Genomic DNA, 72,089 nt, shown 5'->3' with positions numbered 1-72,089 from the left:
CGTCGCGAGGGGGTCCATCCTTCGGCCCCTGGATAAGAAGTGGCACACACGAGATATGGCGGATGACGTTTACCGGGTTGAAGTGGATCGGGCGTTACCGGGCTATGAGGATTTGTTTCCTCCTAATCAACCGCATGGTGCCGATGACGATAGCCCGTTGAATCTGGCCTCACTGAAGGGTTGGGTACTGCTATGGCCGAAGACCCTAATTCGGATCAACACCTACTCGGGGTCGATGGCAAGCAAAGACAAGCACCTTGCGGCGCCACATGTCAGCGTCCCTCCACGACAGCCAGCGGCGCCCGTGGTCATCGCCCCACCAGAACGGCCAGCTGCTCCAGAGGTCAGCGCCCCACCACAACAGCCAGCTGCGCCAGAGGCCGAGGAATATGAACGTGACAACTTCCAATGGGATATTCCTACGTCTTCACAAGTTGTCCATGAGGATGCGCCGGCCTTGAAATATGTGTGCTCCAAGAAGCTGTTCGATTCTCAAGAAACGGCTGAGGAGGAAAATCCTGAGGAGGTCGCCACCGCCGCCGTCAAAAATACGTTGAGCCCAAACACACTCCGTGCTACGGCCACTACGGCGATGGAGGGTCCATCAGTACAACCCAAGAAGAGGAAGAGGCAAAATAAGAAGGACGCCCAAGACAAGGCGGCGGCGGCCAAATCCAAGGACAAGGTCCCACTCCTTGACAAGTTGCCAAACAATTGGCGACCTCTGCATCACTTGGGTCAACCGATGCTTCCGGAGCATGTCGTGAAGAAACTCACCCCGGATATGAGGAGCTTGCATGAGACTGTCTTGCATGTGGAGAACCTTCTTCTCAAATCAAAAGATCCTGGTTACCCTCTCTTGGTGGCGAAGGTGCCAACTGGCATGAACTTCGTCGAGAAGTACCCCGCGGACTTGTGCTTCATCCGGTTCAATGACATCTTCAGCATCTATCGCATGCAAGCGCTCCACTTTAGTGTGGTTCGCCTAGTTGCTCTTAGCTTGTCTGCCCAGATTGTTAAGGAGGAGACGCCGACCATCGCGATAATGGACCCCTTCTATATGCGGGAGAGCATCATCTGCAACGCTGGGGATCGGGCGATTGCCACCCAGCAGGTCGAGGATTTCATGCTGGCGAACATTAAAAAGGGCTCCATTCTCATCCCTTACTTCCCCGAGTAAGTAATCACTCGCTAGTCCCCCATTACCATTCTATCCTATATCTCCATTTGCATTTCCAAAGGTTAATCCGTGTGTTTTCCGCAGAGACAAGTTCTGCACCCTCATCGTCGTGCACCCGCAACACTCGCATGCAGTCTATCTCGACTCGGGTAGGGACCACAAGAAAGACTACACCCACATCAAGGCCCTTCTCAATGATGCTCTCACCGGCTTCGCCAACAAGGCAGGCCCCCTCAAAGTAGAGAGGAAATCCCGAGGAGGCTTGGTCTTAACCCACACAACCAACTTCCCCGCCTCGGGCGATCGACGCCCGATAATGGGATGGACGCGTGGTACGCCATCCTTCAGATGCAGGAGTACATAAAGTACGCAGATGACATGTTGCTGCCAGAGAATCTCAGAAACAGGTTTGCAAACATGGCGGATGTCCCTGATAGAGAGATTAGAAAGAACTGGGGTCGCATCCAGAAGTTCATTTGCACGATAATCCTGCAGGATGTCAACAATAGGTCTGGCGAGTTCTTCTACGGCTACGGTCTACCACCTAATGATGAGATAGAACTCCGCTTGGAGATGTCGCATGATGAGAGGCCGTTCAACTTGCTTGAGGGCTGCCGTCCATTCCCCCCTAGGCGTACAACCTGATCCTACGACGGGAACACTTGCTAAAGCTTGAACGACATGTCCTTGAACTTCCGTATTGTAATAATTGCTATATATTCCCATAGAATCGACTAGTTGCTTTTATTTAGTTGTATGAATGTGCATGTGAACATGTGCCTATAGTTTCATTTACTTTGCTATATATTTCAAGATTATGGCGTACATAGCTTAATAATTATTTGCATTTACTCGACCACTACTTGCCTCGTATTTGGAGTTCGCCGATGATTAGAATGTTTGGTCACTCGTACACTCGGGGGTGGAGCTAGTGAGCCTTGGTGCGACGGCCACAAGTATCAATCTATTGTGCATCCTACCTAGCCTCACTGACTCCATCCCTGGATGTTAATATTTGTTTCGACCGACAAAGTATGAGGCACGCTATTTAATTCGTACTACTTGTCTTCTATTTGAGTTCGCACTTCTTAATTGCATTGGCCGATGATTAAAATGTTCGGTCATTTGTACACTCTGGGGTGGGGCCAGTGAGGCTTGGTGTGATGGCCACAAATATCAATCTATTGTGCATCCTACCTAGCCTCACTGACCCCATCCCTGTATGTTATTATTTATTTCGACCAACAAAGTATGAGGCACATGATATTTAGTTCATACTACTTGTCTCTTATTTGAGTTGGCACTTGTTCATTGCATTGGTACTAACGTTTTACTTGTCTTGTGAATGGAGATGCCGACGACATATGTCGTGTACAAGGGGTGGGTTCCTGGAGTCTACGACGACTGGGAGGACTGTCGGAGACAGGTGCACCGTTTCAGCGGCAACAGCTACAAGGGATACCCCACTAGGGTGGAGGCGGAAGGAAGATACACCCGTTATCTAGCGGGAGAGATGAGGGACATGAGGAGGAACCGGATGAAGACCATGGCCTTCGTTATGATGGTCATCATGACCATGTTGGTCATGTTGTATGTGATTGTAGTTTAGGTTAGGACCTACATTGTGAGGTGTATGACGATACTTGTGACGACTATGTACCAAGACTTCTAACTTTGTGAAACTTCGTCGTTCGGTGTTGCATATGCACATGTGTTGTATGAATCAACATTCCGAAACGAGACTTGCGTATTTGTGTATTGATACCGAAATGAAACTTGGCTCTCTATGTGCTTCTCATATTGCATGTAATGATGTATAAATATGAACTGCGTTGTAAATATATACTGCTGTCAAATATGTATTGTAATATGCTGGAAAAAAGCTGAAAAAAGAATTTTCGAATTTATTGCCGGCGCACCTAAATGACCTACTACCGGCGCACGTGGCATGCGCCAGTGCTGGAAGCACTACTGCCGGCGCAGCTGATGGTGCGCCGGTGGAACTTGTCCTTTGCCGGCGAAGCGTCGATGGTGCGCCGGCAGTATCCATCTATCGCCGGCGCACTGCCTGGTGCGCCGGCAGTGGCCATTTATCACCGGCGCGTTCGCACCGGCGGGCTCGTGGTGCGCCGGCAATGGGCCTTTTAGGTTCGCCGGCGGTAGGCCTTTTCCTTGTAGTGTGTGGTTACGTGTGCGGTTCTGATATTTTTTATACTGGGACGTGAAGACGTAATAGTTCGACGGTGCCAGCTTGAAAGAAAATTAAAATTTTATATTAGTGCACTCGAGAGACCCGATGGGTTCCTTTTCGGGTCGGGTGACCCATCGGGTTCGGGCATGGGTCGCATCTCAGACCCATGGGCAGGGCCATGGGCAGAAATCCTTGCCCATTTGTTAATCGGGCATGGGTTTGTGATAGATCGACCCGGTCAAACCTGACCCAATTGCCAGCTTGAATTGTACCCTAATTGCGTTGATAAAAATGTGCCGAGAATACATCCACTCCTAGGGCTTTTAGGGGTCCAATTTGAAACAGAGCATCTCGTATCTTCTAATCACTAAACTCTTTACAAAGGTCATCATTCATGGCCTCTGTAACCTTCTCTCCGTGGGCATATGCTTCCAAGCACCGTCGTTGTCCTTGAGTTTCTTGATTTTGTTCTTGCGTGCTCTCCAGACCGCCTTTTGGTGGAAGAACGTTGTATTCCTATCCCCTTTTTTAGCTAGGTGACCCGAGATCTTTGCAATCACAACATCTCTTCTTATAAAGCAACTGTTGCATATGGTCAGTAGCCTAGCATATTTCTCTTTGGTCAGCATTGTTTGTTTGTAGTAGCTCTATCTTTTTTCGAGCTTTAGCCAGTTCCCTTAGAACATTGCCAAATTTTCGTTTGCTCCAGGATTGCAGTATTGTCATGACTTGATCGAGCCCCTTCATAATATCTGCTAGATTATTTTTCTTGCCAGCGTCACCCCAAGCTACAACAATTTTCTCTCGCAACTCGGATTCCCTCTCCCATAGAATTTGGTACTAACGCCTGGGTGCATGAACTGGAGTCCTCACTGAAAGGACGAGATGTCGCCTAGAGGGGGGGTGAATAGATGTTTTAAAAACTCTTACGGATTTGGCTTGTAAGAATGCAGAATTAAAGTAGCGTTTATTTTACAAGCACAAATCTTAAATATGGTAGGCTCACCTAAGTGCAACAACAACAACTAGAGCTAAGCAAGATAGACACAAGATATATGTAGCACAAGTGATAGCAAGATATATGTACTTCAAGCACGATTGCTATCACAAGGAAAGTAAGCTCGGGTATAGAAATAACCGAGGCACGCGGAGACGAGGATGTATTCTCGTGTTCCCTTTGTTTGCAATAAGGTACGTCACGTTTGGAGGGGTGGAGGTCCCACGAAGGATTCGCCAACGCCACGAAGGCTCACCCTGTTCTCCGAGCCAAATCCACGAAGGATAATGACCATTTCCTTATGGTTAGCTTTTCCTCCACTCGGGAGATGGCAAGCTCCAAAACCACTTCACAAGCTCCGCGAAGGAGAAGCCCGAGCCTCTTCACAATATTCCTTGAAGAGATCACCTTAGCACCAACCGCCAAGCCAACTAGGAGGTCTCCCTCCAAGAGTAACAAGCTCACGGTCTCTCACTCGAACTAATCGTGGTGGAGAGCTTAACACTATGTAATGATGCAAAGCAAGAACACTAGAGGTGTTCAAATCATTCACACTCAAATTCCACCAAAGTAACAAATGCTAGGATGAGATTAGAGAGTAAGAATAATGGAGGAAATCAACAAATGACTCCAAGATCTAGATTCCAAGAGATCCCCTCACTTAGAGGAGGATTGGATTGGATGAGGTTGTAGATTTAGATCTCCTCTTTCAAATCTCTCAAGAATATGCAAGAATCATAGGAGGGAATGGAGAGGAAGCAAGCTCAAGAAGGTCAACAATGGTGGTAAAAACGTGTCTTAGAACCCTATGAACAATGGGGAAGAAGGCCCTTTTTATAGCCCATCAAAATATGACCGTTTGGGGGCAGAATCGAGCCACCCGGTAGCAGCACTCGGTGGTACCGAGCTGGCTGTCGACCTACCCGGTAGCAGCACTCGGTGGGCCGGGCAGTGTACAGAAACTGCGATAACTTTTGCATCCGGACTCCGATTTCGTTGATCTTGGACTCGTTGGAATCACGACAACGAGCCCTACAACATTATGCATATAAACCTCATAGTCCAACCATTGAGTAAGAAACATAATATAAAAGGTTTTGCCTATCTATAAAAGCATCAAACCGGTAAAACTTCCAACCATGAAAACGCAATACAAGATGCATACGAATTCCGTTTTCGATGAACTTGAACTTGTTGTAAAGCTAGCAACAAGCTCAAGAACCTCACACAGAGAAACACCAAGAAGCAACAAAATTTATGGAATGCAAAGCATGCAAAGGGTTGAGCTCTCTAAGACGATGTGATCAAGTTACCCAACCGAAAGCCCCTCTTGATAGTGCGGCTATGTATTCTATAACCCGGTCTCCCAACAACCACCTTGAGACCGATAAAAGGAAAATCTAGCAAGGCCATACCTTTGCCTTGCGCATCCTGCTTGATCTTGATGATAACTCTTCAAGCTCCACTCAAGACGGAATGCCTCACTTGATCATTGTTGCTTCGTGAAGACTCACAAATGCTCCCCCATACACCATGATGGGAAAGCTCCATTGATGCACATCTTCACATGTACATTATCACCAAATGGACGGCAAGCTTCAAGCATGTGATCCTATTGAGATGCTCATCTTAAACTTGTCCAACTCGACCTTGATGATGATCACCACTTGATGTCATCCTCTCATGGGCTATATGAGATCTCACTTTTGATGCATGCCCATGAAAAGATACCTAACCCACATAGACAACACAAGGGCACATATATGATGGGTTAGTTCATAAAGCATAATTGACAAGGCTTACCATACCACATGACTTCACGTGGCACATTCTGCATGCTTCATGTGTTGACCAATCTTGAATCTATTCTTCACTCGTTGTATTGGTCAACCTTGTATCTTCTCATGCTCTATCATACTATCTTGAGGTGTATATAGAATTCTTCATTTGTTTGCATGCTCTAAATCTTAGTCAACCATAGCTCAACTTATGAGACTATCATGACACCGACTTAGAGCCATAACTTGAATTCTTCACTTGGAATCAAGCACTCAAGATCTTGATCATTCGTTGCTTATCACATAAGCTAGAGAATGGCTAATATTGAGTTCCACATAAGAACTCCATCTTCATTTCTTCTTCTTGATCATATCACATATATATCTTCAAATCGATGATCTTGATGCCAATACACAAGGTATATCTTTATCTTTATGGCATCCATACTTGAATCCAACACATGGAATACAAGTAGTACCTATGGAATATTACTTCATATAAACTCAATGAAAACATTAGTCCATAGGGGTTGTCACTAATTACCAGAACCACACATAGGAGCAATATACCCTTGCAATCTCCCCCATTTTGGTAATTGATGACAACCACAATAAGTGGGTTTATATAATGAATATTTGAAACAAGTACGCAACTTATCCAAGAATAAGTTGTATACAAGAGGTTGTATTTGATATGGTCAAGTAACACAAAGCTACTAGACCATATCAAAACTAGCTCTACTCACACAACTACAACTAATGCAAGAGATGTGAGTAGAAACAATATATATAGAGCAAACTCCCCCACAATGTATGCACGTGTGATGAACATGAATTCATTGCATATATTGTCAAGATTAACCTTTGGGACAGTTTTCACTATATATAAACAACCATGCAAGACATAATAAATATGGAATGCATGAGAGGCAAAACACTTAAGCACAAACCAAACTTAAGTATAAAACCATTCCCTTAAAACCCTATAAACTTCTTCCCCATTGGCATCAAGTGCCAAAATGGGTGAAAAATTTAGAAAGCCAATATAATGTGAGTTCCTCCCCAAGGTGTGCACTTCTCATTTGAGTGGAATCAAATGCACATATCCAATGACGAATACTTGAAGAAAGTCAAACTATATTGAGTATCAAATATTTCACAAGGATAACATGGTGAAGAAAGCTTTAACAAATAAAGCAAGCAATCAAAGATCAAATTGGACAAACAAAGATGTCATGATAAGATAGATATAGTGCTCTAATTGAAATAAGGAAGCTCCCCAAGGTTTGTGCATAATTTAGAATGTTTGCATTTGAATACAATATGCACAAACATGGAATCCTCACTCCCTCTATATCATTTAGAACATAAACAAGATAATGAGAATATGCTTATCAAGAACAACTTGAGTCCAACAATGCGAGATATGAGTGCATGAAGATAAAAATAAACCAAGCACTCATAAATCTTCTTTACCAACACCAATAAAATCAAAAGAATAAGAAGATGGTCGGCAAATAACAAGGATATCAAGATGATGGATTAACACTCTCATGTATATACATTTCTAAAGTGGACAAGATGATCCATAAAGAAACATACACACACAAGAGGTTAATAAAATAAATAAGACATGATATCCAAGATGAAGTCATAAAATATACCAAAGGACATTTGCTTAAAAGCATATATAGCCTATGGCTCCAATTTTCACTTATGGTATGTGAATGAACTTCAATCATGAAAATATCAAAAACATCACAACTAACAATAAGGGAACTAAAGCTAGTTGGAATGTTTGGAGAAAGGCAACAAGTATCACAAATACAGATTTATTTCGCAATTTCATCAATATTGCACATAAGAGCTCTTTGAGGAATTGATATGAAATAAATTTCTAGAGGGCATATTTGGGATAGGTGAATCATAATCATGATTTATATATATTCCTATCGTATGCATCTTAAATTACTCAAATGTTCAATAAGAAATTTTCTTTAAAAAGGATTTTTCAAGAACCGCAATATTTTCAAAATAAAGACTTTCATGCCAAGATGCAACCTGCAAGAGGTTGGATGCTATATGAGCATGCATGAATAAGATACTTGTTACCGAGATATCAATGGTATGATGTAGTAGATAAGAGTTCATCGATCATCCTAGCTTGGCTCCAATTCTCATATGGTGATAACACCTTCCTTATAGATGAGACAAGCCTCCATTGAATCTCCAATGTACCTAAAACAACATTGAAGTACATCTTGGTCCCCAAACTTATTGGGTCCAAAATGGTTAGACTAACTACAATACATAGGATACACTCCATATCAATATGTGCATATTTATAGATGAATTTGGAATTTCATGCACATATTAGCCATTTAGGATTTGATGGAGTATACCCTATATAATGGATCAAAGAAAACAAGCATGCTAAAAGTATAAAAATATTACATATAAGCATGCACAAAGACTTTAAAGATTCAAGAAAGATACACTTTGGACAAAATACCAAATGAATTCAAGAAGGCATAAAAGATGTGCCCAAACAAATTTGTTGTCCACATTATATCAAAGAAGCAAATCACAAAAGATTTGTTCAACAAAGTTCAACAAATGAACTAAGTAGAAAACATTGAGCATAAAAGATGAATAAAGCCACACATGTTCAACGATTTATCTCATTCGAGCAAATAATACATGCAAGAAGGAATGACATAACACACTCCTGAAAGAGAAAAGTTCGAACAAAATAAACCAAGCCCTAAACACTTTTCACAATGGCACAATGTACCGTAAAGAAAAGGTTTGTCTTCCAAAACAAACACTTGATATGAATCAAGATAATTATCAAAAGATTTTTTTTAAAGGGACAAGGAAGTCATATGGGAGCAACAAAAAAATTTCTTGTAAATAAAATAAGGCAATAAGAAGCAATCCAAGGTGAAGATGATCCATAAATTCAACCACATACAAGGTTATCAATTGTCAAAGACAGTGAGAATATTGGAATTAAATTCCAGTGGTATATTTCAAGGATTTGGGATCAACTTCACAAGATGCATATGGTTAAAGATATGAATTAAGAACCATGCATAAAATAGATATTCTCAATATATGCAATCATGCAAAGCAATGATTATAATAACTTGGAGCAAACGATTTCCCAAATAAGATGTATAGATATGTCTTCGAGAAAACCGCACCAAGAATTTCTTACTCAAACAAAAACAAAAGATAAGAAAAGGGAGTATTTAATAAGAGTGATTTTGTTTGAGAAAACATGCCACCTAGGAATAAGATAATTAACAATATAAACTCTAAGTGGCAAATAAAACAAAAATCCAAGATGAAGATGATCCACAGATGTTAGCACATACAAGGTTATTAATTGTCGAAAACAATGAGAATATTGGAATTAATTTCCTGTGGTATATTGACAAGGATCAACTTCACAATAAAAGGCATAGGATAAATATATAGGATTAAGCACTATGCACAGATGAAGATTCTTGATAGCTTCAACTAGTCAAACAATCACACACGGCAATGATTAGAATAACTTGAAGCAAACGGTGTCCCAAATAAGATATAGAGATATGTATTTGAGGAAAACCGCACCAAGAATTTCTTACTCAAACACAAACCCATAAGATGAGCAATAAAAGCTTTTTAATAGAAGTGGAGCTTGTTTGAGCAAACATGCCACCTATGAACAAGATAATTAAGAGTACCGACTCCAAGTGGCATAACCTCATAAGTTCACATTTTTTAGGCTTGTGATATGTACAAAACATATTACTCCCCTATAATGCGATGAAACATTTATTCTAATCAGGAGGCAATTAAAAATTGACTAGAGATGATTAATGGACATTTAGAATTTGAATTTCTCATGAGTATGATATACCACATAGTGACTAGATAATCTTGCAATATCAATACTAAGTGGTGGTACCCATGTGACAAGGTATCAACTTGTCAATGCCTACGGGTTATAGACTAGGGTTTAGTTGGAAGTAGAGGGCAAGTAGATCTCGAAGGTTTCAGCCGAAAAGTACTCGACGATTATGAAAACTAGGGTTTGAGAGACAATGATTCGATGCTTTCTTTGTCCCTCGACTCCCCCTTATATAGGAGGCGGAGCCGAGGGATTCGTATTGTACAAGTTACAGAGTCCGGGACGGTTTCTAACTCATCCCGCAAGATTACAAATAATGCTTTCTATTACAACTCTAGCTTTCCTTAATAATATCTTGGGCTTCCGAATCTTCTTATTCTTCGGGTAGTGGGGCTTCAGTAAACCCCGGGTACTATCTTCGGCAGGCCCATTGGGGATGCCTATGTCAGTAGCCCCCGAGATTTTGCTTGAATCGTAGAGTCAGGGAAAATCTCGACTGTTTATTTTTACTCAACAACTTAAAACTTTTCTATATTTCTTCACATAAATTTCTATATTGTACATGGATTGACATAGGCATCCCAAATGGGCCTGCCGAAGATAGTACCCGGAGTTTATTGAAGGCCCAATATCCGAAGAATAAGAAGATTCGGGAGCCCAAGATGTATTAAGGAAAGTTAGAATTGTAATAGGAAGTGTTATTTGTAAATCTGGCGGGATGAGTTAGAAACCGTCCTGGACTCTGTAACTTGTACAAAACGAAATCCTCGGCTCCACCTCCTATATAAAGGGGGAGACGAGGGACGAAGAGGCAATCGAATCATTGTTACAAACCCTAGTTTTCATAATCGTCGAGTACTTTTTGGCTGAAACCTTCGAGATCTACTTGCCCTCTACTTCTAATTAAACCCTAGCCTACAATCCATAGGCATTGACAAGTTGATACCTTGTCAATTGGCGCCGTCTGTGGGGACTAGAGGCGTAAGAATCTGATCTCGATGGCACGTTCAAGATCTTCGACATCGTCAACCGCAAGCAACGCTATGGATCGAGGTAAACAGATCGCTGCTGGTCTTGTCGATTTTGTTCCTCACCCACCCTCCCGTTTGGATGCATATGCGTATCTGGCGGAGCCCATGGAGATGACGTTCGGAAGGTTTCACTTTCGCGTCGAGAAGGAGGGATCGTATCGTGTCGAGATTCCGATTTCGTCGGGATCGTCGGCGGTTGACTCCGATTTTTCAAGCTATACATCGTCAACCGAGTCAGGAGAAGAAGAAACTTCGTCGACAAGCTACGTCAGCACCAGAGCAAGAGAGAAACTCACCAAGATCTTCAACGACATGTCGTTTGAGTCATCTGCGGACTCATATATAAGCGATGGCTCAAGCGATGTCGACAGTTACGACTTCATCGACAAATCTATCACAGTGGGCAAGGTCTTCATCAATTTCAACGACGATGTCACCAAACCCAACATAGATCTGAGTACAAAGTATCATCAGATTTATGCCATTGAAGATCAAGAGGAAACATCTGAGGCTTTCGACGATCTGGGAAATCCATACGTCGATCCCTCTAATCTGCGACAAGGCCTGGGCAATAAATACGTCGGGCCGCAGCCGCGAGATAGAGTTCAGCTTTCGCAAGCAGCGTGGGACAGAGCTGCGAGAGCTATGAACGGTTCAGAACCAATGGCCACCACAGCCACACCAGAGGAATTGCAAGCATATCAATACAGGCTCGCACGAGCTGCAAGAGAATTGGAAAAACAGACAGCTGAGTTAAACAGAAAAAAGGAGGCAGCTTCTGCATCTAGCAGGAGGAGGGCAGATCTAAGTCGACAATCTAGAATTTCGGGTGATAGCCACAGGGAGGCGCGGAACAGAGCAAGGTCAAGGCTGCAACATATACCCGAAGCAGAAAGAGAGCACTTGGTCCAAAACCTCGACATGTCCTTTATGTCGATAGATACAAGAGGAAACATCATCCCCAAGACACCAGAGGCTGGGTATATGGCGACACATGCTTTTATCCTTGCATCTAAACCACCTCCAGGTGATCCAAGGGAAACACTGTACAATATGGCGGTAGCAGGAGTTGGAGCTATGGGGACAGCGTTTGTATCAACGCCTCCCGAAGGAGCGGCAAGGCAAAATAGTCCACGACCTGCAGCAGCAACAGCGGCAGCACCTGAAGGACCAAGTGGAGCAAGAGACACAGCAGCACAAGCAAGGGTCGATAGAGCGCGGCAAAGCAGAAGGGATCATCGGCAATCTCCAGAGCTGAACGACGAAGATATGTGCGGCTTACCATGCTTCACGAGGAGAGTCCGAAAAACTCGAGTCCCCTCAGGATTCAAGTTACCCGACAACTTCAAGAAGTTCGACGGCCTTCAAGATCCAGAGGATTGGCTAGTGGATTATCTGGAGACAGTGAAGCTCACAGGAGGAACCAGGGCAACAGCTATGCAAAGCATCCAGGTGCATTTAAGTGGAGCCGCACGATCTTGGATAAAGAAACTCACTCCAGGATCTATCGACAGCTGGGAAAGTTTCGAGGATGTGTTCGTCAAAAACTTCAGATCCACGTGCAAAAAACCTGCGTCGTTAGAGGAGTTGAGAGCGTGTCGACAAAAGCCAGATGAGCCAATGAGAAAATACATCCAAAGGTGGAATATCATCAAAAACTCGGCAGAAAATATATCTGACGAGAGAGCAATAGATGCGTTTGTCGCAGGAATCAGGCGTGGAGATTTTGTCGAGGACCTAGGAAGGACCAATCCAAAGACAGTATCTGCGTTAATGGAGATAGCAAACAGATGGGCAGATGGAGAAGACGCTGTCCACAACAAACGGCACAGGTCACTAGAGGAGGACCGTGGTCGAAATTATCAACCGAGGCGACGATTTCCTCGGCAGTACCCGAACTATGACGCTCCAGGGCAAATTTCGGCAGGTTTTCGGGCAAACACAGGAGGAAGCAACAGAGATGATTATCAGAGAAGCAGTGAACAGCGAGGCGATAACAGGGATGATTCTCGCAACAACAGGAAAAATAGCGGGCCTAGGTTCCCAAGGCCTTTCGTGTCCCCTGAAGAGATGATGAATGGACCGTGCCAAATGCATTTTTTCCTCGACAGCAACGGTAAAAGACAGTCAGGGCACCTGCAGAAAGACTGTCGAAATTTTCAGGCAATGCTAAGATATGCAGAGAACGCTAACGCGCGGGCAACACAGAGAAATCCTCGAGAACCCAGAAGCGAGATTCACTTGCCGCCTCCTCCCGCGATTACAGACGACAATCGGCATCAGCTCAGAATAGCGGCAGCACCTCCACCACCACCTTATGTTGATCCTAACTCCAACGGAGTGGTGTCAATGATTCAGAAGGGAAGGCCGTCCAATAGAGCTCAGAAAGTAATCTCACGACAGGTGTTTATGGCAGAAAAAATACCTCCACCAACAGTTGAGTATCTTAATTGGTCAGGACAAGATATTGGCTTCACAATAGCAGATCACCCGTAGCAAGTCCCTCGACCAGGGCAGTCAGCACTTATTCTGCCAGCAGTTATAGCAGGATTTGATGTCTCCCGAGTGTTCATAGATGGCGGCAGCAGCCTAAACCTTATGCATGCAGATACATTGAGGAAGATGAACATATCCTTAGCAAACTTGAAGCCAACAGACACAAGGTTCCACGGTATCACACCGGAGAAACCAAGTTATCCATTGGGGAAGATCAATCTCGACGTTCAGTTTGGGACCCGAGAAAATTATAGAATCGAGAGGCTGGAATTTGAAGTCGTGGATTTTCCGTCGCAGTACCACGCTTTGTTGGGACGCCCAGCATATGCTAGATTTATGGCAGTGCCACACTATACATACCTGTTATGGAGATTGCCTGGACCAAAGGGACCAATCACAGTTAAAGGAAGCTTTGCCTTAGCCGATAAATGCGACAAGGATTTTCATCGGCTATCAGAAACTTTCGGGATGCAAGCTGAGTATTTGGCGTCAAAAAGCATGACTGATTACGACGTACTGCCAGACGTTGGAAGGCCAAATAAAGAATCAACTTTCAATACCAGGAAAAATTCTAAGGAGGTGCAGATTCACCCGACAGACCCGAAAAAGACGACATCTATCGCAAACGACATGGATATCGCATAGGAAAGCGCGCTCGTCGAGTTCCTCCGTGAGCACTGGAAAATCTTCGCATGGTGTCCAGCTGACATGCCAGGAGTACCCAGGGAACTTGCCGAGCACCACTTAAACTTGGATCCATTAGCGAGACCAATCAAACAACCTCTGCGGCGTTTTTCGGAACCAAACCGCAAAGCTATGCTATCAGAAGTAAATCGACTTGAGGAAGCTGGTTTTATCAAAGAGATATCTACAGAAGCCACATGGGTAGCTAACCCAGTGATGGTGCCGAAGAAACACACGACAGTCCTTCGCATGTGCGTCGACTTTACGTGTCTCAATAAACATTGTCCAAAGGATCACTTTCCCCTCCCGAGGATCGATCAAATTATCGACTCCACGGCTGGATGTGAACGTCTTTCCTTCCTGGACGCGTATTCTGGTTATAACCAGATCAGATTGAAAGAAGAAGACGAGGCCAAAACAGCGTTCATAACACCTTACGGCGTGTTTTGTTACAGAACAATGCCTTTCGTTTTAAAAAACGCGGGAGCAACATATCAGAGGATGATGCAGAAGTGTTTGGCGACACAGATCGGGAAAAACGTGCAAGTATACATCGACGATGTCGTCATAACATCAAAAGAGGGGGCAACACTGATCGAGGATCTCAAGGAAACCTTCGACAACCTCAACAAATTCTGCCTCAAGCTGAACCCGACGAAGTGTTCCTTTGGCGTCCCAGCAGGAGAACTTCTGGGATTTCTAGTCTCAGCAAGAGGGATTGAAGCAAATCCCGACAAAATACAAGCTATCATAACAATGAGGAAGCCAACAAAGTTGAAAGAAGTACAGCAGCTAACTGGGCGAGTCGCAGCTTTGAGCAGATTTGTCGCCAGGTTGGGGGAAAAAGCGTTACCATTTTATGCTCTAATAAAGCAAGGAGATAAATTCCAGTGGAACGAAGAGGCCGATAGAGCCTTCGAGGATTTGAAGCGCACAATCTCGACACCACCAATTCTGGTGGCGCCGAAGGAAAAGGAACCTCTCCTGCTGTATATTGCAGCCACGCCCCAAGTGGTGAGCACGGTGCTAGTTGTCGAAAGAGAAGAAGAAGGAAAACTCCACGGAGTACAGAGGCCAGTATACTTCATCAGCGAAGTTTTATCGCCATCAAAACAAAGGTACCCTCAGTACCAAAAGCTAGCATATGGAGTGCTCACAACAGCACGAAAATTGCGCCACTATTTTTCGGCACACCCGATCATAGTGGTCAATGAAGCTCCCTTGTCAAATATACTAAACAATCCAGAAGCTACGGGTCGTGTCTCCCTTTGGGGAATAGAACTTTCCCCTCGGGACATCACGTATGAAAAAAGAAAAGCAATCAAGTCGCAAGTTCTGCCGGACTTCATCGCAGAGTGGATGGAGTTGCAAAACACAGGACCTCCAGATTTGTCGAGAACCTGGACCATGAACTTTGATGGGTCCAAAAGACTAGAAGGAGCTGGCGCAGGAGTAGTACTCATATCACCTGAAGGCGACAAGTTGAAGTACATCCTTCAGATGACGTTCCCTAACGCATCTAACAATGAAGCAGAATATGAAGCCCTCATACACGGGATGAAGATGGCGAAAGCTTGCGGTGCAACTCGATTAAAAATATTTGGCGACTCACAATTGGTGGCTCAGCAAGTCATGAACCAATGTGACGCAGTCAATGATAGCATGATGGCATACAAGGAGGTGTACAACGAGCTCGAAAAGTTGTTTGATGGATGCGAAGTAAATCATATTAGCAGATTGAGCAACGACGAAGCCGACGTTCTTGCAAACATCGGGTCGCAATATCTTGCAGTTCCGCCAGGTGTATTTTGGGAAGAGATAACAGAGAGATCTACAAAATCAACAAAATCAAAAAAGAAGGAGAAGAAACCCTCGGGGGCTACCAAGGAAGAGCAAGAGGAAGAAGAAGATCAAGACCTGGTCATGGTGATACAGATACCATGGATGCAGACGTACATATCATACATCCTCAGGAAAGAAATACCCGATGATCCAGTTGAGGCAAGGCGAGTAATTCGACGCTCCAAAGCTTTCACGGTGATCAAAGGAGAATTGTACAAGCGAAGTATTTCAGGCGTCCTGCAAAGATGTGTCACACCCGAAGAAGGAAGAACAATTCTGAAGGATGTACACGAAGGAATATGTGGCCACCACGCAAGTAGTCGAGCTATTGCAGCCAAGGTATTTCGGGCAGGATTCTACTGGTTGACAGCAATCGAGGACGCCAAGGAAATAGTAAGAACTTGCGACGCGTGTCAAAGCTTTGCCGCAAAACCTCACTCTCCAGCAGCAGAATTAACACCAATACCATTGTCGTGGCCTTTTGCCCAATGGGGACTTGATATGGTGGGCAAGTTACACAAATCCTGGCCAGGAGGAAAAGAGTACATGCTAGTAGCTGTCGACAAATTTACAAAGTGGATAGAAGCGAAGCCGATAAATTCACCAGACGGAGCATCTGCAGTAAAATTCATAAAAGGCCTCGTCTTCAGATTTGGAGTGCCCCACAGCATCGTCACAGACAACGGCAGTAACTTCACATCCCACGAGTTTAAAGATTATTGCGAAGAAGTGGGTATCAAGCTACACTTTGCGTCAGTTGCGCATCCGCAGACCAACGGCCAAGTCGAGAAAGCTAATGGAATCATCTGCAATGGCATCAAGAAACGCTTATTAGCACCACTGGAGAAAGCTCGACACACCTGGCCAGAAGAGTTGCCCAGTGTATTATGGAGCATACAAACAACACCAAATACAGCAACACAAGAAACTCCGTTCTTCTTGGTTCATGGAGCAGAAGCAGTATTGCCAATCGAGATAGAGCATGACTCTCCACGAGTCATGGAATATGATGAAGAGGTGTCGAGAAAAGCGCTAGAAGATGACGTCGACGCACTTGATGAAGCTAGAGATGAAGTACTGTCTCGGGTAACCAAATACCAACAGGACTTGAAGAATTACCACAGTCGACGTTTGCGGCCAAGATCCTTTCAGGTGGGACACCTAGTTCTTAGGCTCACGCAAAAAAGTCATGAAAAACTCGAGTCACCATGGCTAGGCCCTTACATTGTCACGGAAGTAATCGGAGGAGGAGCTTACAGGATAAAGGACAAGAAGACAGGGGTGGAGGAGCAAAACCCTTGGAACGTGGCGCAACTCAGGCGGTTCTATGCCTAGAGTTGAAATATAGTCCTTGTAAAACTTCAATGTACTGAAACGCTCGCGAGTTTTCAGACGCACTCTTTTCCTTTTTCGGGGCACCGAGTGGGGCCGGGAAAGGTTTTTAATGAGGCGGGCTCGCGGTGCTGCAATATAATAAAGATAGTGTCAATATAACTTTTCTTTATCGACATGCTCAAAGTCTCCGACCCGACGAATTTCAATATAGTTCATCAAAAAGAAAAGCCTTGCCTTGGTATTAAAATACCTCGTGAGTCAATAAAAATACAAAATAGTACTCAATAAAGAAGCTCGGGGGCTGATATTCGCCATAAATACATATTAAATAAATGCCTTGGTTCAAAACCTCGCAATATACAAATATAGTAAATAGCCACCGAAACACTCGGGGGCTAGACAAATATAGCAATATAATGATTGCTTCACAATATAATCACAGTCATGGGTTACAAAGAAGAGTTATCTACAAAAGGAAAATAATTAATCATGATTCAGTATATCGTCAAGGGTAATTCTGTTTTCTTCAGGAGCAGCGCCAAGAAAGTCAGCATAATGACCATCGGCAAAAAAGTCGGCATCCATCCGAAGAAGGTCTTCAATCATTTCTTGGGCTACAGGCGAAACCTTCGTGTTAATTCGGTCGACACCAACTCTTCGGCGCTTTACCTTCTGATGAACTTTCGCAACAACTTGGGTCAGGTCAAGATTTGAGTGGCAGATCTGAAGCATGATAAGAGCAAATCTGGCGCCAGCTACCAGTTGAGCCTTGACAAAATCATGGATCCTGTGGGCATCCTTGAATTTCTCCATTAACTCGGGAAGAGTCTTTGGTTGAACGTTCCGAGGAAACATGGAATTATAAACCATGGAAAGGGTCTTGGTACAGAAGTCAAGGAAGTCGCGAGTTTGAGAAGCGCGATCCTGAAATCTGACAATCTGGCGGGTCCTCTCTGGGGTAGCCCAAAACAGAGAACCATGATCAAGGGAAAGATTAACGAGGAGGTTCGTCCTAGTATTTACCCTCTCTTCTTCGGCAACAACATCAGTAAAGGAACCTATTAAAACAACAGAGCAGAAAATTTTTAAGAGACGTAGCATGAAGACGGAAGATATTGAGGTTGAAACAAGCATACCCGACATATCCGCACTGGCTTCATTCATCAACTCGAGCATGAAATTTTCTCGAGTAGTCGCCTTTTCAGCCTCGGAAGCAGCAATTTCCTTGACAGCCACGGCCTCACGAGCTTGCTGAAGTGCAATTTTTTCGGCTTCAGATGACTTGCGAGATTTTTCCATCATCACAAGTGTTTGCTTCTTTGCATACTGAAGTTGCTGCCGAAGTTCATCCAATTCTCGCGACAAGGAATCTTCGACAGGTGTAGCATCAGCAAGAGTTCTCTTTGAGCGAGAAGAAGAAGGCGAAACATTGGAAGGAGTGGAAGATGGAGTGTAGTTATCAAATACCAACTGAAATTTAAAAGACAACATCAATCAACAAGCAAAAGATAGAGTTTTCATTAATCTTTCGGAATAATTACAAAGGCCTTACAGTGGAGCTAACGAAGTACGTGTCGCCAAATAACTACTTTGGCGACAAGAGCAAAAGAAACAGAGAAAGAAAAACAAAGAGGCATGCAACTAGACCTCCGGCCTTGATGAGCTAGGAGTCGAAGCTGGTTTGATCCCGAGATAAGCCAAGATTTTCTTCGTGTTGGGCTTGGCTGCCTTAATCAGGGACCTCCACCTTGATTGCTCTATCTGATCGGTGTCGCCAACTTTTGTCCAATCAACAGTCTGTTGGCTGTCAGCAACTGAGAACAAAGATGTTTTCGACAGCAATCTTCATATTTTCTTGGCGCATCTTCAGTCCAAGGTCTTCTGGTGAATTGAACATCTTGGCAAGGGCAAGGAAAGTCGGGGGCTCCTCTTTCTTCGGGAAGAAGTAGGGGAACAGCGCCGACAATCCTGCATTCGCATTTGCCACGCCTTCACGAATTTCGGACCCATGAAGCTCCAAATAAGAAAGTGCGTCAAGGAGAGGATCATTGACGGGATTCTCCAGATCAAAATCTTGGCCTGTTTGGGCTGCCGCAGAAAACAAAACGTTGGTCAAGAAACAAGAAACAGCGGTTCTCATAAAAATAGAAGGGATCAATGGTATTACTGTGAGTGCGTCGATTTTGTGATTTCAGGCGCTTGAGGATCCCCTGTTCACGAGAAGCTTGTGCAGCTTTGTGCTCGTTTAAGGCAGATTCAGCATCCTCAAGTCTTTTCTGCAGTTCCTCGACACTAGCAGCTTTTGCTTTGGCTTCATCAGCCTCGGCTTTAGTTTCGCTAGCAAAAAGTTCGGCTTTCTTGCGAGCCGCCTCACTTTGCTCAAGTTTATGAGCAAGTGCGTCGGCACGTTTGTTAGCCTCTGCAAGTTTCTCTGTCGAGATATTAAAAAAAAAAGAAGAAAGATCAAAAATCGCGACAAGCAACAGGAGCAAGAAGTCAAGAAAAAACGGCAAGTATAAAAGTTGATTACCTTCGGCTCTGCTAGCATACTCACGGTACCCAATAAATTGGGATCCGATGCGGAGAAGCTCTTTGATCATAGGCTGTTAAAGAAGAACACAACAAGAGAAACATCGGCATGAAAAAGAGAGTGAAGGCGTGAAAAAGCAAAATAGAGGAAATAACGATATCGACAAACTTACATCATCTAAGAGCAGAGTCGACGAGCTGCCCAATTGAGGGGCAGGTTCAACAATTGTTTCAATCCTTGTCCTTTTTGGTGAAGGAGCAAGGGGGCTTGCTGGCCGAGTTGTGGTGATGACGTTTTGTTGAGGAGGCGAGGATTCTTCTCCTTCAACTAGCGTGTCTGAGGCAAGTACAGTATGTGACGTGCTTGTCCGAGGAGCCACGTCAACAGTTGGTACTTCTTCCTCGTCATCACTGTTGATCAAAAATCGGCAGCATAAAAAGTAAGACAAGATAAACACTTCGAGTACAGAAAAAGGGAGAAATAAAGGTGACTTACGAGCTGACGAGGGATTCAATATAAGGATCATAAGCTGCCTTCGGATGAGAAGGAACAACTTTTTCAGCCTTAGAAGTGCCAGAATCCTCGGCATCATTCCTTTTCCTTTTGTTCCTTGGGGAAACAGCAGGAGGAAGGGATTGCGTCGACTCGCTGGCTTCAGATTCAACTTCTTTTTCATGGGAAGCCGCAGATTTGTGAGAACCCGCGACTTCACTTTCAGGAATAGAAGAACCTTGGGTGTCTTCGGCAACGATAGCCTGTTCTTCGACTTCTCCATCCTCAGGAAGAGGAGGAAGGGAAGCCATAGTAGGATGGTTCTGCAAGAAAATAGCGACAAAAGAAAAATTAGAGAGATATCAATACAATGAGATGCAAGGAAAGTTCGGAACAAGACAGAAACTCGAGAAGACAAAATACCTCGGGGAGAGGATTGGCGGAGCTGTATGGTTCCACGCGACAAGAGGAGGGAATAGGATCCTTCTTGGCCAAGCGGGAAACTCTTCGAATCAACTTCTCCAAGTCCTTTGCAGAAAGATCACTGGAGATTCTATTGGCGTCGTTTTCACCGGAATACGTCCAAAGGGGATTTTTGCGAGCCTGAAGAGGCTGCACTCTAATCCTAAGGAAGTAGGCAGTGATTTGAACACCAGATAGTTCTTTGCCTCGAGTATTTTGAAGCTGATGAATACGAGACATAAGTGCTTCTGTCGCCTTTTTCTCTTCTTCGGAAGCTTCAGCGTCCCAGGAACGGCGGCGCTGAATTTTGGCACTTCCGTCGAAAGGGATTATGTTGTGTTCCACAGAGTTGGCACTTTCTTCGTGAATGTAGAGCCATCTTTTGCGCCATCCTTGGACAGAATCAGGAAACTTGACGTCGAAATAATCAACGTCAGTTCGAACACAGATAACAACGCCGCCTATGTTATAGGTGGCGTTGTGGGAGCCATTGCGGCGGAGACAGAAAATGCGTTTCCACAGAGCCCAATTAGGAGGGATTCCAAGGAAGCATTCGCACAGTGTGATAAAAATGGAAATGTGGAGGATGGAATTGAGGGTCAACTGGTGCAGTTGAATCCCGTAAACAAAAAGAAGGCCGCGGAGGAAATCGTGAATTGGGGTCGAAAGGCCGCGGATGAGGTGATCAACGAAACTAACCCGGTACTCCATTGGAGGGTTGGGGTAGCTTTCTTCGCTGGGAAAGCGGATGGCGTCTTCTTTCTTCATCAGGCCAAGCCTCTTCAGCGTGTTGACGTCCTGGTTGGAGATTTTAGATCTCTCCCACTCAAGATCTTCAGCGGCCATCTTGGACTCTGGAGTGCTGTGGCGAGTGAGTCGCGTGCGCGGTGGCATTAACGGCAATGGAAAAAGCAATGTTCGTGAGTGCGGAAGATCAGAGAGAGTTGGGCGCAGGGGAAGTTTTTGCAAAGAGGAACAGATGTGCGGCGCAAGCGAAGGAGTGAACGAAGGTTGAAGAAAGGTTTATATAAGAATCGGGCGAAGCAATGCACCGTTGGATGAAGAAATCGTGTGGTGAAAAAAGATCTTCTAGATAAAAGGGTAAAAAGGTATTTTTACTGAGATAGGCGTTACTGTACGTGCGCCAGAAAAAGCGGAGGACGTGTGTCCCCCACTTGCACGACGTGTCAACGTGGTGGAAACAATGGACCCACAAGGCAGAAAAATCACGACTATTAACAAAGATGAAGTAAATTTGATTAAGGGAAGCATGCCGACAAGAAAAATAAAAGAAGATTGGCGACAGGAGAAGTTATTAAATACTTCGGGAGCCTTTGATCAAAATACAAGTTTTTGCCCAAATGCTCGGGGGCTACTTCGATAAAAAGTAAAATTTCGTGTATGGCAATATAGAAATTGCGGGAGCCTACAACCAAGCACAAGTCCTTGGTTGTAGCCTCGGGGGCTACTCCCATCGGGAGCGCTGTTCGCGCACCCGAGAGATAAAAAAAAAAGAAGAGAGATTATATTGGGAAATAATGAAAATATAGCGACAAGGTGGACTAAAATGTTGAGCCTACAACCAAGCACAAGTTTTTGGTCGTAGCCTCGGGGGCTACTCCCATCGGGAACGCTGTTCGCGTGCCCGATGAAATTAACAAAGAAAAGATAGAAAAGCAAGAGAGTATATTTCGAGTTATAATTAACTCTACATATACTCCCATCGGGAGAGCAATATAAGTCATATTTGACTCGATAAAATGTGCCATTCCAACAGCCGGAAAAGCACTCGACAATATATTCTCAGAACGCCAAAGTTGCGATCAATTTCTGAATGCCGCAAATTTGCGAAGGTAAGACCCCAGATCCATTCTGCTGGGCGTGGCATCGCCGAAGACTGCGCTCTGCTACTTTTATCCGTATCAACAGATACGAAGAAAAATCCTAACGGACGCGTTAGGTACTCGATAAATTTGACTGGGACTCGACAGAATGGTAAGACCTTAAGTGGCACCTGTCGAAGTTTACACCAGTATCCCGAGATCATGTCCAGGGACGTGGTTTTGAAGTAGGTTTTTGCAGATTGCCACTAGAGCAGTTAACTAGTACCTGATCCGTCAGATGAACTAGCCCCAACTACCATTATCCCTGTACAATATAGAATTTTATGTGAAGAAATATAAAAAAGTTAAAGCTCTCGAATAAAAATAAACAGTGTAGATTTTCCTTGACTCTACGATTCAAGCAAAATCTCGGGGGCTACTGACATAGGCATCCCAAATTGGCCTGCCAAAGATAGTACCCGGAGTTTATTGAAGGCCCAATATCCGAAGAATAAGAAGATTCGGGAGCCCAAGATGTATTAAGGAAAGTTAGAATTGTAATAGGAAGTGTTATTTGTAAATCTGGCGGGATGAGTTAATTAGAAACCGTCCCGGACTCTGTAACTTGTACAAAACGAAATCCTCGGCTCCACCTCCTATATAAAGGGGGAGACGAGGGACGAAGAGGCAATCGAATCATTGTTACAAACCCTAGTTTTCATAATCGTCGAGTACTTTTCGGCTGAAACCTTCGAGATCTACTTGCCCTCTACTTCTAATTAAACCCTAGCCTACAATCCATAGGCATTGACAAGTTGATACCTTGTCAGGGATAATGGTAGTTGGGGCTAGTTCATCTGACGGATCAGGTACTAGTTAACTGCTCTAGTGGCAATCCGCAAAAACCTACTTCAAGATCACGTCCCTGGACATGATCTCGGGATACTGGTGTAAACTTCGACAGGTGCCGCTTAAGGTCTTACCATTCTGTCGAGTCCCAGTCATATTTATCGGGTACCTAACGCGTCCGTTAGGATTTTTCTTCGTATCTGTTGATACGGATAAAAGTAGCAAACCGACGTCAGAGACAGCGCCACGCCTCACAGAACGGATCTGGGGTCTTACCTTCGCAAAGTTTTGCGGCATTCAGAAATTGATCGCAACTTTGGCATTCTGAGAATATATTGTCGAGTGCTTATTCGGCTGTTGGAATGGCACATTTTATTGAGTCAAAGATGACTTATATTGCTCTCCCGATGGGAGTATATGCAGAGTTATTTATAACTCGAAATATACTCTTTTGCTCTTCTATCTTTCTTCTTTTCATTCTTTCTTTCTTTTTTATAATTTCATCGGGCACGCGAACAGCGTTCCCGATGGGAGTAGCCCCCGAGTCTACAGCCAAGGACTTGTGATTGGGTGTAGGCTCCACGTCTTATGCCGCTATATTTTCTTTCTCTCCCGAAGTTTTACAATTTTCTCGGGTGCGCGAACAGCGCTCCCGATGGGAGTAGCCCCCGAGGCTATGAACAAATATTTGTATTTGATCATAGGCTCACGCCATTTCTATTTTGTCTTTCTTGATCTTTTCATTTTTCCAAAGTAGCCCCCGAGCATTTGATCAAAAACTTGTATTTGATCAAAGGCTCACCACTATTTTTCCATGTCGCCTTTTTATGAAACAGTTGAGGCGAATTTTTCCCTGCAAAGGTGACGTTATTGCTGACGATAGCCACGATTTCTAGTCCGAAAATTGCGAGAAGTTTTCTCCCGCTGCCTTGCGGGCCCAAAGTAACCATTATCTTGACACGTCGTGCAGGTGGGGGACACACGTCCTCCGCTTTTCCTGGCGCACGTACCGTAACTTCTCAATGTTAAAATACTTTTTTACCCCTATCTCCACGTGGTTATCATCTGCCGCACACTTTTTCCATCCAACGGTCCGCCGCTTCACCGCACCTCTATATAAGATCCCCTTCTTCTTCCTCGAGCACTTCCGCTCGCGCCGTTCCTCTGCTTTCATCTGCAAAACTTCCTCCTGCGCCCCACAACTCCCAGAGCTCATCCTCTCCTAGCTGCATTCCCGCGCCATTGTTGATGCCACCTCGTCAGTTGATCAGACACAGCACGCCGGAGTCGTCAATGGCTGCCGTAGATCTGGGAAGCGCAGAGTGGGAAAGGTCCAAAATTTGCACCCAGGACATCAATCTCTTGAAGAAGCTGGGGATCAGCAAGAAGCCAAAGGCGCTGTGCTTCCCTAGTGAAGAAAGCTACCCAACCCCTCCAATGGGGTATCGGGTAAGTTTCATCGACCATCTCATCCGCGGTCTCTCCGCCCCCATTCATCCTTTCCTCCGCGGACTGCTTTTCGTTTATGGTCTGCAACTTCACCACCTCACGCCAAATTCTATCCTCCACATCTCCATTTTCATCACCCTTTGCGAGGCCTTCCTTGGCGTCCAGCCTAATTGGGCGCTATGGAAGCGCATTTTCTTTTGTCGCTGTAATGGCTCTCCCAATGTCGCCTATAATATAGGCGGCGTTGTTATTTCCGTTCGCCCCACAGTCGACTACTTCGACGTCAAACTCCCTGACTCAGTTCAGGGGTGGCGCAAGAAGTGGTTGTACATCCAGGAAGAAAACCATGGATGTGCTGAAGACAACATCCCTCCCTTCGATGGTGCCGAGAAAATCCTTCGCCGCCGCTCCTGGGATGCAGAGGCTACCGAAGAAGAAAAAATGTCGACAGAGGCCCTGATGACTCGTATCCATGAGTTGCAAAATACTCGCGGCAAGGAGCTGTCAGGTATTCAGATCACAGCGTATTTTCTTAGAACTAGGGTGCAGCCTCTTCAAGCTCGCAAATACCCTCTCTGGAAGTATGCTGGCGACAAGGACGTAGATCGGTTGTCGGCGGATTTAGAGGTCAAGGACTTAGAAAAGCTTGTCCGAAAAATCTCCTCCCTCAGCAAAAAAGATCCTGTCCCTTCTTCCTGTCGTGTTAAACCGTACAGCGCCACCAATGCGCTTCCCAAGGTAAACTTTGTCGATTGATTTGTTATTGCCTTGCTATCTTTTTTTGTAACTCCTTTCTTGACAACTTCGCCTGTTTTTTATATAGAACCATCCAAATGTTGTTTCGCTTCCCCCCCTTCCTGAAGGTGGAGAAGTCGAGGAAAGGGCCGTTGTCACCGACGACAACCAAGATGCCCCTCTTTTGTGAATGAACCCGTGGATTCTCTAAAATCTGTGGGATCTTCTGAAAAGGAGGCTGCCTCCGAAGGCACTGCATCGGCACAATCTCCTCCTCCTGCTGTTTCTCCAAGGAACAAGAGGAAAAGGAATGATGTCGAAGATTCCGGCACCTCCAAAGCCGAAGAAGTTGGTCCTTCACGTCAGAAGGCAACTTATGATCCATATCTTGAATCCCTCATCAGCTCGTAAGTCACCTTTATTTTTCCTTTTTTTTGTACTCGAAGATTTTTGTCTATCTTGCTTTTTATGCTGTCGACTTTTAATCGCAGTGATGATGAGGAAGAAATACCAACTCTTGATGTGGCTGCTCAAACGAGTACGTCACATACTTTAATTGTTTCGGAGACGCCAGTTGAAGGGGAGGAATCCTCGCCTCCTCAACAAAACGTTGGCGCTCCCACTCCTCCTTCAAGCCCTCTTGTCCCTTCACCAAAAAGGACAAGGGTGGAAACGATCGTGGAGCCTACCCTCCAATTGGGTAGCTCCTCCAATCCTCTCTTGGATGATGTAAGTTCTTAATTTGCTTGTCACTATCTATATTTCCTCTGTTTGCTTCTTTATGCCTTCATATTTTTCCCATACCGACGTTTTCTTTGTTTGTCCTTCTTTGACAGCCTATGATCAAAGAGCTTGTTCGTATCGGTGCCCAATTTATTGGGTACCGTGAATATGCCAGCAAGACTGAAGGTAATAACTTTTTAATGACCCTTGTTTATAACTTCTTGCTCCTGTTTTGTCGCAATTTTGACGATTCTTTACTATTTTGGCAGAGAAACTTGCAGAAGCCAACAAGCTTGTCGACACTCTTGCTCAGAAACTGGAGCAAAGTGAAACGGCTCGCAAGAAAGCTGAACTTGACGCTAACCAAGCTAAAGCAGAGGCTGAAAAGGCCAAGGCAAAAGCTGCTGGTCTCGAAGACCTGCAAAAAAGACTTGATGACGCCGAAACTGCTTTGAATGAGCACAAGGACGCCCAGGCTACTCGTGAAAAGGCGATCGTCAAGCGCTTGAACACGCAGAATCGGCGCTTCCTCGGTAATTTTGTCGATCTCTTCTATCTTTCTTAGACTTGCTTTTCCTTGCTTGCTGTCGACCAACATATATTTTATGCGGCAGGTAAAACAAACCAAGAATTTGAGCTTGAAGATCCCGACAATGATCCTCTCCTTGACGCACTCTCTTTCCTGGAGTTTCATGGAACCGAAGTTCGCGAAGGCATGGAGCATGCTGACGCAGGATTATCAAGGCTGTTCCCCTACTTCTTCCCGAAGAAAGAGGAGCCCAAGACTTTCCTTGCTCTTGCCAAGGACTTCAATCCACCGGAAGATCTTGGACTGAAGATGCGCCAAGAGAACATGAAGATTGCTGTCGAAAGCACTGTTGCCTTGGTCGCGGACAGCCAACAAACTGTTAACTGGATGAAAGTTGGCGACACCGAACAGATAGAGCAAACAAAATGGCGATCTTTGATCAAGGCAGCCAAGCCCAACACGAAGGAAATCCTGGCCTATCTCGGGATCAAGCCATCTTCAACTCCTAGCTCATCAAGGCCGGAGGTCTAGTTGAATGCCTCTTCTTTTTCTTTCTTTGTTTTTTCTTTTTCTTTTTCTATTGTCGCCATACTAGCTTTGGCGACAATTGCCTTAGTAGTCCTTTTGGAGAACTCCTTCTGTAATATCCATGTAAATTTCCTGGAAATCAATGAAATTCTTCCTTGCACTATCATTGATCCTGATACTTTCTTTTCCAGTTAATATTTGATAACTACTCGACCAATCCTTGCTCTGCCGATACTTCGCCTGCTTCTTCATTCTCGAAGAAAACCCTTATCGGAGATTTTTCAAGTGAACATTTGTCGCAAGATTTACAAGAACTTCGCCAACAACTCCAATCCATGAAGAAACAAACTCTTGTGATGATGGAACAATCTCGACAAGCATCCGAAAGAGAGAAAATTGCTCTTCAACAGGCGAGAGAAGCCATTGCTGCAAAGGATGCTGCTGTTGCTGAGGCTACCGAAACTTCTTCTCGCGAGAATTATATGCTTCAGCTAATGATGGCCTTGAGCCTTTGGACATGACAGGTATGTTTCCTGTTCATAACCATGTTGGATGTTGTTCTTGCTGTTTTTTCCTTCCTTGACAATTTATTTGCTGTACCAGGCTCATTTTTGGATTCTACTGCCGAAGATCAACGTGTTGAAGCTCGAGCCAATGTTTTGCTTAGGCTGGCTGCACAACATGGATCTAACTTTTGGGTTACTCCTGAGCGCACCCGCCAAATTGTCAGATTCCAAGATCGCGCGGCTCAGGTCCGTGACTTCCTTGACTTCTGTACGAAGACTTTATTTTTAGTTTAAGGAACCATGTTCCCTCGGAACAAGATGCCAGAAACCCTTCCTGCTTTAATGGAAAAATTTCAAGATGCTCCTCGAATCCATGGCTTTGTGCGGGCTCAACTCTCTGCCGGCGCAAGATTTGCCATGATGATGATAAAAATTTGCTATCCAAAATTGCCCATGGATCAAATTGTTCCCACGTGCCTGGCTAAAATGTCGAAGAAGAAGAGAAATATGGGCAAGATTGATGATCTGGTGACTCCTGTCGCCGAAGATATGATGGATGAACTTCTTCGGATGGATGCTGAGTTCTTCGTGAAGGGAAGCTATGCCGAGCATAGTACTCGTCCTTCCAATGAGCGAATAACCATAGACCATGTGCTAGGTATCCCTTGAGGGTTTTTCCCTTTTCCTTGCTGTAGTTCTACCATTGATACGTCTTTGTGTATTTGTGAACATGATCTATATTGTAAAGCTGTCAACTATGTATTGTTTCTATTTTTGATCGCCAAGCCCCCGAGCCTTTGGTTGGAGTTTATACTGTTTTGCTATCTCAAAGATTTTTTCCTCTTGTCCTAAGAAGATATATTTATTTTTCCATCGATGGGTTACGAGCCCTCGAGTGTCTTGGTGTCGAAGTTCTATATTTTTGTTGCGAGGTTTTCAGACCAAAGCAATAAGATTTTGACGAGTATGATGTATTTATAGTTGTTAGCTTCCGATGTTCTATTTGGCGAGGTATTATTATACCAAGGCGAAATATTTCGGTAAGTCTAGTTTATCTATATTGTATATATTTTGTAACTTGAAGGCGTTGAGCCCCCGAACATGTCGAAGAATAAGAAGTATATCTCCACTATCTTTATTATATTGCAGCACCGCGAGCCCGCCTCATTAAAAACCTTTCCGGCCCCACTCGGTGCCCCGAAAAGGAAAAGAGTGCGTCTGAAAACTCGCGGGCGTTTCAGTACATTGTATTTTACAGAGGAGAACTATATTTCAACTCTAGGCATAGAACCGCCTGAGCTGCGCCACGTTCCAGGGGTTTTTCTCGGGAACCCCTGTCTTCTTGTCCTTGATCCTGTATGCACCTCCTTCGATTACTTCTGTGACGATGTAAGGGCCTAGCCATGGCGATTCGAGCTTTTCAGTACTTTTTTGATTTAACCGTAAGACCAAATCTCCGACCTGGAAAGATCTTGGTCTTAATCATCGACTGTGGTAGTTTTTGAGGTCCTGCTGATATTTGGTGACTCGTGAAAGTACTTCATCTCGAGCTTCGTCGAGTGCGTCTACATCGTCCTCCAAAGCTTTTCTTGAAGTTTCCTCGTCATACTCTGTCACTCTTGGAGAATCATGCTCTATCTCAATTGGCAGTACTGCCTCAGCTCCGTGGACGAGGAAGAACGGAGTTTCTTGTGTCGCCGTATTTGGTGTTGTTCGGATGCTCCATAAAACACTTGGCAATTCTTCTGGCCAGGTATGTCGAGCCTTTTCAAGCGGTCCTAGCAAGCGCTTTTTGATACCGTTGCAGATGATGCCATTGGCTTTCTCGACTTGGCCATTGGTTTGCGGGTGCCCAACTGACGCAAAGTGCAATTTAATGCCTACTTCTGCACAGTACTCCTTGAATTCCTTGGATGTAAAGTTTGTACCGTTGTCTGTGACAATGCTATGAGGCACTCCGAACCGAAAAACGAGGCCTTTCACAAACTTTATTGCTGATGCTGCATCTGGTGAATTTATTGGCTTCGCTTCTACCCACTTTGTGAATTTGTCGACAGCAACCAACAGGTACTCATATCCTCCTGGCGAAGCTTTGTGCAACTTGCCCACCATATCGAGTCCCCATTGGGCAAAAGGCCACGACAATGGTATTGGCATCAGCTCTGCCGCCGGAGAGTGAGGTTTTGCGGCGAATCTCTGGCACGCGTCGCAGGTTCTTACTATCTCTTTCGCATCCTCGATTGCTGTCAACCAGTAAAATCCTGCCCGAAAAACCTTGGCTGCAATAGCTCGACAACTCGCATGGTGACCACATATTCCTTCATGCACATCCTTTAGGATTATCCTTCCTTCTTCGGGTGTGACACACCTTTGCAGGACGCCTAAAATACTTCGCTTGTATAACTCTCCTTTGATCACTGTGAAAGCTTTGGACCGTCGAATAATTCGCCTTGCCACAACTGGATCGTCGGGTATTTCTTTCCTAAGGATATACGATATGTACGCTTGCATCCAAGGGACTTCTACCATCATCACAAGCTCCTGGTCTTCTTCGTCCTCCACGGCCTCTTTGAGGGGCGCCGAAGTTTTTTCTTCTTTTGCTTTTTTCTGCGCCTTCTTCGGCTTTGTGGATCTCTCCGCTATTTCTTCCCAAAATACACCTGGCGGGATTGGGAGGCACTGCGACCCGATGTTTGCGAGAACGTCGGCTTCATCATTGCTCAATCTACTGATGTGATTAACCTCGCATCCATCGAACAGCTTCTCAAGCTCATTGTACACCTCTTTATATGCTATCATGCTATCATTGACTGCATCACATTGGTTCATAACTTGCTGAGCCACCAATTGTGAGTCGCCAAATATTTTTAGTCGAGTTGCACCGCAAGCTTTCGCCATCTTCATCCCGTGTATGAGGGCTTCGTATTCTGCTTCATTGTTGGATGCGTTTGGGAAAGTCATCCGTAGGACATACTTTAACTTGTCGCCTTCAGGTGATATAAGTATCACTCCTGCGCCAGCTCCTTCTACTCTCTTGGATCCATCAAAGTTCATGGTCCAAGTTCTCGACAAATCTGGGGGTCCTGTGTTTTGCAGCTCCATCCACTCTGCAATGAAATCTGGCAAAACTTGCGACTTGATTGCCTTTCTTTTTTCGTACGTGATGTCCCGAGGGGAAAGTTCTATTCCCCAAAGGGAGACACGTCCTGTAGCTTCTGGATTGTTCAGTATATTTGAGAGAGGTGCTTCATTGACTACTATTATCGGTTGTGCCGAAAAATAGTGGCGCAACTTTCTTGCCGTTGTAATTACTCCATATGCTAGCTTCTGGTACTGCGGGTACCGCTGTTTGGAAGGCGATAAAACTTCACTGATGAAATATACCGACCTTTGCACTCCATGGAGTTTCCCTTCTTCTTCTCTATCGACAACTAGCACCGTGCTAACCACCTGGGGTGTGGCTGCAATGTACAGCAGGAGAGGTTCCTTTTCCTTCGGCGCCACCAAGATTGGTGGTGTCGAGATTGTGCGTTTCAGATCCTCGAAAGCTCTATCGGCTTCTTCGTTCCACTGGAATTTCTCCCCTTGCTTTATTAAAGTGTAAAATGGTAACGCTTTTTCTCCCAGCCTGGCGACGAATCTGCTTAAAGCTGCGACTCGCCCAGTCAATTGATGTATTTCTTTTAACTTTGTTGGCTTCCTCATTGTTACGATAGCTTGTATTTTGTCGGGATTTGCTTCAATCCCTCTTGCTGAAACTAGGAACCCAAGAAGTTCTCCTGCTGGGACGCCAAAGGAGCACTTCGTCGGGTTCAGCTTGAGGCAGAATTTGTCGAGGTTGTCAAAGGTTTCCTTGAGATCCTCGATCAGCGTCGTCCCCTTTTTTGATGTTATGACGACATCATCGATGTATACTTGCACATTTTTTCCAATCTATATCGCCAAACACTTCTGCATCATCCTCTGATATGTTGCTCCCGCGTTTTTCAGACCAAAGGGCATTGTTCTGTAGCAAAACACGCCGTAAGGTGTGATGAACGCTGTTTTTACTTCATCTTCTTCTTTTAACCTGATCTGGTTATAACCAGAATATGCGTCCAAAAAGGAAAGACGTTCACATCCTGCCGTGGAGTCGATAATTTGGTCGATCCTCGGGAGGGGAAAGTGATCCTTTGGACAATGTTTATTGAGACACGTAAAGTCGACGCACATGCGAAGGACCTTAGTGTTTTTCTTTGGCACCAACACTGGGTTAGCTACCCATGTGGCCTCTGTATGCAGCTCCTTGATAAAACCAGCTTCTCTTAGTCGATCAATTTCTGACAGCATAGCCTTGCGGTTTGGTTCCGAAAAACGTCGCAAGGGTTGTTTGATTGGTCTCGCTAGTGGATCCAAATTTAGGTGGTGCTCGGCAAGTTCCCTGGGTACTCCTGGCATGTCAGCTGGACACCATGCGAAGATTTTCCAGTTCTCACGGAGGAACTAGACGAGCGCGCTTTCCTATAAGAGGTCCATGTCGTTTGCGATGGATGTCGTCTTTTTCGGGTCTGTCGGGTGAATCTGTACCTCCTTAGAATTTTTCTCAGTATTGAAAGTTGATTCTTTATTTGGCCTTCCGACATCTGGCAGCACGTCGTAGTCAGTCATGAGCCTTGACGCCAAATATTCAGCTTGCATCCCGAAAGTTTCTGATATTCGATGAAAATCCTTATCACATTTATCGGCTAGGGCGAAGCTTCCTTTGACTGTGATTGGTCCCTTAGGTCCAGGCATCCGCCATAACAGGTACGTGTAATGTGGTACCGCCATAAATCTAGCATATGCTGGTCGACCCAACAGAGCGTGGTACTGTGACGGAAAATCGACGACTTCGAACTCCAGCTTCTCGATCCTGTAATTTTCTCGGGTCCCGAACTGAACGTCGAGATTAATCTTCCCCAGCGGATAACTTGGCTTCTCTGGTGTGATACCGTGGAATCTTGTGTCTGTTGGCTTCAGGTTTGCTAGGGATATGTTCATCTTCCTTAATGTATCTGCGTACATAAGGTTTAAACTGCTACCACCATCTATAAACACGCGAGATACGTCAAATCCTGCGATAACCGCTGGTAGTATGAGTGCTGACTGCCCTGGTCAAGGAACTTGCTGTGGATGGTCCGCTATAGTGAAGCCAATGTCTTGCCCGGACCAGTTAAGGTACTCGACTGTTGGTGGAGGCATTTTTTCTGCCATAAACACCTGTCGCGAGATTACTTTCTGAGTTCTATTGGATGGCCTTCCCTTCTGAATCATCGAGACCGCTCCGTTAGAGTTAGGATCAACGTAGGGCGGTGGTGGAGGTGCTGCCGCTATTCTGAGCTGATGTCGATTGTCTTCCGTAATCGCGGGAGGAGGTGGCAAGTGAATCTCACTCCTGGGTTGTCGAGGATTTCTCTGTGCTGCTTGAGCATTAGCATGCACTGCATACCTTAGCATTGCCTGGAAATTGCGACAATCCTTCTGCAGATGTCCTGACTATCTTTTCCCGTTGCTGTCGAGGAAAAAGTGCATCTGGCACGGCCCGTTCATCATCTCTTCGGGAGACACAAAAGGCCTCTGGAACCTTGGCCCGCTATTTTGCCTATTGTTTCGAGAGTCATCTCTATTGTCGCCTCGTTGCTCGTTGCTTCTCTGGTACTCCTCTCTGTTGTTTCCTCCTGCGCTTGATCGGAAACCAGCCGAGATTTGTCCTGGAGCATCATAGCTCGAGTACTGCCGAGGAAATCGTCGCCTTGGTTGATAATTTCGACTGCGGTCTTCCTCTGGCGACCTATGCCGTTTGTTGTGAACAGCATCTTCTCCATCTGCCCATCTGTTTGCTATTTCCATTAACGCGGATACGGTCTTTGGATTGGTCCTTCCCAAGTCCTCGACAAAATCTCCACGTCTGATTCCTGCGACAAACGCATCTATTGCTCTCTCGTCAGATATATTTTCTGCCGAGTTTTTGATGATATTCCACCTTTGGATATATTTTCTCATATGCTCGTCTGGCTTCTGTCGGCATGCTCTTAGCTCCTCTAATGACGCAGCTTTTTTACATGTGGACCGGAAGTTCTTGACGAACACGTCCTCGAAGGTTTCCCAGCTGTCGATAGATCCTGGAGGAAGTTTCTTTATCCAAGATCGTGCGGCTCCACTCAAATGTACCTGGATACTTTGCATAGCTGTTGCTCTGGTTCCTCCTCTAAGTTTCACCGTCTCGAGATAATCGATTAGCCAATCCTCTGGATCCTGAAGGCCGTCGAATTTCTTGAAGTTATCAGGTAACTTGAATCCCGAAGGGACTCGAGTTTTTTGGACTCTCCTTGTGAAGCATGGCAAACCACACATATCCTCGTCGTTTAGCTCTGGGGACTGCCGACGTTCCCTTCTGCTTTGTCGCGCTCTATCGACCCTTGCTTGTGCTGCCGTGTCCCTTGCTCCACTTGGTCCTTCGGGAGCTGCTGCTGTTGCTGCCGCAGGTCGTGGACTATTTTGCCTTGCTGTTTGATGGCGTGTACAGCACACGTCCGTTGGGAACCCCAAGAGGAAGGTGTGATGCGTACAGCGGCAAGTTTTCCCTCAGTATGAAACCAAGGTTTATCGAACCAGTAGGAGCCAAGAAGCACGCTGAAGGTTGATGGCGGCGAGATGTAATGCGGCGTAACACCAGGGATTCCGGCGCCAACGTGGAACCTGCACAACACAACCAAAGTACTTTGCCCCAACGAAACAGTGAGGTTGTCAATCTCACCGGCTTGCTGTAACAAAGGATTAACCGTATTGTGTGGAAGATGATTGTTTGCAGAAAACAGTAAAACAGTATTGCAGTAGATTGTATTTCAGCATAGAGAATTGGACCGGGGTCCACAGTTCACTAGAGGTGTCTCTCCCATAAGATAAACATCATGTTGGGTGAACAAATTACAGTTGGGCAATTGACAAATAGAGAGGGCATGACCATGCACATACATATTATGATGAGTATAGTGAGATTTAATTGGGCATTACGACAAAGTACATAGACCGCTATCCAGCATGCATCTATGCCTAAAAAGTCCACCTTCAGGTTATCATCCGAACCCCCTCCAGTATTAAGTTGCTAACAACAGACAATTGCATTAAGTATTGCGCGTAATGTAATCAGTGACTACATCCTCGAACATAGCACCAATGTTTTATCCCTAGTGGCAACAGCACATCCATAATCTTAGAGGTTCTTGTCACCCCTCCAGATTCACGGAGACATGAACCCACTATCGAGCATAAATACTCCCTCTTGGAGTTACTAGCATCAACTTGGCCAGAGCATCTACTAATAACGGAGAGCATGCAAGATCATAAACAACACATAGACATAACTTTGATAATCAACATAACAAGTATTCTCTATTCATCGGATCCCAACAAACGCAACATATAGAATTACAGATAGATGATCTTGATCATGTTCGGCAGCTCACAAGACCCGACAATTAAGCACAATGGGGAGAAGACAACCATCTAGCTACTGCTATGGACCCATAGTCCAGGGGTAGACTACTCACACATCACTCTGGAGGCGACCATGGCGGCGTAGAGTCCTCCGGGAGATGATTCCCCTCTCCGGCAGGGTGCCGGAGGCGATCTCCTGAATCCCCCGAGATGGGATTGGCGGCGGCGGCGTCTCTGGAAGGTTTTCCATATCGTGGCTCTCGGTACTGGGGGTTTCGCGACGGAGGCTTTAAGTAGGCGGAAGAGATAGGTCAAGGGGCGTCACGAGGGGCCCACACCATAGGGCCGCGCGGCCAGGGCAGGGGCCGCGCCGCCCTATGCTCTGGCTGCCTCGTGGCCCCACTTCGTCTCCTCTTCGGTCTTCTGGAAGCTTCGTGGCAAAATAGGACCCTGGGCGTTGATTTCGTCCAATTCCGAGAATATTTCGTTACTAGGATTTCTGAAACCAAAAACAGCAGAAAACAGAATCGGCACTTCGGCATCTTGTTAATAGGTTAGTTCCAGAAAATGCACGAATATGACATAAAGTGTGCATAAAACATGTAGATATCATCAATAATGTGGCATGGAACACAAGAAATTATCGATACGTCGGAGACGTATCCGCATCCCCAAGCTTAGTTCTGCTCGTCCCGAGCAGGTAAAACGATAACAAAGATAATTTCTGGAGTGACATGCCATCATAACCTTAATCATACTATTTGTAAAGCATATGTAGTGAATGCAGCGATCAAAACAATGTATATGACATGAGTAAACAAGTGAATCATATAGCAAAGACTTTTCATGAATAGTACTTCAAGACAAGCATCAATAAGTCTTGCATAAGAGTTAACTCATAAAGCAATAATTCATAGTAAAAGCATTGAAGCAACACAAAGGAAGATTAAGTTTCAGCGGTTGCTTTCAACTTGTAACATGTATATCTCATGGATATTGTCAACATAGAGTAATATAATAAGTGCAATATGCAAGTATGTAGGAATCAATGCACAGTTCACACAAGTGTTTGCTTCTTGAGGTGGAGAGAAATAGGTGAACTGACTCAGCAATGAAAGTAAAAGAATGGTCCTCCATAGAGGAAAAGCATCGATTGCTATATTTGTGCTAGAGCTTTGATTTTGAAAACATGAAACAATTTTGTCAACGGTAGTAATAAAGCATATGTATCATGTAAATTATATCTTACAAGTTGCAAGCCTCATGCATAGTATACTAATAGTGTCCGCACCTTGTCCTAATTAGCTTGGACTACCGGATCATCGCAATGCACATGTTTTAACCAAGTGTCACAAAGGGGTACCTCTATGCACTTTGTACAAAGGTCTAAGGAGAAAGCTCGCATTGGATTTCTCGCTATTGATTATTCTCAACTTAGACATCCATACCGGGACAACATAGACAACAGATAATGGACTCCTCTTTTATGCATAAGCATGTAGCAACAATTAATTTTCTCATTTGAGATTGAGGATATTGTCCAAAACTGAAACTTCCACCATGGATCATGGCTTTAGTTAGCGGCCCAATGTTCTTCTCTAACAATATGCATGCTTAACCATAAGGTGGTAGATCTCTCTTACTTCAGACAAGACGGACATGCATAGCAACTCACATGATATTCAACAAAGAATAGTTGATGGCGTCCCCAGAAACATGGTTATCGCACAACAAGCAACTTAATAAGAGATAAAGTGCATAAGTACATATTCAATACCACAATAGTTTTTAAGCTATTTGTCCCATGAGCTATATATTGTAAAGGTGAATGATGGAATTTTAAAGGTAGCACTCAAGCAATTTACTTTGGAATGGCGGAGAAATACCATGTAGTAGATAGGTATGGTGGACACAAATGGCATAGTGGTTGGCTCAAGGATTTTGGATGCATGAGAGGTATTCCCTCTCGATACAAGGTTTAGGCTAGCAAGGTTATTTGAAACAAACACAAGGATGAACCGGTGCAGCAAAACTCACATAAAAGACATATTGAAAACATTATAAGAATCTACACCGTCTTCCTTGTTGTTCAAACTCAATACTAGAAATTATCTAGACTTTAGAGAGACCAAATATGCAAACCAAATTTTAGCATGCTCTATGTATTTCTTCATTAATGGGTGCAAAGCATATGATGCAAGAGCTTAAACATGAGCACAACAATTGCCAAGTATCACGTTATCCAAGACATTATAGCAATTACTACATGTATCATTTTCCAATTCCAACCATATAACAATTTAACGAAGAAGAAACTTCGCCATGAATACTATGAGTAGAGCCTAAGGACATACTTGTCCATATGCTACAGCGGAGCGTGTCTCTCTCCCACAAAGTGAATGCTAGGATCCATTTTATTCAAACAAAACAAAAACAAAAACAAACCGACGCTCCAAGAAAAGCACATAAGATGTGATGGAATAAAAATATAGTTTCAGGGGAGGAACCTGATAATGTTGTCGATGAAGAAGGGGATGCCTTGGGCATCCCCAAGCTTAGACGCTTGAGTCTTCTTAGAATATGCAGGGGTGAACCACCGGGGCATCCCCAAGCTTAGAGCTTTCACTCTCCTTGATCATGTTGTATCATCTCCCTCTCTTGATCCTTGAAAACTTCCTCCACACCAAACTTAGAACAACTCATTAGAGGGTTAGTGGACAATAAAAATTAACATGTTCAGAGGTGACACAATCATTCTTAACACTTCTGGACATTGCATAAAGCTACTGGACATTAATGGATCAAAGAAATTCATCCAACATAACAAAAGAGGCAATGCGAAATAAAAGGCAGAATCTGTCAAAACAGAACAGTTCATATTGACGAATTTTATCGAGGCACCAGACTTGCTCAAATGAAAATGCTCAAATTTAATGAAAGTTGCGTACATATCTGAGGATCACTCACGTAAATTGGCATAATTTTCTGAGTTACCTACAGAGAAAACAGCCCAGATTCGTGACAGCAAAGAAATCTGTTTCTGCGCAGTAATCCAAATCTAGTATGAACTTTACTATCAACGACTTTACTTGGCACAACAAAACACTAAACTAAGATAAGGAGAGGTTGCTACAGTAGTAAACAACTTCCAAGACACAAAATAAAAACAAAGTACTGTAGTAAAATCACATGGGTTGTCTCCCATAAGCGCTTTTCTTTAACGCCTTTCAGCTAGGCGCAGAAAGTGTGTATCAAGTATTATCAAGAGACGAAGTGTCAATATCATAATTTGTTCTAATAATAGAATCAAAAGGTAACTTCATTCTCTTTCTAGGGAAGTGTTCCATACCTTTCTTGAGAGGAAATTGATATTTAATATTACCTTCCTTCATATCAATGATAGCACCAACAGTTCGAAGAAAAGGTCTTCCCAATATGATGGGACAAGATGCATTGCATTCAATATCCAAGACAACAAAATCAACGGGGACAAGATTATTGTTAACGGTAATGTGAACATTATCAATCTTCCCCAAAGGTTTCTTTGTAGAATGATCAGCAAGATTAACATCCAAATAACAATTTTTCAGCGGTGGCAAGTCAAGCATATTATAAATTTTCTTAGGCATAACGGAAATACTTGCACCAAGATCACATAAAGCATTACAATAAAAATCTTTAATCTTCATCTTAATGATGGGCTCCCAACCATCCTCTAGCTTTCTAGGAATAGAGGCTTCGCGCTCTAGTTTCTCTTCTCTAGCTTTTATGAGAGCATTTGTAATATGTTGCGTGAAAGCCAAATTTATAGAACTAGCATTAGGACTTTTAGCAAGTTTTTGCAAGAACTTTATAACTTCAGAGATGTGGCAATCATCAAAATTCAAACCATTATAATCTAAATCAATGGGATCATCATCCTCAATGTTGGAAAAAATTTCAGCAGTTTTATCACAGGCAGTTTCAGCAGTTTTAGCAGTTTCGGGCAGTTTTGTACGCTTTGCACTAGGAGTAGAAACATTGCCAACAACAATTATTTTACCATTAATAGTAGGAGGTGCAGCAACATGTGAAGAATCAACATTACTTGTGGTGGTAATAGTCCAAACTTTAGCTACATTTTTCTTTTTAGCTAGTTTTTCATTTTCTTCTCTATCCCACCTAGCACGCAATTCGGCCATCAATCTTATATTCTCATTAATTCTAACTTGGATGGCATTTGCTATAGTAACAATTTTATTTTCAATATCCCTATTAGGCATAACTTTCGATTTCAAAAGATCAACATCAGCAGCAAGACTATCGACTTTAGAAGCAAGTATATCAATTTTCCCAAGCTTTTCTTCAACAGATTTGTTAAAAGCAGTTTGTGTACTAATAAATTCTTTAAGCATGGCTTCAAGTCCAGGGGGTGTGTTCCTGTTATTATTGTAAGAATTCCCATAAGAATTAGCATAACCGTTACCATTATTATAAGGATATGGCCTATAGTTATTACTAGAATTGTTCCGATAAGCATTGTTGTTGAAATTATTATTTTTAATGAAGTTGACATCAACATGTTCTTCTTGTGCAACCAATGAAGCTAATGGAACATTATTAGGATCAACATTAGTCCTATCATTCACAAGCATAGACATAATAGCATCAATCTTATCACTCAAGGAAGAGGTTTCTTCGACAGAATTTACCTTCTTACCTTGTGGAGCTCTTTCCGTGTGCCATTCAGAGTAGTTGATCATCATATTATCAAGAAGATTTGTTGCTTCACCAAGAGTGATGGACATAAAGGTACCTCTAGCAGCTGAATCCAATAAATTCCGCGAAGAAAAATTCAGTCCTGCATAAAAGGTTTGGATGATCATCCAAGTAGTCAGTCCATGGGTTGGGCAATTTTTAACCAGAGATTTCATTCTTTCCCATGCTTGTGCAACATGTTCAGTATCTAATTGTTTAAAATTCATTATGCTACTCCTCAAAGATATAATTTTAGCAGGGGGATAATATCTACCAATAAAAGCATCCTTGCATTTAGTCCATGAATCAATACTATTCTTAGGCAGAGATAGCAACCAATCTTTAGCTCTTCCTCTTAATGAGAAAGGAAACAATTTCAATTTAATAATATCACCATCTACATCCTTATACTTTTGCATTTCACATAGTTCAACAAAATTATTAAGATGGGCAGCAGCATCATCAGAACTAACACCAGAAAATTGCTCTCGCATAACAAGATTCAGTAAAGCAGGTTTAATTTCAAAGAATTCTGCTGTAGTAGCAGGTGGAGCAATAGGTGTGCATAAGAAATCATTATTATTTGTGGTTGTGAAGTCACACAACTTAGTATTTTCAGGGGTGGCCATTTTAGCAGTAGTAAATAAAGTAAACTAGATAAAGTAAATGCAAGTAACTAATTTTTTTGTGTTTTTGATATAGCAAACGAGATAGCAAATAAAGTAAAACTAGCAACTAATTTTTTTGTATTTTGATTTAGTGCAGCAAACAAAGTAGTAAATAAAACTAAGCAAGACAAAAAAAAACAAAGTAAAGAGATTGGGAAGTGGAGACTCCCCGGCAACGGCGCCAGAAAAATTGCTTGATGGCGTGTACAGCACACGTCCGTTGGGAACCCCAAGAGGAAGGTGTGATGCGTACAGCGGCAAGTTTTCCCTCAGTATGAAACCAAGGTTTATCGAACCAGTAGGAGCCAAGAAGCACGTTGAAGGTTGATGGCGGCGAGATGTAATGCGGCGCAACACCAGGGATTCCGGCGCCAACGTGGAACCTGCACAACACAACCAAAGTACTTTGCCCCAACGAAACAGTGAGGTTGTCAATCTCACCGGCTTGCTGTAACAAAGGATTAACCGTATTGTGTGGAAGATGATTGTTTGCAGAAAACAGTAAAACAGTATTGCAGTAGATTGTATTTCAGCATAGAGAATTGGACCGGGGTCCACAGTTCACTAGAGGTGTCTCTCCCATAAGATAAACAGCATGTTGGGTGAACAAATTACAGTTGGGCAATTGACAAATAGAGAGGGCATGACCATGCACATACATATTATGATGAGTATAGTGAGATTTAATTGGGCATTACGACAAAGTACATAGACCGCTATCCAGCATGCATCTATGCCTAAAAAGTCCACCTTCAGGTTATCATCCGAACCCCCTCCAGTATTAAGTTGCTAACAATAGACAATTGCATTAAGTATTGCGCGTAATGTAATCAGTGACTACATCCTCGAACATAGCACCAATGTTTTATCCCTAGTGGCAACAGCACATCCATAATCTTAGAGGTTCTTGTCACCCCTCCAGATTCACGGAGACATGAACCCACTATCGAGCATAAATACTCCCTCTTGGAGTTACTAGCATCAACTTGGCCAGAGCATCTACTAATAACGGAGAGCATGCAAGATCATAAACAACACATAGACATAACTTTGATAATCAACATAACAAGTATTCTCTATTCATCGGATCCCAACAAACGCAACATATAGAATTACAGATAGATGATCTTGATCATGTTCGGCAGCTCACAAGACCCGACAATTAAGCACAATGGGGAGAAGACAACCATCTAGCTACTGCTATGGACCCATAGTCCAGGGGTAGACTACTCACACATCACTCCGGAGGCGACCATGGCGGCGTAGAGTCCTCCGGGAGATGATTCCCCTCTCCGGCAGGGTGCCGGAGGCGATCTCCTGAATCCCCCAAGATGGGATTGGCGGCGACGGCGTCTCTGGAAGGTTTTCCGTATCGTGGCTCTCGGTACTGGGGGTTTCGCGACGGAGGCTTTAAGTAGGCGGAAGAGATAGGTCAAGGGGCGTCACGAGGGGCCCACACCATAGGGCCGCGCGGCCAGGGCAGGGGCCGCGCCGCCCTATGCTCTGGCTGCCTCGTGGCCCCACTTCGTCTCCTCTTCGGTCTTCTGGAAGCTTCGTGGCAAAATAGGACCCTGGGCGTTGATTTCGTCCAATTCCGAGAATATTTCGTTACTAGGATTTCTGAAACCAAAAACAGCAGAAAACAGAATCGGCACTTCGGCATCTTGTTAATAGGTTAGTTCCAGAAAATGCACGAATATGACATAAAGTGTGCATAAAACATGTAGATATCATCAATAATGTGGCATGGAACACAAGAAATTATCGATACGTCGGAGACGTATCACTGTTCCTTCGGGAGGTGTTGATACAAACGCTGTCCCCATGGCTCCAACTCCTGCCATTGCCATATTATATAATGCCTCCCTTGGATCTCCTGGGGGTGGTCTGGATGCAAGGATGAAAGCTTGTGTCGCCATATACCCAGCTTCTGGTGTCTTGGGTATGATGTTTCCTCTCGTGTCTATCGACATAAAAGACATGTCGAGGTTTTGAACCAAGTGCTCTCTTTCTCCTACAGGTACGTTTTGTAACCTTGATCTTGCTCTGTTCCGAGCTTCTCTGTGGCTATCACCCGAAGTTCTAGATTGTCGACTCAGCTCTGCCCTTCGCCTACTTGATGCAGAGGCTGCCTCCTTTCTTCTGTTTAGCTCAGCTGTCTGTTTTTCCAATTCCCTTGCAGCTCGTGTGAGCCTATATTGATATGCTTGTAATTCTTCTGGCGTGGCTGTGGTGGCCATTGGTTCTGAGCCATCCATACCTCTTGCGGCTCTATCCCATGCTGCTTGCGGGAGTCGGACTCTGTCTCGCGGCTGTGGCCCGATATATTTATTGCCTAGGCCTCGTCGCAAATCAGAGGGATCGACGTATGGATTTCCCAAATCGTCGAAAGCCTCGGATGTTTCCTCCTGATCATGACTTGGCTCTCCGATGACATAAATCTGATGATACTTTGTATTCAGATCTATGTTGGGTTTGGTGACACCATCATGAAGATTGGCGAAGACCTTGCTCACTGTAGTAGATTTGTCGATGAAGTCGTAGCTGTCGACACTGCTTGAGCCATCGCTTATATAGGAGTCCGCAGATGACTCAAGCGACATGTCGCTGAAGATCTTGGCAAGTTTTTCTCTTGCCCTGGTGCTGATGAAGCGTGACGACGAAGTTTCTTCCTCTCCTGATTCGGTTGATGATGTATAGCTTGAAAAATCGAAATTGACCGCCGACGATCCCGACGAAATCGAAATTTCGACACGATACGATCCCTCTTTCTCGACGCGAAAGTGAAATCTTCCGAACGTCATCTCCATAGGCTCCTCGAGATACGCATATGCATCCAAACGGAAGGGCGGGTGAGGAACAAAATCGACAAGACCAGTTGCGATCTGTTTACCTCGATCCATCGTGTTGCTTGCGGTTGATGAAGTCGACGATCTTACGGTTGATGAAGTCGACGATCTTGAACGTGCCATCGAGATCAGATCCTTGACGCCTCTAGTTCCCACAGACGGCGCCAATTGACAAGGTATCAACTTGTCAATGCCTACGGGTTATAGACTAGGGTTTAGTTGGAAGTAGAGGGCAAGTAGATCTCGAAGGTTTCAGCCGAAAAGTACTCGACGATTATGAAAACTAGGGTTTGAGAGACAATGATTCGATGCTTTCTTTGTCCCTCGACTCCCCCTTATATAGGAGGCGGAGCCGAGGGATTCGTATTGTACAAGTTACAGAGTCCGGGACGGTTTCTAACTCATCCCGCAAGATTACAAATAATGCTTCCTATTACAACTCTAGCTTTCCTTAATAATATCTTGGGCTTCCGAATCTTCTTATTCTTCGGGTAGTGGGCCTTCAGTAAACCCCGGGTACTATCTTCGGCAGGCCCATTGGGGATGCCTATGTCACCATGTAAATATATTTTTTAAAGGAAGAGAGATGCACAAGGCATATCACTCCCCCAAAATGGGATGTTCCATTAATCACTCAAAGTGAGCCAAATAAGATATCATCAAGATGATTAGGCTCAAAACAATACACAAATATATGATGAGTCAAACATATATACTTGAATATACAAGATAGGCAAGTAAGACACAACACATACAAACACATATTTAGTACAAAACCAAACATGCAATGGGGCAAGTAACTTACAATAAATATGAATAGTTGAAGTACAAGTTACCGCAAAGAGAAACATTTGGATATAAGATATAGATTATAATACATACGACTTGGCTTGGTCAAAATATAATATATGAATATCCCTTAATTCTTCATGAAGTGGCCAAGTATCCAATGCCCTCTACATACACCTATTGATCAAGTTTGAGCTTGTTGGTCCCCAACCAAGTTGGGTCCTAAGAGGTTAGTCACAATAGGCTTGGCAACCTAAATGGTTCTTTTCTTGAAACCACTTTGAGTTCCAACAAACTTGACAAACACATTGCCGTTCTTATCCTTCCCAAGAGAGTAATCATCATTAATAATGATAGGGTTAGATAAGGTACCGTTTAAGCATGAAGAGGCAAAGTGCCCCTTCTCACGACATAAGTAGCAAGTGTTCCCCTTTCTCTTCTTTATTGATTTCTTTTCTTGGGGAACTTTATCTTGATTCTTCTTGAGAAGTGGCCTATCTTCAACTTGAGGTCGAGCTTGACCTTGAGATTGACCTTGTGGCCGTTTCCCTAGTTGCTTCTCACTCAAGTGCTTCTTCTTCTTCAATGGGCATGATCTAACATGGTGCCCTTCAACCTTGCACTTGAAGCAAACAATCTTGGCCGGATCCTTGACTTTACCTTGGCCCTTCTTCTGGTTGCTCTTGCTCTTGGACTTGTTCTTATTATTGGAGTTGAATCCAAGTCCACTCTTTTCATTGGGGAATTGTTTCATACTCAACATCTTGTCAAGTGCGGATCTCCCTTCATGACGCTTTTCCAAGTCTTTCTTCAAAGAAAGGACTTGGGCCTCAAGCTCTTTGATTTCCTCTACATGGTTTGTAGAAATACAAGTACTAGAGGAAGTAGAAGCTTCATTGTTAGAGCAACAAGGCAAAGCAAGTAATCCAACACAAGGTGTATCAATAGTTTGACTAGATGGATTACTAGGACTAGCACATGGAAATACAGCATTTGGAGTAGAGATTGTGCTAATGTCCACATGAGGCTCACAAGATGTTACCTTAGTGATACTTGCCTCATGAGCTAACTTTATCCCATCATTGGAGATTAGAAGATCATTATGAGATCCCGAGAGCTTTTCATGACTTTCTTCCAATTTCCTATAATTTCTAGTTAGCAACTCAAGTTGAGCCCTTAACTCAACATTCTCCTTTAAGATAGATGATTCACAAGAAGTAGAGTTAGTAGCACAAGCATCATTACTAGATTTTTCTTTTTCAAGCACATAAGATTCCATTTCTTGCTTAAGACCATGAGTTATGCACCGTTCATTTTCCAGCTCTTGTATTAGGAGATTGCATCTCCGTTTCTCATCATTCATATGATATTCTAATTCATCAATGGACTCATTTCTTTCTTTGAGTGTGTCCATCAAGTAATCGAATTTGACAAGAGCATCACCACGAAGGGTGCATCTAACATAGAAAAGTTCCTTCAGCATAGCATTACCATCATCATCATCACTCTCATCATTAGAAGATGTGTTGGGATTCAAGGTAGGAGTTACCTTTGGTCCCTTTGCCATAAGGCACATGTGCATATCGAAGGATGACGACGAAGATGTTTTGGAATCTTCATTCATGAGAGTCTCATGCCTCATAGATTGTTCAATTTCCTCCACATTGTTAGACAACAAACAACTAGAGGAAATAGAAGCATTTTGTTCATGGCAAGAAGATAAAGCAAGCATATCATCATGGGATTTGTGTAAGGAGTTTACACATGATATGCAAGGACTATCAACACAAGCATGTAGATTATTTTTAGTGCTAGATGTGTTTAAGTCAAAAGAGGAAACATTGCAATGGGATAGAGATGAAGAATCATCATTATTGAGCACAATATCAACATTGCAATTTTCCTCACCACTCACCATATCATTACCTTGTGTCTTGCCACACGTTGGTGAAGTGGATGAAGATGATAATACATTACGGCCGGAGGTGGAAGCAACTTGGAGTTCATCATGATGTGAAGGGGAAGATAGATCCTCGGAGACACCACCGATCATATGAGAAATGGATCCACCAAACATTTTCTTAAGCTTGATCCACATCTCATGAGACGACTTTCGCATTATATATATCAAGAACCTAAGAAAATCTGGTCTCAAGGAGAATAAAAGCTCATTAGATACTTGAGCTTCAAGATGTAAGTTTTTCTCATCCTCTAAAGGTGGATTTTGAGGATCCATCGGAGGAGAAAAACGTACATCTAGAAATTTCTCTATATTTGGACACAAGGTTCGAAGATTACAAAGTAAGCAATTTCTCCACAAAACATAATTTGTGCCATCAAGGATAATTGTGTCATTGTGCAATATATTACTAGCCGACATCTTTACTCTCAAGGCGGTGAAGCCTTAAACAAGGAGAGACCTTGCTCTGATATCAATTGAAAGGACGAGATGTCGCCTAGAGGTGGGGGGGAATAGGCGTTTTAAAAACTCTTACGGATTTGGCTTGTAAGAATGTGGAATTAAACTAACGTTTATTTTACAGTACAAATCCTAAATATGCTAGGCTCACCTAAGTGCAACAACAACAACTAGAGCTAAGCAAGATAGGCACAAGATATATGTAGCACAAGATAGCAAGATATATGTACTTCAAGCACGATGGCTATCACAAAGAAAGTAAGATCGGGTATAGAAATAACCGAGGCACGCGGAGACGAGGATGTATTCTCGTGTTCCCTTCCTTTGCAAAAAGGTACGTCATGTTTGGAGGGGTGGAGGTCCCACGAAGGATTCCCCAACGCCACGAAGGCTCACCCTATTCTCCGAGCCAAACCCATGAAGGATAATGGCCCTTTCCTTATGGTTAGCTTTTCCTCCACTTCGGAGATGGCAAGCTCCAAAACCACTTCACAAGCTCCACGAAGGAGAAGCCCGAGCCTCTTCACAATCTTCCTTGAAGAGATCACCGGAGCACCAACCGCAAGCCAACTAGGAGGTCTCCCTCCAAGAGTAACAAGCTCATAGTCTCTCACTCGCACCAATCGTGGTGGAGAGCTCAACACTACGCAATGATGCAAAGCAAGAACACTAGAGGTATTGAAATCCTTCACACTCAAATCCCACCAAAGTAACAAATGCTAGGATGATATTAGAGAGGAAGAACAATGGAGGAAATCAAGAAATGACTCCAAGATCTAGATCTCAAGAGATCCCCTCACTTAGAGGAGGAATGGATTGAATGAGGTTGTAGATCTAGATCTCCTCTTTCAAATCCCCCAAAAATATGCAAGAATGATAGGAGGGAATGGAGAGGAAGTAAGCTCAAGAAGATCAACAATGGTAGTCAAAAACGTGTCTTGGAACCCTAGGAACAATGGGGAAGAAGGCCCCTTTTATAGCCCATCAAAATATGACCGTTTGGGGGCAGAATCGAGACACCCGGTAGCAGCACTCGGTGGTACCGAGCTGGCTGCCGAACTACCTGGTAGTAGCACTCGCTGGGCCGGGCTGTGTACCGAAACTGCGATAATTTTTGCATCTGGACTCCGATTTCGATGATCTTGGACTCGTTGGAATCACGACAACGAGACCTACAATATTATGCATAGAACATAATAGTACAACCATTGAGTAAGAAATATAATATAATTTTTTTTGCCTATCTATAAAAGCATCAAACGGTAAAATCTCCAACCATGAAAAGGCAATACAAGATGCATACGAATTCCGTTTTCGATGAACTTGAGCTTGTTGTAAAGCTAGCAACAAGCTCAAGAACCTCAAACAAAGAAACACGAAGAAGCAAAAAGATTTATGGAATGCAAAGCATTCAAAGGGTTGAGCTCCCTAAGACGATGTGATCAAGTTACCCAGCCGAAAGCCCCTCTTGATAGTGCGGCTATGTATTCTATAATCTGGTCTCCCAACAACCACATTGAGACCGGTAAAAGTAAAATCTAGCAAGGCCATACCTTTGCCTTGCGCATCCCGCTTGATCTTGATGATAACTCTTCAAGCTCCACTCAAGTCGGAATTCCTCACTTGATCATTGTTGCTTCGTGAAGACTCACAAATGCTCCCCCATACACCATGACTGGAAAGCTCCATTGATGAACATCTTCACATGTCCATTATCACCAAATGGACGGCAAGCTTCAAGCATGTGATCCTCTAGAGATGATCATCTTGAACTTGTCCAACTCGACCTTGATGACGATCACCACTTGATGGCATCCTCTCATGGGCTATATGAGATCTCACTTTTGACGCATGCCCATGAAAAGATACCTAACCCACATAGACAACACAAGGGCACATATATGATAGGTTAGTTCATAAAGCATAATTTACAAGGCTTACCATACCACATGACTTCACGTGGCACATTCTTCATGCTTCATGTGTTGACCAATCTTGAATCTATTCTTCACTCTTTGTATTGGTCAACCTTGTATCTTCTCATGCTCTATCATACAATCTTGAGGTGTATATAGAATTCTTCATTTGTTTGCATGCTCTAAATCTTAGTCAACCATAGCTCAACTTATGAGACTATTATGACACCGACTTAGAGCCATAACTTGAATTCTTCACTTGGAATCAAGCACTCAAGATCTTGATCATTCGTTGCTTATCGCATAAGCTAGAGCATGGCTAATATTGAGTTCCACATAAGAACTCCATCTTCATTTCTTCTTCTTGATCATATCACATATATATCTTCAAATCGATGATCTAATACCAATACACAAGATATATCTTTATCTTCATGGCATCCATACTTGAATCCCATACATGGAATACAAGTAGTACCTATGGAATATTCCTTCATATAAACTCAATGAAAACATTAATCCATAGGGGTTGTCACCAATTACCAAAACCACACATAGGAGCAATATACCCTTACACTCACCTCCCGTGTTAACTCCACCATCACATGACATTGGTCTGACACTGGTGATGTAAGGTGCTTCATGCAGGAGTCCGTAAAGATGTCATGCCACGCTGGGCAGGCCACAACACGGTCAAGTCGCACTCGAATGTTTGCCCTGCCCTTCCTCTTATTGTCATATGTATACGGTACCCCTGAAAATCCAAGATCGGACAAGTTACAGTCATACAAAATATCGCGCAAAGCTTCCATTTGGTAAACTGATCTGGGTGTATTCGATAGATGCTCTTCTGGCCAAAGCACTTCATTAAAATCTCCAAGGACGAGCCAAGATATATTAGATAGGGGTTTCAATTGCCTCAGGGTATCCCACATACAGTGTCAATTTTCCACACGTGGTTCACCATAGATACAAGTAATACGCCATTGAGGCGCATTTGGGGAATCTTGAACATACGCATCAATAAATCTTTCATTAACAGTTTGAACTTTTGCATTTATTTGGTCGTGCCAAAAGAGATCTAAACCACTGCTAAGACCATCACTACTAAATCCTGCAAAACCTTTAAGACCTAACCTATGACGCAAGCGACGCATCTTATTAATATGTTTTCTAGTTTCACAAAGGAAAAATAAACGAGGACGCTAAACTTGGGAAATGATAGCAAGTTCACACACTATCGGGGCATTACCGGCTCCCCGATAGTTGAACGATAGGCAACTCATTACTCCTAATGTTGACCGGGAGGCATAGAACCGGTTATAGCCAACTTCCTGTTCCTTCTATAAACCATCTCCACATTGTGCGGTGATGATTGTCCCTGTGCATCTCCATCTCCACATTGTGCGGTGCTGATTGTCCATGTGCATCTCCTTGCACCCTTCCCATCTTTTGCATACCTCCATCTGTCGCGCCTCCCGTAGTCAAGGCTCAGGAAGAGGTCCGACCTGCACTTCCTATCCATCCGCCATCCTCTTGCCTAGAACCATATCAGCAGGTAACAAAGAGACATCGCTGACATAACCAAAGGATACTTGGAGGCTGGATAAGCCCTGGAGAGCTGAACCCTATTTTTTTACGGAGATACGCCCCCATCAAGAACGATTTGTTTGTCATAAAACTAATTTTAAGCGGTGAAATATTCCATGACATGAAAAATCATACCAACAAATGGATACTTTAGACTATTTGATAAAACGCCCCACTTTAATTTGCTATTTGCCCCAAACGTCAGGGACATGCTGTTTCTGCTCCCGGGAGCACATGCTCCTGGTTTTTAAAATTAAATTTCAACATATTATATAATGTCAAAAAATTCCGATAAAAAATGTTACGGATACATCTTGATGTTCTATGTGTTTGCAAAGTCGTTTCACGAAAAATCGATACTTTTTGTGTCATGTGTAAAAAAGTTAAAATTTGGTGCTAAATATAAGCTCTTCACAAGACGTTTTGTTTGTCATTTTTACACAGGACACCAAACTTATCGGTTTCGCGCGAAACTTGGCATACACATATAGATTGTTGATATATACGCGTGAAATTTGTGTTCGTATTTTTTGTGATATTTTAAAATGTTTTTCTCTGTAGCAGGAGCATATGCACCTGAGATCAAAATTGCATTTCCGCAAACGTCATGTTTACTCTGGCATAGCTCAAATGCCCGTTTTACTTTTGCCATTTGCTCAAAATCCCAGACCAGAGCCATCCCTCAATTCTAGGGTTTCTGCCTACCCATGGAGTGAGGGCAGAGAGGAAGAGAGGGGCGCAGAGAGGGGCGACGAGGGGCGCGGAGGTGAGGGGCTTCGTCGCAGCGGCCAGCTGGTCGTCGCCTGGAGCCTGTCTTGTTCCTTCCGTTGAGAGAAAGAGAGCTACATGAAGAAAACCCTTGCTCTCGGTCGCTCCCGCGGGCGACGCGAGGGCTCCCGGCGGCGCCTGCCTCGTCCCTCCTCCTCTCCTCCCCCTCCCCTCGCCGCCGCCATAGGGCGTCGCCGGGCAAAGCCCGTGCAGCACCGGCGCTGGCGGGGCCCTCTACCCCCTCGCGCGGTGGCCGTGGCGCGGGTCGTGGCGACCAGTGAGGGCGTCGCGCCGGGAGGCGGGCGCGGCGGCACGGAGCTCCGACCTCGGCATGGTGACGACGCATGCATGGCGCGCTCGTGGCGGCGGCGGCTCCCTGGAGCGGCTCCGGCGCGGGCGGCGCGAGCTCGAGCCCTGGCGGCCTGGTGAAGGTGATGGCGGCGCGAGTGGGTTCTGGTCCGGCGAGCAGCTCGGCCGGCAGCTATGGCGCCCGTCCGCTCCGGCGTGGAGGGGTCCTGGGAAGAAGGTGTTGCGCGCCAGATCTGGCCGCCTCGAGTTCGGGCCGGGGCAGGGGCCCCGGGCCCCTTTCGAGCCCTTTTTCGCCCCAGATCCGTGAGCGCCGGCAGCCATGGGGGCTGCTGTAGGCTGATCTGGCTATGTTCCCCTCCTGGAGGCGGCGGCGCAAGGTGCGGTGGTTGGCTGGCTCCTCGGTTGGAGTCTGGTGTCCTCACCTGCAGTGGTAGCAAGCTTGGCCGGCGGCGGTCGCCTGCCGGTGTTGGTGAGGGTGTTGGGAGTGTGTTGGCTTACCTACGGGCCAGGCAGGGGCCTGGTGCCATGCGAAGCCATCGTCTTTCGTCCCGTGATCTGGTGTTTCCGGCAGCCACGGGGGCTGTTGGTTTACCGATCATCGGGAGGTGCTCTCTCCAGTCAGGTTCGATGCTTCCAGGCAGGGGGTCCGGGGTACTCGCTGCGAAGGTCTACTCGTTCTCATCCTTTTGTTCATTGTGCTCTGAGCTGGGACACCGGGGCGGCGGCCCTAGAAGGTGGGAGTCATGTTGGTTGGCGGGCGAGCCAATGACTCTAATGCTGGCTGGTGACCACGGCCGTGAGGGCGGCGTGGTGGTCGGCGAGTCGAGTGTTGTGGGTTGTAGATGGTGGTGATGTTGCCAAAGGGAAACCTTTGCCCCTTGATACGTCTCCAACGTATCTATAATTTCTGATGTTCCATGCTTGTTTTATGACAATACCTACATGTTTTGCTCACACTTTATAATGATTCATGCATTTTCCGGAACTAACCTATTAACAAGATGCCGAAGTGCCAGTTCCTGTTTTCTGCTGTTTTTGGTTCCAGAAAGGCTGTTCGGGCAATATTCTCGGAATTCGACGAAACGAAGACCAAACATCATAATTCACCGAGACGGACCAGGACACCGAAGGGGAGTCAGAGGGGAGGCCTGGGGCCCCCAGACCATAGGCCGGCGCGGCCTGGAAGGGGGGCGTGCCGCCCTATGGGGTGGGACCCCCAGGCACCCTCCTGCGCCGCCTCTTCGCCTATATAAGCTCTTTCGACCTAAAAACGCGATACCAATTGACGAAACTCCAGAAAGACTCCAGGGGCGCCGCCGCCATCGCGAAACTCTAATTCGGGGGATAGAATCTCTGTTCTGGCACGCCGCCGGGACGGGGAAGTGCCCCCGGAAGCCATCTCCATCGACGCCACCGCCTCCATCATGCTCCGTGAGTAGTTCCCCCATGGACTATGGGTTCTAGCTGTAGCTAATTGGTACTCTCTCTCCCATGTACTTCAATACAATGATCTCATGAGCTGCCTTACATGATTGAGATTCATCTGATGTAATCGGTGTTGTGTTTGTTGGGATCCGATGGATTGTTACATTATGATTAGTCTATCTATATAAGTTTGTGAAGTTATTGTTGCTGCAGTCTTGTTGTGTTTAATGCTTGTCACTAGTGCACGAGTGGCATGATCTTAGATTTAAAATCTATATGTATTGCTTAGATTGTATCTACAAGTTGTTTGCACATATTGCTGTCCGGAACCCGAGGCCCCAAAGTGACAGAAATTGGGATAACCGGAGGGGAAGGCTGTGATATGAGGATCACATGTTTTCACCAAGTGTTAATGCTTTGCTCCGGTGCTCTATTAAAAGGAGTACCTTAATTGCCAGTAGATTCCCTTGAGGCTCGGCTGCCACCGACTGGTAAGACAAAAGATGTTATGCAAGTTTCTCATTGCGAGCACGTATGACTATATATGGAAAACATGCCTACATGATTAATAATCTTGATGTTCTATCTTAATGCTATTTCAATCATATCAATTGCCCAACTGTAATTTGTTCACCCAACACTTGTCACTTGTTATTGGTGAGTTACCACTAGTGTAGATCGCTGGGAACCCCGGTCCATCTCTCATCATCATATACTCGTTCTATATGTCATTGGAAGTAGTATCAACTATTTTCTGGTGCCATTACCTCTGTGTTAATACTACTGCTGCTGTGTTACTATTACTACTGCTCTCATATTACTGCTGCTTTCACATCACCCCTGTTACTAGTGCTTTTTCAGGTGCAGCTGAATTGACAACTCAGTTGTTAAGGCTTATAAGTATTCTTTACCTCCCCTTGTGTCGAATCAATAAATTGGGTTTTACTTCCCGCGAAGACTGTTGCGATCCCCTATACTTGTGGGTTATCACCCCTTGGGCCACGGCGGCGGCGTCCGCGGACGGCGTTCCCTTTTTGAAGGCGCCGTGAGGCCAATCTCCATTCCTCTACTTCGTCCGGGTGAAAACCCAAGATCCTCGGATCGGGCGGTGGCGGCACTCCGGTGTCGTGCTCTTCTTGAAGACACCGTCTTGGAGCCCACAGCGCGAGGCTCACCGATGGTTGTGACGGAGGTGATTCTTCGGCGATCTTCGGCAAGGCTTGCTCCGTGCCCTCCACTTGTCGAGCTTCCTTGGCGCTAATGTTCGGTTTGTGAGCAACGAGGGTTGGGCCCCGGTGGTGGTCGGCTTTCGGTGGCATTTCTGCGACGGAGGAGTTCTGTTGAGGCGCTCGTGAAAATGGCTCACTCTCGAGTGAGCTCCGGCCCGACACTGTAGACTCCAGCTCTAATCCGAGTCTCGTAGCCGCTTTGGCTGAGCTTGTTGGTCGCCCTTCCGGTTGTAGTTTCTTCGGTAGCTCGTGTGGGTGTGTGGTGTCGTTCAATAAGTTGGGTTCAGCACTTTGTATCATTTTCGTCGTTGGTGGCTTTGTTAATTCAAAGTTGGGCACTTGAGTGCCTTCTATTATATACTAAAAGCAAAATACGGATGTCTAATAGAGCCACCATGTTAATCCACATCATTAGAATTATTTAAGCTGTTAGATCTACGATTTAATGGTCAATATTTAAAGATTTTACGTAACATCTAGGAGTGCATATTTTGTGAACATACACAATATGTCATGTTCGACACGTACGTGGAATCTAGAAAAAAATAGAAAGCGTGCTGATTTGACGTCAAAACGTGTATGCATAGGACTCTGTTTGTGCCCGCTACAAGAAAAGAAAAAGGCCTACACGAGCTAGATAAAAGATGCCTAGCTGGTGTCCTGATGGTATACGTATATATTTAGGCAAGTTCTATTTTTAATCTTTAATCAAATACAATACCGAGTTAAACTGCTAGGCCGCTCAAAGCCATGTACGTATGTGGGAAAATGAGAAGCATGTACTCCTTGCGTTCTGTAAAATACGTCACAACTTTGTCTAAATTTAAACGTATCCACATAATATTTACTATTTAGATACATCTAATCTTAGAGAAATCTAAGATATTTTCAGAGCGAGCATGTTTAAAGCACTAGATAAAACATATTTAAGTAACATTTTTTTGCTGAAAATTACTGTGGGGCAGCGCGTAAATTTTATGTTAATTCCTTGATCCAATACAACATTTGAGTGACATATCAGCTGGATTGATTTTAGTCTGTATAAAAATTTACTTTGCAAACTTAAGTCGGTGAAAAGAAAAAGTCTGAAGCTGACCGGTCATATATTTAGCACATGTGCGTGTATATATCCCATACTACATAGGACATGGTGCCAAATAGTAGTATAAAAAAAACCACATGGTGGCAGAAAAATATAATAGGTTCTAAAATTAAACTAACTTATATGTCTGTATGAATATTAACGAGTATGTAAAATAAATAAAAATATAACATGTAAAAGCTGAATTAACCCCAAGTTAATAAATATTATACGAGGCGTTCAATTCGAATAGTAGGACCCTGAAATCGATAGATATACCCGTTGCGCAACTAGCGACATGCTGCTCTCAAGGTATATTGCTAGATTGTCAAATTACGAAACTAGCGAGAAAAAAATACTAGCCATAGGAACCACCGATAACTCTGTAGATTACTACACGATAAACACTGATCCATACTAGAACATTGAGACAAAAAAAAAGGATAATACAATATATAAAGGACCTTACGAACCAGATAACAAACATAATATTTTGTCAATTTGTTTCTAGATTTTTTTCAAACATCTCTAACCATGTTCATCGATATATAAGTAAATTACTAAAACAGGAGAATATATACTGAAAGCAAGACATGGTTTAGTCGACCTAAAAGTCTTTTAGAGCAGACAAATTAGTGTTTACATTATTATAAAAAGCTTGTGCTATTGCACCATACTGGTCTAAAGATCATACGGTTATTCTGATTGTTAACCTGACCCACCAATCTAACATCACATAAAAATTACTAACTATCTCACAGTCTGATTTATTTATTGTATGTGGCAATTTCTTATAGTGTAAAAATAACACATATGGTCAATCTCATGTATATGGAAAGATCATAATAATTTTTCACCAAAAACACTAGGGAACACTTTTGTACTTACACACATGGTCGTTGGCATTTCCATCATCGTTCATTTTGGTTTAAAATTCGGATAAAGGAGGAGAGAGAGCTACTTTTCCATCTACCACAGCGAGCGGGAATCTCGAGGAATAAATCGCCAGTGACGAAAATACTGAATCTCGAGGAATAAATCGTCAGTGATGAAAATACTCATACAGATGCTTATGTGGACAAAATCCATTCTAAAAAACTATTAAATAACTTTTTACATATGTGATATTAATTTAACAAAATGGAAGCTATAAATACATTTGGGAGTTAAATTTTCACACACCAAAAACTGTACACATCTCCATAGAAAAATAGCGACGATGCCCTCGCATTTGCGAGGGCCACCATGCTAGTTTATCTAAAAAAAAAAGAGCTACAGGCAGATATGTCACGGGCATAGCTCTAGATATTTCCACTCAGGGGTAAAAAGGTAATAGCATACTAGAGATTAGATTAGATCAAACGAAGATTTTAGTAGTAAATCACTCTAATGGGGCCTTTGAGCAAATGGCAAGAGTAAAACGGGGCATTTGAGCTATGCCGAAGTAAACATGACGTTAGGTCAAATGGCAAAGTAAAATGGGACATTTTATCAAATAGCCCGGATACTTTTGCTATCTTCGTAAATATTATTTTTCAGGAGGCAGGCAAAGTATGAGTGGTTTTTGATTCTCACGTGAATCAATCGATACAAATCCAATTCCAAAACAAAGGCCAAGTTGTATATAGATCAAGTTTCAAGAAAAGAAGACACAGATTTTCGGGCCAAGCGTTGCTCAACTAGTACTTACTTATATGGCACTCTCTGAGCAGAGCAGTATGTTTCAATATTTGTACCTACTCCGATCATAATCCTTTTTTTCAAAATAGCGTGAATACGTGTATGGTATCTTGCTCTTACATATGACTAAAAAATATACCAGAAGAATAAGTGGGAATTTGTTTAAATCTAAACAGGAAAAATCGGCACCAGAAACATGCCTAGATTGATTCACAACCATGCAATCACTTTTTAGGAACAAATATCTAATTGAACCATAATGATTACTAATGCAAATTTGGATACAAAATGGCTAGCACGATGGCATACTTGTTTTATAGGTTTTCAGCAATGGCACGCAAGGTGCATACCCCAACCCCCCTCCTCTCCCGAACCCTCTCCAACCCTAACCGCCGCCGCCGCCGGTAGCGCCGCTGGGGCAAAGACCCTCGGGGCGTGGCGGCGGCGGGGGCCTTTCCTCGCCGACGTGGGGGACGGCGGATGGGCTCTCCCCTCCTTGACGCACGCGGCGGCGACCGGCGCGGATGGTGATAGGCGGCGGCGGCTCTTGTGCTGTGGTCCCCCTCCCCTCCCGTAGGCTTCCACCCGCAGCACACCGGCAGGGGCTGGTGGTGGGCAGCGGCCAGGCCCTCGGTCCGCGCCATGCCCTCCCCCCCCCCCCCCCGCCCGCCTCTCGTCGGTGCGTGGTGGCGATCTCGGGCTTCTTCCGCGTCACGAGGGCGCCCGAGGTAACAGCCTTGGGTTCGACGGAGGAGGTGGCTCTCTTCTTCGCCGGAGAGGGTCGGCCTGCGGTTGGTGGTGGTGGATCTTTTGATCCATCACCGCGATCCGGCGGCGAGATGGAGGGGCATGGAAGCCGGCGATGGTGTCGCCGGTGGAGGGTTGGATTGGCCAGCCCGGGATGGTCGCCGACGTGGGGGTCCGACCTGTATAAAGGCGTGATGACCCACAAGTATAGGGGATCGCAACAGTCTTCGCGGGAAGTAAAACCCAATTTATTGATTCGACACAAGGGGAGCCAAAGAATACTTGAAAGCCTTAACAACGGAGTTGTCAATTCAGCTGCACCTGGAAACAGACTTGCTCGCAAGAGTTTATCAGTAGTAACAGTTTATAGAAGTAGCAGTGGTGAAATATCAGCAGCAGTGTAATCAAAGACAGCAGTAGTGATTATAGTAAACAGCAGGATTAAAATACTGTAGGCACAGGGATGGATGACGGGCGTTGCATGGATGAGAGAAACTCATGTAACAATCAAAGCAGGGCATTTGCAGATAGTAATAAAACGGTGTCCAAGTACTAAACAATCCATAGGCATGTGTTCCATATTTAGTCGTACGTGCTCGCAATGAGAAACTTGCACAACATATTTTGTCCTACCAGCCGGTGGCAGCCGGGCCTCTAGGGAATCTACTGGAAATTAAGGTACTCCTTTTAATAGAGCACCGGAGCAAAGCATTAACACTCCGTGAACACATGTGATCCTCACATCACTGCCTTCCCCTCCGGTTGTCCCAATTTCTGTCACTTTGGGGCCTCGGGTTCCGGACAGCGACGTGTGTATACAACTTGCAGGTAAGATCATAAAACAATGAATATCATCATGAAACAATAACATGTTCAGATCTGAGATCATGGCACTCGGGCCCTAGTGACAAGCATTAAGCATAACAAGTTGCAACAATATCATCAAAGTACCAATTACGGACACTAGGCACTATGCCCTAACAATCTTATGCTATTACATGACCAATCTCATCCAATCCCTACCATCCCCTTCAGCCTACAGCGGGGGAATTACTCACACATGGATGGGGGAAACATGGTTGGTCGATGGAGAGGCGTCGGTGGTGATGATGGCGATGATCTCCTCCAATTCCCCGTCCCGGCGGAGTGCCAGAACGGAGTTTCTGGTCCCGAGACGGAGTTTCGCGATGGTGGCGGCGTTCTGGATGGTTTCTGGCGACTTCGACTTCCCGTCTCGCGTTTTTAGATCGAAACCCTTAAATAGTCCAGAGGGGGGCGTCAGAGGCTAGCCGAGGCGGCCTCACACTAGGGCGGCGCGCCCCCCTCCTAGGCCGCGCCGACCTGGTGTGTGGGGGCCCTGGGCCTCTGTGGTGACCCTGCATACCACTGCATGTTGTAGTATGCCAGTCGTTGATATAACATTCACGAAGTACCATTCCGCAAATATTACATCCCTCAGAGTAGTACAACAGAACATAGCAGGTCCATAACTCATTCATTTATTATTACAACTATCATACACATGTCATCTTGGAGCTCCTCTTGGGTCCTAAGAGGAATACTCCTGGGTTCGGGGCGAACCCAACTTAGCTTACAATATAAGAGTCTCATTAAGTTATACATTTATTTCCTCGAGCAGCTAAATACTAAGAGTTCGGGCTGCTCGGTTACTACTACTACTGGATATCTCTAGGCTTGATCTCCTCCGGAAGCCTCCCCGGATCCGTAGACGATGAGGTAGTCTATGCCTTCTACACCTCCAGAGAGGTCTGGTTCTTCATAGCCGATGATCTCGGCTCCTTCATTGTTGTCGTAGTCCTCCTCCAGACGATTCAGACAATCTAAGCATGGGATTTAAGAGTGGTATGAGTACGAGCGTACTCAACAAGTTCATTATAGATAAGAGGTGTTTAATGCACTAGCTACGATATTAGACCAGAAAGTCTAATACCAATGCAAGTTTTGATAAACATTTCTTCAAGAGATTGCTTTTATTCTAAAGAGCTATGTCCGTCAGCCTTCACCGGTTTACTAGAACTTCATGGAGCTCCTTTCCGGCCGCGTTCGCAGTTCCTCATCCCGGAACAGGGAGTGACAAGTCACAGTTCTTTACACTCTGCAGAGGTGTGTTGCTTTACCCATAAGAGATCTTAACCTTGGTGCCAACCGGGCAGCTTTCCCGTCCACACTTCCTTCGGTGTGAGGCCCGGTATAAGGTCTAGCCAATCATGTTCCTCCGCTACCTCGAACACCCACCCTTTGTTGCATACTCCGACCCTGGGTCCACGCCGGCCCCATTACTCCCATAGATTTCAGGGTGGACTCCGACCATGACGTCAATGCAGGGCTCTACCATACATTCCTACGCCGGCAGATGCAACCCATCATAGACCTCATTACCGTTGGGACTTCTACGGGTTCCCACCCCTGCATCAAGTCTCGCAAGATCATGAGCACCCGGTAATGAGCATCCGTTGATGAACGAGAGGTAGAAACACTTTTGACTACTCCGTCCCACTCCGGATCTTATGGTTAACACGGGTATTACGGCACAAGAATCACTGGCGACATTTGTTGTTTAATCCTAGATGGATATAACCCTAGCAATGGAACCTCCACCATATCAACACAATCCATGGTTCCATTGCCCACCACATAGTCATATTCATAGTTATGAAAGTAGTGGTTTTGATTTTTATGCAATAGTGATAACCATAATACTTTGCAAGTAATTTGATAGAAATACTCAAATGACATGAGCAAGTGATGAACTTGCCTGAACACTGCAAAGTTTTGCAGTTGGAAGGTGTGGACTGACCCTTGTCCTCTGGTTCTGAAAAATAGCATCATTGTCCAATAAGGGCAATGGTTAAAGAAGCAATTATGCATGGTTCCAGTTTTAGGGTATGTTCCCCCCTTCCGATGTCGTTATTATTTCATGTAGGAGGTTATTACTAAGAATAATTTGGGGATACTTGATTTAAAGTAATATACAACCTTGAAATGTTGTCAAGGTGTTTTTAAAGTCCAAATGCATTAATGGACTTATTTTTATTATTGAAAATTATATGTGTGTTTTAAATGATTATTTAAATCATCAAATGAAGACTTATTCTTAAATGTCTTCAAAACTTCCCCTTTGTATTTTGTTATGATAGAGAATTTTATGCTGATCTATTTTCATATTTTTTATTACTCCCTCCGTTCCTTTCTATAGTGCCTATTGTTTTTTGGCACGGAAATTAGCGCGAGCCATTTTTCACACAAAACCCCCCTAGCGATATCACAGACAAAATAGGAAACTGAAAACAGATCTCAGAAATACATGACCAGATCGGTTTCCAGATTTTCTGGACTTGACCTGATCGGTGGAAGGGGTTCTTTGCAAAAAAAACATAGATTTACTCTTATATTCTGAAACAAATGCGAAAAAACAATAGGCATTATAGAAAGGAACGGAGGGAGTATTTTTTTAGAGCTATTAAGTATTTATTGTGCCTTTTCAAAGTTTATGCATTTTAATTGAATTGTGAAATGGCAAAAATGCCCCTGGGCCCACCTGTCGGTGCAACCCAGTGGGTTAGGTCGAACCGACCGGCCTGGTCCGGCTCGACCAGCCCCACTCCTCTCTCTCCCTCTCACGCGCGACCGAACCCTAACCCTAGCCGCTCTGGCGACTCGCGTCGCCTCCGCCGTCGCCGCTCGATTCCGGCGAGCTCCGCCGGAACTGGCCCCCGCCATGATGCGCAATCGACGCGCCTCACGACGGTGGTCATCTTCATCTGCGTCGATTTGACGCGGGCGACCTGCTGCTCTTGGCCTCGACCCCTTCTGGTGCTAGGGTTACGGGATCCGCTCGATCCCGCCGTTCCTGGCGCTCCTGGTGCTTGGATTCCGTCCTGGCTTCGCCGCCGTGGTGCGGTGGCGCCGTGGTGCCGTGGCGCCGCCATGGATTGGCCTGGCCTGGCGCTGCTGCGCCCTCGGCGTGTGCCGCCATGGCCGCCATGGCCGTGCCCTGCGCTTCACTTCACCGGTTAGTATCCATCGCCTCCTACTCTCCCTGTCTGCTCTGCTCACTTCTCTCCTCATCCTCTTCGTCTTGCTCAGCCACTGGCCTGCATCTCCATGTTGAGATGCTTGCCGTGACTATGCGTTGTTGCTGTGCCTTGCTAGCCTGTTCATGTGCTGCTGTGCTTGTGTTGCTATGCTACTGTGCTGCTGCTGTAAATCTGCTGGCTTGCTACTGCCATGGTTACTACTGTTGTGCTAACCTGCCATGCTATACATGATTCTGTGCAAGATTCCTAGGCTCTGTGCTTGCTTATGTTTGCAATTCTTGCTTAATTCTATCTCTGTGCTCTTGTCCTTGATGCTATTGCTGCTAGATCATCAAGTGTATTCAACTATTTGCCCTGGCTATGATTACTGTGTGTATTCCAGGCAATTTGCAAGTGTCAGTGCCTTTGATATGCCTTTCTGTGTGCTCTAATTCATGGAGATGCTCCACTGAGCATAGCTGTGCCTGTACAACCCTATCCCCATGATGAACTGCTACTGGATACTTTGATATCTAGCTTATTTGATTATCTGTGATGTATTGGTTCATGTCCTGTGGCTGATCTTATTGTCTGATTCATGTGTTGATGCTATGCTTGGCTGTGGTGACCTGTAGCAAGAGCAAGTGATGCTCTGATGATCAATTTATCATTACTTGCTTATGAGCAAGTGTGTGCTTCTCTCTGTGATTCACTGGTGCTCAACCAGTGCTGTTTGTGCTTCATACAGGCTGGGCCTGGTGTGTACTGTTGTTGGCTTAAGGAACTGCTGTTGCTTGCAGTGATCCATTGGATCCACTGCAAAGCTCTGGTGTCTTGATTACTTGTATAAATCATTTATCTGTGTAGCTTAGCAGGATTTATTAGATAAATGAGATGAACTGTTTCTGCAGTTATGATTCTTTATCTTGATTGACTTGAGCTAGAGGGATGCCAACCACTGGTTGGGTACCCTAGCTCATACTGAGCCCTATTGGGTGATGATGTGATTTGCTGGGTTTGGTGGCTTCATTGTTTTTGTGGTTGAGGTGGCCTCAACAGCATTTCTTGCTGTTCTGGAAGCTCTCACCCTAGTTGGCTTGATGTGTATGGACAAATGCTTCTGGTTAAACCATATTTGGTTGCCAGATGCTTTTAATGTTGACAAACATGTATAGACACTTGATTTGTCTATCTGTCTGATGGTTTAGCTGGCTATAGGTTGTCAAGTGAACTTGTGTAGCTGGCTAGGGACTAAATCCATGATGGATTTCTCTGATTGTGTCCCTGTGTGGACACAATCAGTGTTCCCTGGATAATTTCCTACTGGCTCTTTCTATGTTTGCTTGTACCAAATGGCTAGATAGCCATATGATGACACAAACAGGGCTTCCTACCCTTGTGGTGTGCTTGATATCATGCCTGTGCAATTAATGAACAAAACCATTTGGTCTGTTCATGATTATATGTATACCTCACTCCAGCTCCTAGAAATAGTGTGTTGGTGTAGAGGTTTTGCTTCTGGTGGTTTGCTTGACTTGCCCTGCTCCTCCTTGTGGCTTGTGATTCTTGGTTTGGTTCAGTGATGAGTTTGGACAGGTTGAACAGCACTGACTGTTCTTCTTGTTCTAGCTGTTCTTGGTGTTCTTGGTGACTTACCCTGTTGCTTGTCGATGGATGAAACAAATGGCTAGGGTTTTGGCGGTGAAAAGCTTATGTATGGCTGGCCCTTGCTTCTCTGGTCGACAGCTTAGCCTGGCACCAATTTGGTGACTCTCCCTGTGTGAGTGTGCTGGTGAGCAAGCACACATGCAGTGTGAGCTGCCTGTGTGTGTGTGTGTGTGTTCCTGATACTTTGCACTTGGCTGTGAGAGGATCAGCTCGGCAGCTTTGGTCATATCCTCTCCAATTTCATTTTATTTCTAACCTGCCAAGTGGCTATGCCACTTGGCATAACTTGTGTTTGTTGTGTTTCTGTGCAGATTCAAAATGATGATCAAATGGACAAGATGATCTTCAAGTTCAAGATTAGTTGATATTCATATTGTAGTATTTAGAACAGATTCCTACTTTGTAATTTTCTTTTCTTTTTCTTTTAATTTTCTAGTTAAGCAATTCTTGTAATGTGTTGTAATATTCTTTTATTTTCTTTATGAATATTGTAATGACAATGTAAATTGTGTGATGATCAATAAAGCTCAAAGTTTTCCCTAATGAGCTTTACTTTATTTTAATTGTTCATATTGTTTATTATGTATAATTTACTTAATGAATTTCCTCACAATTGAATTTATGAGATATTTATTTGATGTTTGAATTTGAAATTCAAATTCAACTTAGGTTTGAATTCAATCATGCAACTTAATTTAGAATTCAATCATGCAACTTAAGTTGTGATGCAAACTCTCCCCTCTCTTCTCAAAACCCTAGTTTAGTTAGATGAGAAACAAGTTTGTTGCACTCTCGAAACCCTAACCCTGTAAGGTGTCGAGAGAGAAACTTGTCCCCCTCCGATGCAGTTTTTGTTTAAAAGCGCGAAATTTCCCCAGAATTTGCAATGCAATGCACATCCCTTTCTAAAAACTACCCCTCGATCGTCACTAAACCTGGGACATTACAGCCTTTCCCCCTTAAAGAAAACTTCGTCCCGAAGTTGTGGTTGTAATACCTGAAGAGTTCGGGGTATGTTTTCCTCAGGTCTTCCTCCTTTTCCCATGTAGCTTCCCTCTCGGGGTGATGCTTCCATTGTATCTTGCAGTATTTGATAGCTTTATTTCTGAGTTGTTTCCAGCTTTCCTCGAGAATCTTGGCTGGCTTCTCGATATAAGTCAAGTCTGGTTGTAACTCGAGCTCTTCATGTGATACTGGTTCATCAGGGGTTTTCAGACACTTTTGGAGTTGTGACACATGGAATACATTGTGAACTTGAGCTAGCCTTCCCGGTAAATCCAATTCAAAGGCTAAACCTCGGTTCTGACTCAGTATCTTGAAAGGTCCTATGTATCTAGGACTGAGCTTTCCTTTTACTCCAAACCTCTGGAGTCCTTTCATCGGGCTTACCTTAAGATATACCATGTCTCCAACTCGTGGCTCCCATGTTCTTCTCTTCTGATCGGCGTAACTCTTTTGCCGACTTTGGGCTATCTTGAGCCTATCTCTGATAATGTCAATGATTTGTTGTTTTTCCTTGACATAATCAGGATTAAACTCCTTGCTTGCTCCAGCTTCATACCAACATATCGGTGATCTACACTTCCTTCCATACAGAGCTTCAAACGGTGCCATCTTGATGCTGCTTTGATAGCTATTATTATATGAAAACTCTGCTAGTGGTAAGTGCTCCTCCCATGATCCTCCGAAGTCTAGGGCACAAGCCCTAAGCATATCCTCTAAGATCTGGTTGGTTCTCTCGGTTTGTCCACCTGTCTGGGGATGGTAAGCGGTACTATAGTCCAACTTGGATCCTAAGGCTTCGTGTAGTTGCTTCCAGAATGCTGATGTGAACACGGATCCTCGATCCGACACTATCTTCTTAGGCACTCCATGCTTACTCACGATCTCTTTGATGTAAAGATCAATGAGTTTCTCTCCTTTATCCTGCTGATTTACCGCTAAGAAGTGGGCGCTCTTCGTCAACCGGTCCACGATTACCCATATCATGTCCTTCTTTTTATTAGTCATGGGTAGTCCGGTGATGAAATCCATCCCTATCTCCTCCCATTTCCACTCTGGAATAGGTAAAGGTTGTAACTTTCCTGCTGGACTCTGGTGTTCAGCCTTCACTCTCTGGCAGGTATGGCATTCCGCCACATATTGGGCTATCTCTCTCTTCATGTTATTCCACCAGAATAGTTCCTTTAGATCCATGTACATCTTTGTACTTCCCGGGTGTATGGAATATGGTGTTTGATGAGCTTCCCGGAGTATTACTTCCTTAATTTCAGCAATATCCGGAACGCAAATTCTCTTCTGGAACCATAATGATCCAGATTCTTCTCGATGAAATTCTGATGGTCTTCCTTCATCTATTCTTCTCATCTCCTCAACGATAAATGGATCGTCCAGCTGACCCATCATTATCTCATTCTTCAGGTTGACATTTAACTCATCGGCTACTTGCAACGCCGATAATCCTTCATGTGCTTCCTTCTCCCAAAGTTGTATTTGGGCTTGACTTATTTCCTTCCTCAACTCCGGTGAGATTTCTTGTTCCACTCCGCCGGTACTCTTCCTGCTCAAGGCATCTGCTACAACATTGGCCTTCCCTGGAGTGTAATTGATTGTCAGATCATAATCCTTGATTAGCTCAAGCCATCTTTTCTGCCTCATGTTGAGTTCCTTCTGAGTGAAGAAATATTTGAGACTCTTATGATCTGTATAGAGCTCACACTTGGCTCCATAAAGAAAATGTCTCCAAGTTTTGAGTGCAAATACAACTGCTGCTAATTCCAAGTCATGTGTTGGATAATTTACTTCATGAGGTCTGAGTTGCCTCGATCCATAAGATATCACTTTCCGATCTTGCATGAGTACGCAACCCAATCCATGTTTGGATGCGTCACAGTACACGGTGTAATCCTTGCCAACTTCCGGAACTGCTAACACCGGTGCTGTGGTGAGTTTCTCCTTCAGAGTTTGAAAACTCTTCTCACACTCCTCTGACCACACGAATGGTGTGTTCTTCCTTAACAGCTTTGTCATTGGTCCTGCTATCTTAGAGAATCCTTCAATAAATCTCCGATAATATCCTGCCATTCCTAGGAATCCTCGGATTTCCTTGACAGTCTTGGGTGCTTCCCATTCTAGAACTGCTGCTACCTTGCTTGGGTTAACAGCTATTCCATCTTTACTAATGACATGACAAAGAAATTCCACTTGATCTAGCCAAAATTCACACTTGCTGAGTTTGGCATAGAGTTGATGTTCTATTAGTGTTTGCAACACTAACCTTAAATGTTCAGCATGTTCGGCCTTGTTCTTGGAATATATCAAGATATCATCGATGAATACGATGACAAACTTGTCTAGATATGGCATGAAGATCTTATTCATGAGATTCATGAATATTGCTGGGGCATTGGTTAATCCAAAAGGCACTACAAGGTATTCATGATGTCCATACCTTGAGACAAAAGCAGTTTTCGGAACGTCTTCCTTCTTGATCTTTATCTGGTGATAACCGGATCTTAGATCAATCTTGGAAAAGACTCCCACGCCTCTAACTTGATCAAATAGATCTTGTATTCTTGGAAGTGGATACTTGTTCTTGATTGTGACGTTGTTCAGATTCCTGTAATCTCCGCACATCCTTCTTCCTCCATCCCTTTTATCCACGAAGATCACAGGTGATCCCCATGGTGAAACACTTTCTTGTATGAATCCTTTTTGTTCCAAATCATCCAGTTGCTCCTTAAGTTCTTTCAACTCCTTAGGCCCCATTTTATATGGTGCTTTAGCAATCGGAGCTGTTCCTGGAATTAGGTCGATAGTGAATTCTATCTCCCTATCTGGTGGCATACCAGGTAATTCCGCAGGAAATACATCATGGAATTCATTTACTACAGGTATATCTTCTAACTTCACCTCCTTCATGCTATTTAGCTGTAGCTCCACTTCAATCTGTGTATGTTTGTCGCCTTGGTAGATCATTCTACTTCCATCGGGGCTTTTCAAAGACACCGTTTTGTTCAGACAGTCGATCAATGCTCCATTAGCTTCCAACCAGTTCATACCAAGAATGACATCAATGTCCTTCATCGGTAAAATGAACAGGTCCGCGTCAAACGCACACTTATTGATCATGATGACTTGTTTTTGTTTGGCATGGGTTACTACTATCGTTCTCCCCGCAGAAAGTATGGTTATGGGTGTATCTAACTTAGTGCAACTAATCCCATGTTTGGTGATGAATTGTTGAGAAATGAATGATGTAGTTGCACCAGTATCAAAAATTACTTTGCTAGGATGAGTGAGTATCTGGAGCGTACCTATCACCGCCTGATCGGAGTTGACCACCTCCTCCAGACTGGTACAGTTCAGCTTGCCGAAGGGCTTCTTATTCTTCCAGTTCCCTCCGTTATTTCCTCCTCGGCTTGCTCCCCCTCCAGATTGACCTCCTTTATTCTTATTCTTAGGGCAATCCCTAAGCATGTGTCCTTCCTCACGGCACCCGAAGCAAATGATCCTGGGCTTCTTACAGTCCTTGGAGAAATGCCCCGTACCTCCACAGCTACGGCATACAATCTTATTTGCAGTCTGGAATGCCTGGTTCTTCCTGCTACCGTAGTAGTTGCTGTTGTTGTTGTTGTTGTTGTTGTTGTTGTTGTTGTTGTATCTGGGCTTGAAACTCAAGCTGGTATTAGGCTTGTTACTAACAAATCTCTTAGGCTCAAACTTGGCCTTCTTCCTTTTCTCCTCCTGCAGTTGTTTAAAATCATCTTCCAGAGTGATGGCTGCATCCACCAACTCTTGAAACTCCGTCGCTCTCATCATACGGAGCTGAACCTTGAACTGGGACTTAACCCCCTTAGAAACCTCTTCTCTTTCTTGTCCTCGGTGTTGACTTCTTCAACAGCATACCGGGACAGCTTTGAGAATTCCCTGACATAAGTCAGGATGGCCTTGTCCTTTTGCTCGAGACTTTCAAATTCTCAACGCTTCAATTCCACGATACTTTCAGGGACATTGGATTCCCTGAACTTCCTTGCGAATTCCTCCCAGGTAAATACCTTTCCAGCCGGATAAACGGCTACGGTATTGTCCCACCATGATGCGGCAGGTCCACACAGCAGATGGGTAGCGTAACGGACCTTCTCTTGATCGTTACATCCAACAGTATTGAGCTTTCGCTCAGTATCCATAAGCCAATCTTCCGCGTCCATTGGCTCGGGCGCGTAAGCGAAAGATATAGGCTTGGTGTTCTGGAAGTCTGCTAAGGTGACTCCCGGATTCTCAGGTCTCTCCACCCTGTTCTGCTGCAGCAATTCTTGGAAGAATTTGTTCTGCTGCTCCAGTGTTACACGCTGTCTCTCCTCTACCAGCTACATGTACTGGATGAAATTCTGCTGCGTCATGGGTGGTGGTGGTGGTGGAAACTGATCTCTGGCTGCTCCCTCAGCCTCCTCCTTTTGTTTTGCTTCGCGCTCCATGCGCTGCGCTTCGGTCTCCTCTCCTAACGCTCCCGACATAACCCCCTAGTTCTGCAACACAAGATGATACTCATAATTACTCCATGCGCAAGTTTTCTGAGCTCAACTTTGTGCACAGAACTAGTCACGCAATGAAAATCAAGAAGCAGATCCAAATCATACAAAACATATACCATGTATATACATACTTAAGTGGTCTTATTACAATACTCAAGTCGATGTGAGTATGCAAACTCACTTATTAAAGTATATGTACAAATTTATACAAATATTACATACTATAATACACGTGGTACTTGTGTATTATAGCCTCGCCTCCCTTGGTGGACTCTAGTCGATCTTCACTCCCGGTACATCCCAGGCTTCCATCCGGTCGAACGTGTCGTCCTCCTGATAGACCCTGGAACATAAGGTCTCCCCGTTGGCTGGTAATCCGAATCAGATGATGATCCTAGGGAGAAATCAGTGTTCACAAACTGATCGTTAAGTGCATCATAGTCCACCCATCGGGTGTACTCCCCTGTAGCTCCACCATATGTGTTTCCAACACTCATACCCGACCCAACCTGTGTCGGATACCCTCCATCAACTCCTTCATTACTAGGATAACTCTGGTTCTGGGTTGTGGCGTCATCATTCATCTCCCCATCATAATACACAGAAGTACTATGAGTTCCAGTATCAGATCCCCAACGCCAACCCGTGGAATTTTCGATAGGAGTCTCGGAACGCTGATTGTTTCCGGATTCCTCTCCGCCCTCGTATCCCCCATAGGAACTACCCAGATAGTTCCCAGGTGTAACAGGTGTAGGTTCACGCTCAAGAGGATCAATACTAATGTAATCACCAGCTGAGTAAACTGGTGTGTGCACCACATTCTCCATAGGTTCTTTACCCCTCATCTCCTCCTTGGGTTCTGTAAACTCCTCTAGCATCGTATCAATTGCTCCCGTCAGATGATGGTTCAACTGAAAGAGTAATGATATGAAGTTGCGGCTATTATCCATATATTTTGCAGCTGCTATGGGTTTGCGTTTTGCATATTTGTAGTGGTTAAGCATGGGATCTTCCTCCTCCTGGTTATGAGGAATATGGGAGAATTCGGAACCCATAAGCTCTTTCGTCTTATGTTCCCGAATGTCGGTTATGGCTCTCATAACAGCTATATGGTAGGCTGTGTTGATTGTCCTGGCTTCCCCTGCTGGCATGACTACGCTCATTCCCAGAGATTTGGGAAGTCGCAGTCCTACCCTACACTTAGCCAATACAGTACCATCATAGTACATGTATTTCTTTACTTGGATCTGGGGATCACACCCAAATTCAAGTAACATGGCTCGTAGAATATCCGCAAGTCCTCCTTGGTATTCACTCAGTGTGGAATCCATCACTTTCACGTTTCGTCCGGGACGTGAACTTGCCATGCTGGCTGTAGAAATAGAAAGATTATAAGATTAGTAATAATGCATCATAATAGAGATAATAAAGAATTATCGCACTAAAAGATATGATTGTTGTATTCTCAATTGAATATACACCATATTTTTAGAGAATTCTTTACTAATCCTATTTGACTCCTAACGTTTGGTCCCATTTACTAGGTTCCAACCTAAGGTCAAAGCTTTTGCTCTAATACCAACTGTGGTGACCCTGCATACCACTGCATGTTGTAGTATGCCAGTCGTTGATATAACATTCACGAAGTACCATTCCGCAAATATTACATCCCTCAGAGTAGTACAACAGAACATAGCAGGTCCATAACTCATTCATTTATTATTACAACTATCATACACATGTCATCTTGGAGCTCCTCTTGGGTCCTAAGAGGAATACTCCTGGGTTCGGGGCGAACCCAACTTAGCTTACAATATAAGAGTCTCATTAAGTTATACATTTATTTCCTCGAGCAGCTAAATACTAAGTGTTCGGGCTGCTCGGTTACTACTACTACTGGATATCTCTAGGCTTGATCTCCTCCGGAAGCCTCCCTGGATCCGTAGACGATGAGGTAGTCTATGCCTTCTACACCTCCAGAGAGGTCTGGTTCTTCATAGCCGATGATCTCGGCTCCTTCATTGTTGTCGTAGTCCTCCTCCAGACGATTCAGACAATCTAAGCATGGGATTTAAGAGTGGTATGAGTACGAGCGTACTCAACAAGTTCATTATAGATAAGAGGTGTTTAATGCACTAGCTACGATATTAGACCAGAAAGTCTAATACCAATGCAAGTTTTGATAAACATTTCTTCAAGAGATTGCTTTTATTCTAAAGAGCTATGTCCGTCAGCCTTCACCGGTTTACTAGAACTTCATGGAGCTCCTTTCCGGCCGCGTTCGCAGTTCCTCATCCCGGAACAGGGAGTGACAGGTCACAGTTCTTTACACTCTGCAGAGGTGTGTTGCTTTACCCATAAGAGATCTTAACCTTGGTGCCAACCGGGCAGCTTTCCCGTCCACACTTCCTTCGGTGTGAGGCCCGGTATAAGGTCTAGCCAATCATGTTCCTCCGCTACCTCGAACACCCACCCTTTGTTGCATACTCCGACCCTGGGTCCACGCCGGCCCCATTACTCCCATAGATTTCAGGGTGGACTCCGACCACGACGTCAATGCAGGGCTCTACCATACATTCCTACGCCGGCAGATGCAACCCATCATAGACCTCATTACCGTTGGGACTTCTACGGGTTCCCACCCCTGCATCAAGTCTCGCAAGATCATGAGCACCCGGTAATGAGCATCCGTTGATGAACGAGAGGTGGAAACACTTTTGACTACTCCGTCCCACTCCAGATCTTATGGTTAACACGGGTATTACGGCACAAGAATCACTGGCGACATTTGTTGTTTAATCCTAGATGGATATAACCCTAGCAATGGAACCTCCACCATATCAACACAATCCATGGTTCCATTGCCCACCACATAGTCATATTCATAGTTATGAAAGTAGTGGTTTTGATTTTTATGCAATAGTGATAACCATAATACTTTGCAAGTAATTTGATAGAAATACTCAAATGACATGAGCAAGTGATGAACTTGCCTGAACACTGCAAAGTTTTGCAGTTGGAAGGTGTGGACTGACCCTTGTCCTCTGGTTCTGAAAAATAGCATCATTGTCCGATAAGGGCAATGGTTAAAGAAGCAATTATGCATGGTTCCAGTTTTAGGGTATGT

The sequence above is a fragment of the Lolium perenne genome, chromosome 7 (genome assembly GCF_019359855.2).
Source record: "Lolium perenne isolate Kyuss_39 chromosome 7, Kyuss_2.0, whole genome shotgun sequence".
Lineage (NCBI taxonomy): Eukaryota > Viridiplantae > Streptophyta > Magnoliopsida > Poales > Poaceae > Lolium > Lolium perenne.
Note: the sequence above shows the minus strand (reverse complement) of the source record.